Below are 72,089 nucleotides of genomic sequence, written 5' to 3' on the forward strand. Positions count from 1 at the left end.
CACACTATGATGTTCTAGGTGGCATGAACTGCGAAACAATTTCCACGTTGTCTTAACTTCGTACCAAAACTCGCAACTCAGATATTCATTTCTATGATCATATCGTAGACAGTTTATCCTCTTGTTACGATGAACTTCACTCCGAAACAGAATTGAACTTTTCAATATTTCAGACTTGTGATTCATTAAGTAAATACTCCAGTATCTACTCAAATCGTCATTGAAGTAAGAACATAATGATATCCACTGCGTGCCTCAGCACCCATTGGACTGCATACATCAAAATGTATCACTTCCAACAAGTTACTATCTTGTTTCATCTTAATGAAAACAAGGCCTTGCTCATGTGGTATGATTTGCACGTCACTAGTGAATCAAAAACAAGTGAATATAAAGATCCATCAGCATGGAGCCTCTTCATGCAATTTATACCAACATGACTCAAGCGGCAGTGCCACAAATAAGTGGTACTATCATCATTACCTCGTGTCTTTTGGCACCAATATCATGAACATGTGTAACACTACGATCGAGATTCAATAAACCATTGAAGGTGATTATTCAAGCAAATAGAGTAACCATTATTCTCTTTAAATGAATAATCGTATTGCAATAAACACGATCCAATCATGTTCATGCTTAACGCAAGCACCAAATAACAATTATTTAGGTTTAACACCAATCCCGATGGTAGAGGGAGCGTGCGACGTTTGATCATATCAACCTTGGAAACACTTCCAACACGTACCGTCACCTCGCCTTTAGCTAGTCTCCATTTATGCCATAGCTTTCATTTCGTGTTACTAATCACTTAGCAACCGAACCGGTATCCAATACCCTCGTGCTACTAGGAGTACTAGTAAAGTACACATTAACATCATGTATATCAAATATACTTCTTTCGACTTTTCCCAGCCTTCTTTATCTACCAAGTATCTAGAGTTGCTCCGCCTCAGTGACTGTTCCCCTCATTACAGAAGCACTCAGTCTCGGGTTTGGGTTTAATCTTGGGTCTCTTCATTAGTGCAGCAATGGTTTTTCCGTTTCACGAAGTATCCCTTCCAGCCCTTGCCTTTTCTTGAAACTTAGTGGTTTTACTAACCATCAACTATTGATTCTCCTTCTTGATTTCTACTTTCGTAGTGTCAAACATCGCGAATCACTCAAAGATCATTGTATCTATCCTTGATATGTTATAGTTCATCACGAAGCTCTCACAGCTTGGTGGCAGTGACTTTGGAGAACCATCACTATCACATCTGGAAGATTAACTCCCACTTGATTCAAGTGATTGTTGTACTCAAACAATCTCAGCATACGCTCAATGATTGAGCTTTTCTCCTTTACACTGTGGTCAAAGAATCTTGTCGGAGATCTCGTACCTCTTAACAATGGCACAAGCATGAAATCACAATTTCATCTCTTTAGAACATCACTTATGTTCCGTGACGTTTCAAAACGTTTTCGGCGCCTTGCTTCTAAGCCATTAAGTATTTTTGCACTGAACTATCATGTAGTCATCAGAAACGTGTATCTCGGATGTTCACAGCATCCACAGACGACGCTCGAGGTTCAGCACACCGAGTGGTGCATTAAGGACATAAGCCTTCTGCGCAGCAATGAGGACAATCCTTGGTTTTACAGACTTAGTCTGCAAAGTTTGCTACTATCAACTTTCAACTAAATTTTCTCTAGGAACATATAAAAACAGTAGAGCTATAGCACAAGCTACATCGTAATTCGCAAAGAGCATTAGACTATGTTCATGACAATTAGTTCAATTAATCATATTACTTAAGAACTCCCACTCAAAAAGTACATCTCTCTAGTCATTTGAGTGGTACATGATCCAAATCCACTATCTCAAGTCCGATCATCACGTGAGTCGAGAATAGTTTCAGTGGTAAGCATCTCTATGCTAATCATATCAACTATATGATTCATGCTCGACCTTTCGGTGTCATGTGTTCCGAGGCCATGTCTGCACATGCTAGGCTCGTCAAGCTTAACCCGAGTGTTCCGCGTGTGCAACTCTTTTGCACCCGTTGTATGTGAACGTTGAGTCTATCACACCCGATCATCACGTGGTGTCTCGAAACGAAGAACTGTCGCAACGGTGCACAGTCGGGGAGAACACAATTTCGTCTTGAAGTTTTAGTGAGAGATCGCCTCATAATGCTACCGTCGTTCTAAGCAAGATAAGGTGCATAAAAGGATTAACATCACATCCAACTCATAAGTGACATGATATGGCCATCATTATGTGCTCCTTGATCTCCATCACCAAAGCACCGGCACGATCTTCTTCTCACCGGCGCCACACCATGATCTCCATCAACGTGTCGCCATCGGGGTTTTCGTGCTACTCATGCTATTACTACTAAAGCTACATCCTAGCAAAATAGTAAACGCATCTGCAAGCACAAATGTTAGTTATAAAGACAACCCTATGGCTCCTGCCGGTTGCCGTACCATCGATGTGCAAGTCGATATTATCTATTACAACATGATCATGTCATACATCCAATATATCACATCACATCGTTGGCCATATCACATCACAAGCATACACTGCAAAAACAAGTTAGACGTCCTCTAATTTTGTTGTTGCATGTTTTACGTGGTGGCCATGGGTATCTAGTAGGATCGCATCTTACTTACGCAAACACCACAACGGAGATATATGAGTTCCTATTTAACCTCATCCAAGGCCCCCTCGGTCAATCCCGATTCAACTAGAGTTGGAGAAACTGACACCCGCCAGTCATCTTTGAGCAACGGAGTCACTCGTAGCGATGAAACCAGTCTCTCGTAAGCGTACGAGTAATGTCGGTCCGAGCCGCTTCGATCCAACAATACCGTGGAATCAAGAAAAGACTAAGGAGGGCAGAAAAACACACATCACCACCCACAAAAACTTTTGTGTTCTACTCGAGAAGACATCTACGCATGAACCTAGCTCATGATGCCACTGTTGGGTAACGTCGCATGGGAAACAAAAAATTTCCTACGCGCACGAAGACCTATCATGGTGATGTCCATCTACGAGAGGGGATGTGTGATCTACGTACCCTTGTAGACCGTACAGCAGAAGCGTTAGTGAACGCGGTTGATGTAGTGGAACGTCCTCACGTCCCTCGATCCGCCCCGCGAACTATCCCGCGATCAGTCCCACGATCTAGTGCCGAACGGACGGCACCTCCGCGTTCAGCACACGTACAGCTCGACGATGATCTCGGCCTTCTTGATCCAGCAAGAGAGACGGAGAGGTGGAAGAGTTCTCCGGTAGCGTGACGGCACTCCCGAGGTTGGTGATGATCTCGTCTCAGCAGGGCTCCGCCCGAGCTCCGCAAAAACGCGATCTAGAGGTAAAACCGTGGAGATATGTGGTTGGGCTGCCATGGCAAAAGTTGTCTCAAATCAGCCCTAAAACCCCACTATATATAGGAGGAGGAGGGGGGAGCCTTGCCTTGGGGTCCAAGGACTCCCAAGGGGTCGGCCGAACCTAAGGGGGAAGGTCTCCCCCTCCCAAACTGAGTCCTACTTGGTTTGGAAGGTGGAGTCCTTCTTCCCTTTCCCACCTCCCCTTTTTTTTCTTTTCTCTTTGATTTTTCTTCCAATGTGCATAGGGCTCTTTTGGGCTTTCCCACCAGCCCACTAAGGGCTGGTGGGCCACCCCCAATGCCTCTGGGCTTCCCCGGGGTGGGTTGCCCCCCCGGTGAACTCCCGGAACCCATTCGTCATTCCCGGTACATTCCCGGTAACTCCGAAAACCTTCCGGTAATCAAATGAGGTCATCCTATATATCAATCTTCGTTTCCGGACAATTACGGAAACCCTCGTGACGTCCGTGATCTCATCCGAGACTCCGAACAACATTCAGTAACCAACCATATAACTCAAATACGCATAAAACAATGTCGAACCTTAAGTGTGCAGACCCTGCGGGTTCGAGAACTATGTAGACATGACTCGAGAGACTCCTCGGTCAATATCCAATAGCGGGACCTGGATGCCCATATTGGATCCTACATATTCTACGAAGATCTTACCGTTTGAACCTCAGTGCCAAGGATTCATATAATCCCGTATGTCATTCCCTTTGTCCTTCGGTATGTTACTTGCCCGAGATTCGATCGTCAGTATCCGTATACCTATTTCAATCTCATTTACCGGCAAGTCTCTTTACTCGTTCCGTAATACAAGATCCCGCAACTTACACTAAGTCACATTGCTTGCAAGGCTTGTGTGTGATGTTGTATTACCGAGTGGGCCCCGAGATACCTCTACGTCACACGAAGTGACAAATCCCAGTCTCGATCCATACTAACTCAACGAACACCTTCGGAGATACCTGTAGAGCATCTTTATAGTCACCCAGTTACGTTGCGACGTTTGATACACACAAAGTATTCCTCTGGTGTCCGTGAGTTATATGATCTCATGGTCATAGGAACAAATACTTGACACGCAGAAAACAGTAGCAACAAAATGACACGATCAACATGCTACATCTATTAGTTAGGGTCTAGTCCATCACATGATTCTCCTAATGATGTGATCCCGTTATCAAGTGACAACACTTGCCTATGGTCAGGAAACCTTGACCATCTTTCATCAACGAGCTAGTCAACTAGAGGCTTACTAGGGACAGTGTTTTGTCTATGTATCTACACATGCACTGTGTTTCCAATCAATAAAATTATAGCATGGATAATAAACAATTATCATAAACTAAGAAATATAATAATAGCTAATTTATTATTGCCTCTAGGGCATATTTCCAACAGACCTTTCCTTAGGACTATTGGTGCTATCATCGATATGAAGGAAGGGAATATTAGATTTCAATTTCCATTAAAGAAGGGCATGGAACACTTTCCTAGAAATAAAATAATATTTCCTTATGAATCCATGATGAGGGCTACTTATGGTTTGAGCACCAAAGACGACGATACTTGAGTCTATCGCCTTATGCCTAGCTAAGGGCGTTAAACAATAGCGCTTGTTGGGAGGCAACCCAATGAATTTATCTTTGCTTTTTTCTGTTTTGTTGCGTCCACACCATCATAATTCTGTTATGATTGTGTTTTTTATGTTTGTTTTTGTGTTTGAGCCAAGTAAAACCTTTATGACTAGTTTTGGTGATGGTTGTTTGATCGTGCTGAAAAAGATAGAAACTTTGTGCTCATGAAATTATTTTTAATTACTATCCAGAAAGAGATTTTGAGTTGATTCTTTTTTCTGATAGTTGATATGCCAATTGCCCTAATTTTCGTAATTTTCCAGAATTTTTGACATAAAACAAGTGTACGAAGTATACAGATTGCTACAGACTTGTCTGTTTTTGACAGATTCTGTTTTTGTTGTTTTCATTGCTTATTTTGATGAAACTATGGATAGTATCAGGGGTACTAGCCATGGAAAAGTGAGAATACAGTAATATAACACCAATGTAAATAGAAATCAAGTTTGCTACAGTACCAAAAGAGGTGGTGGTTTGTTTTCTTATGCTAATGATATCATGAGTTTCTGTTTAAGTTTTGTGTTGTGAAGTTTTCAAGTTTTGGGTGATGTTCTCATGGACAATGGGATAAAGAGTGGAAAGAGCTCAAGCTTCGGGATGCCTAATGCATCCCAATCCAATTCAAGGACACCAAAAAGCCTAAGCTTGGGGATGCCCCGGGAAGGCATCCCCTCTTTCGTCTTCAATTCATCGGTAACGTTACTTGGAGCTATATTTTTATTCGCCACATTATATGTGTTTTTCTTGGAGCGTCGTGTATTATAGGAGTCTTATATTTTTTTTGTGTCACATTCATCCTTGCTGCACACCTTTTGAGAGAGACATGCAATCATCATGAATTTGCTAGAATACTCATTCAGCTTCACTTATATCTTTTGAGTTGGGCAATTTAGCTCGCATGTGCTTCACTTATACCTTTTGTGCTAGATAAATTTGCTCTAGTGCTTCACTTAGATCTTTTTAGAGCCTGGCGGTGTCATATTTTGGAGAAATAAAAACTCTCGATTTTCACTTATATCGTTCTGAGAGTGCTCTCTCTGAGTAACTTGGTAGTTCACGTGTGCCATGAAAGAGTCCTAAATATGATAGGCATCCAAAGAGGATATGATAAAAACTTCCATATTCAAGTGCATTGATTAGTAAGATAAGTTTGATTCCTCTCAATTAGTTTTGACATATGGATTTGGTAATATTAGACTTATGTTAGTAGGGTGTTGTGAATCTAGAAATACTTGTGTTGAAGTTAGTGATTCCCGTAGCATGCACGTATGGTGAACCGCTATGTTAGGAAGTCGGAGCATAATTGATTTATTGATTGTCATCCTTTGTGTTGCGTTCGGGATCGCGTGATGGTTAACACCTACCAACCCTTCCCCTAGGAGTATGAGTTTAGCACTTTCTTTCGATTACTAATAAAACTTTCGCAATAAGTATATGAGTTCTTCATGACTAATGTGAGTCCATGGTATAGATGCACTTTCACCTTCCACCATTGATAGCCTCTCTAGTGTCGCGCAACTTTCGCTGGTGCACAAACCCACCATATACCTTCCTCAAAACAGCCACCATACCTACCTACTATGCCATTTTCATAGCCATCCCGAGATATATTGCCATGCAACTCCCACTGTTCCGTCTCATGACTTGTTCCGTCACTTTCATATTGCCATTGCATGATCGTAAGATAGCTAGCGAGATGTTTCAACGTCATACGCTAAGCTAGATCATTGCACATTTCGGTACACTCCCGGAAGCATTTCCTATGGAGTCATCATTGCTCTACGTATTGAGTTGTGAGTAAATAAAAGTGTGATGATCATCATTATTAGAGGATTGTCCCATGTGAGGAAATAAAAAAAAGAGGCCAAATATGCCCACCAAAAAAAATGAAAAGAGGCCAAAGAGCCCAATCAGAAAAGAGAGAAAAAAGAGAGAAGGGACAATGCTACTATCTTTTTCCACACTTGTGCTTCAAAATTGCACCATGTTCTTCATGATAGAAAGTCTCTCATTTTGTCCCCACCATATACCAGTGGGAATTTTTATTGTATAACTTGGCTTGTATATTCCAATGATGGGCTTCCTCAAAATTGCCCTAGGTCTTCGTGAGCAAGCAAGTTGGGTGCACACCCACTAGTTTTCATTTTGAGCTTTCACACACTTATAGCTATAGTGCATCCATTGCATGGTAATCCCTACTCATTCACATTGATATCTATTGATGGGCATATCCATAGCCCGTTGATATGCCGAGTCAATGTGACCGTCTCCTCCTTTTTGCCTCACAACCTCCACCACACTCTATTCCACCTATAGTGTTATATCCATGGCTCACGCTCATGTATTGTGTGAGAGTTAAAAAAGTTTGAGAAAGTAAGAGTGTGAAAAAAATTACTTGGCCAATACCGGGGTTGTGCATGATTTAAATTCGGTGTGTGGGGATGATGGAGCATAGCCGGACTATATGATTTTGCAGGGATAACTTTCTTTGGCCTTGTTATTTCAAAAGTTCATGATCACTTTGCTAGTATGCTTGAAGTATTATTGTTTTCATGTCAATAGTAAACTATTGTTTTGAATCTTACGGATCTGAACATTCATGTCACAAGAAAGAAGTTACAAAGGAAAAATATGTTAGGTAGCATTCCACATCAAAAATTCAGTCTTTATCACTTCCCTACTCGAGGACGAACGGAAGTTATTCTTGGGGATGCTTGATACGTCTCCAACGTATCTATAATTTTTGATGGTTCCATGCTATTATCTTGTCAACTTTGGATGTTCTGTATGCATGATTATGCTATTTTATATATTTTTTGGGACTAACCTATTAACTCAGTGCCAAGTGCCAGTTCCTGTTTTTTTCGTGTTTTTGACCCTTTTCAAAGGACAATATTAAACGGAGTCCAAACGGAACAAAACCTTCAGAAATATTTTTTTCCGTAACAGAAGATACGCATGGGACTTGAGAACCAAGGCAAAGGACCCCAGGGGAGGTCACAAGCCCCCTAGCCGTGGCCTGGGGGGGCGCCTAGCAGGCTTGTGGGCCCCCCGTGGCTCCTTTGCCCTACTTCTTCCGCCTATAAATTACCTAAAAATCAAAAACTGCCAGAGAGAGACATGAAAATACTTTTCCGCTAGATCCCATCTGGGGCACGTTATGGTGCCCTGCCAGAGGGGGGATTCGGACACAAAGGGCTTCTTTATCAACACCATTGGCTCTTCGATGATGTGTGAGTAGTTCACCATAGACCTTCGGGTCCATAGCTAGTAGCTAGATGGATTCTTCTCTCTCTTGGATCTTCAATACAAAGTTCTCCATGATCTTCATGGAGATCTATCCGATGTAATCTTCTTTTGCGGTGTGTTTGTCGAGATCCTATGAATTGTGGATTTATGATCAGATTATCTATGAATATTATTTGAGTCTCCTCTGATCTCTTATATGCATTATTTCGTATCCTTGTAATTCTCTTTGAGTTGTGGGTTTCGTTTGGCCAACTTGATCTATAATTCTTGCAATGGGAGAAGTGCTTGGTTTTGGGTTCATACCGTGCGGTGTCCTCACCCAGTGACAGAAGGGGTAGCGAGGCACGCATCGTTTCGTCGCCATCAAGAGTAAAAAGATGGGGTTTATATCTATTGCATGAGTTTATCCCTCTACATCATGTCATCTTGCTTAAGGCGTTTCTCTGTTTGTTATGAACTCAATACACTAGATGCATGCTGGATAGTGGTCGATGTGTGGAGTAATAGTTGTAGATGCAGACAGTGTCGGTCTACTTGTCTCGGACATGATGCCTATATGTATGATCATTGCCTTAGATATCATCATGACTTTGTGCGGTTCTATCAATTGCTCGACAGTAATTCGTTCACCCACCGTAATACTTGCTATCATGAGAGAAGCCTCTAGTGAACACTATGGCCCCCGGGTCTACTTCTCATCATATTTTCAGCTCTACACTTTTACTTTGTTGCACTTTCCACCTTCAGATATCACCTTGCAATTAATCGTGAAGGGATTGACAACCCCTTTATAGTGTTGGGTGCAAGTTTGTTTGTTTTTGCGCAGGTACATTGGTGACTTGTCTTGATACTCCTACTGGATTGATACATTGGTTCTCAAACTGAGGGAAATACTTACTGCTACTGTGCTACATCACCCTTTCCTCTTCAAGGGAAAAACCAATGCAAGCTCAAGAGGTAGTAACATCCCTCTAGTCATTCGAGTGTCAAATGATCCAAATTCACTAACTCAAGTCCGATCATCACGTGAGTTGAGTATAGTTTTAGTGGTGAACATCTCCATGTTGATCATATCAACTATATGATTCATGCTCGAACTTTTGGTCTCTTGTGTTTCGAGGCCATATCTGTACATGTTAGGCTCGTCAAGTTAAACCCGAGCATTCCACGTGTGCACCTGTTGTATGTGAACGTAGAGTCTATCACACTCAATCATCACTTGGTGTCTTAAAACGACGAACTATCGCAATGGTACACAGTCGGGGAGAACACAATTTTATCTTGAAATTTTAGTGAGGGATCACCTTATAATGCTACCGTCGTTCTAAGAAAAATAAGGTGCATAAAAGGATTAACATCACATGCAAATCATAAGTGACATGATATGGCCATGAACTTGTGCTTCTTGATCTCCATCACCAAAGCACCGGCATGATCTCCATCGTCACCGGCGCCACACTATGATCTCCATCATGATGATCTCCATCATTGTGCTACCATGGGGGTTGTCATGCTATCTATGTTGTTACTACTAAAGCTACTGCCTAACGATATAGCAAGAGTATCTCCAAGCGCACAATAATTAAAGACAACCCTATGGTTCCTGCCGGTTGCCGTAGCATCGACATGCAAGTCGATATTTAGCTATTACAACATGATCATCTCATACATCCAATATATTATATCATGTCTTTGGCCATATCACATCGCATGCATACCCTACGAAAACAAGTTAGACGTCCTCTAATTTGTCGTTGCATGTTTTACGTGTCTGCTAGGGGTATCTAGTATGATTGCATCTTACTTACCCAAACCCACAGCGGTGATATGCAAATTGCTATATAACCTTCTCGAATGACCGCCTTGGTCAAATCCGATTCAACTAAAGTTGAAGAAACAGACACCCGCCAGTCATCTTTATGCAACAAGTTGCATGTCAATCGACGAAATCGGTCTCTCGTAAGAGTACGAGTGAAGTTGGTCCGGGCCTCTTCAATCCAACAATACCATTGAATCAAGAAAAGACTATCGAGGGCAACAAATTGAACATCAACACCCACAAACTCTTTTGTGTTCTACTCGATATGTCATCTACGTATGAACCTGGCTCTAATACCACTATTGGGGAACGTTGCATGGGAAACAAAAAATTTCCCACGCACACGAAGACCTATCATGGTGATGATCATCTATGAGAGGGAGATCGGATCCATATACCCTTGTAGATTGTTAAGCGGCAAGCGTTAAGAAACGCGGTTGATGTAGTGGAACGTCTTCGTGATCCAAATCACTGCCATCCCATGATCCGTCCCAATCTAGCGCCGAACGGACGGCGTGCACCTCCGCGATCAACACACGTACAGCTCGATGACGATCTCCGCCTTCTTGATCCAGCAAGAGAGACGAAGGGGTAGCTGAATTCTCCGGCGGCACGACGGCGTGCCGATGATGATTGTGGAGCTACTCCGAGAGGGCTTCGTCATGTCGTACCGATATAGCTACGAGGTGTCACGAAGTACTAGTGGGAGAGAGGGCTGCATAAAGGCTTGAGGTGCAAAACCCCCAAAACCATCCACTCTATATAGGAATAACCAAGGGGTGAGTGGCTTGCCTCCTACTCCAGGAAGGAGCCATCGGCCGAGGCCGGGAGGGAGGAGTCCTCCTCCAATTCGGTTTGGTGGAGCACTCCTTCCTAACTTGTCCACCTCCTCTTTTTTCCTTTTCCTTCTCTATTATTGCCTTGGTAGTAATAACTTTATTGGGCTGGACTCACCACCCACTAAGGGCTTGTGCACCACCCATGGGCCTATTAGATTCTCTCCCGGGTGGGTGACCCCTCCCGGTAAAACCCCGGAACCCATTCGTCACTCCGGGTACTTTACTCGTAATGCCGGAAATCTTTTCGAAAGCCAAATGCAACAATCCTATATATCAATCTTTGTTTCCGGACCATTCTGGAGACACTCGTGACATCCGGGATCTCATCCGAGACTCCGAACAACATTTGATTACCAACATGAATAATTCAACTATACCGAAAACGTCACCGAACCTTATGTGTGCATATGATGCGGGTCCGAGAACTATGTAGACATGACCGAGACACTCTCCGGTCAATATCTAATAGCGGGACCTGGATGTCCATATTGGATCCTACATATTCTACAAAGATCTTATCGGCTGAACCTCTATGTCAAGGATTCGCACAATCCCGTACATCATTCCCTTTGTCCTTCGGTATGTAACTTGCCCGAGATTCGATCATCGGTATCACCATACCTATTTCAATCTCGTTACTGGCAAGTCTCTATACTCGTTCTGTAATACAAGATCCCGTGGCTAACTCTTTAGTCACATTGCTTGCAAGGCTTGTTTGTGATGTTGTATTATCGAGTGAGCCCCAGATACCTCTCCGTCACACAGAGTGACAAATCCCAGTCTTGATCCATGCTAACTCAATGGACACCTTCGGAGATGCCTGCAGAGTACGTTTTATAGTCACCCAGTAATGTTGCGACGTTTGATACACACAAGGCATTCCTCCGGTGTCAGTGAGTTACATGATCTCATGGTCATAGGAATGTATACTTGACATGCATAAAGCAATAGCAACAAAATGACACGATCATATGCTATATTTATGGTTTGGGTCTTGTCCATCACATAATTCCCCCAATGATGCGATCCCGTTATCGAATGACAACACTTGTCTATGGCTAGGAAACCTTAACCAGCCTTGATCAATGAGCTAGTCAACTAGAGGCTTACTAGGGACATTGTTTTGTCTATATATCCACACATGTATTTATGTTTCTATTCAATACAAATATAGCATGTATAATAAACTATTATATTGAAACAGAAAATATAATAATAACTATTTTATTATTGCCTCTAGGCCATATTTCCAACACCTCGACCCAGGCGTCGGCCGAGTGCTCGAGCGGCTCGACCAGTCTGGGCTTAAGGCACGACAGGATGAGGCCGTTTGCCCGCTCCGTCTGGCCGCTTGACTACGGGTGGGCCACGGAAGAATGGTCCAACCGGACTCCATGCTCGCTGCAGTAGCAGGCGAGAACACCCTTGGCGAAATTGGTTCACTTGTTGGTGATGAAGTTGTTGGGGAGGCCGTAGCGGATGGCGATGTCCTTGATGAACGTGACGGCCTTCGGGCCATAGAGCATCTTGATCGGCCGAGCCTCGATCCACTTTGTGAATTTTTTGACCTCCACCAATAGGTGTGTCATGCCGCCCAGCACAGTCTTGAATGGTCCTACCATGTCCAGGCCCCACATGGCAAACGGCCATGTGAGGGGGATGGTTTGCACAGCAGCGGACGACTGGTGGCGGCATGCCTTGCAGCCTTGGCCACCAGGGATCGTGAGGTAGCGTGGTGGCTGCACTCGCCCTGGTGGATGTCACGGAGGATCTCGGAGCCTATATCTGGCTCGATGCAGCGCTGGAAGACTCCAGACACGCTGCGCTTGACGAGCTCGTTGTTGATGATGGTGTAGACGGCGGAACGATTTTAGATCTATCGGGCCTCGACTTCGTTTGCAGGCAGGGTGCCGCTTTCGAGGTACTCGAGGAACGGTTGCTCCCAGGATGTGGACGTGACCATGACGAGCACGGCTGTTGTGGCGTTTTCTTGGGCGGGGGCGGCACGCGGCTGGCCGGCCGCTGCAACCCCTTGGTCGGGCGGGGGGGCCCAAGGGAAGGTCGGCAGCCCCTGAGCCGACAGGAATGGGCCATGGGTCTGCTGCGGCAGACGACTGTCCGTCTGGTGCAGGCGGCTGACCGGCTGGATATCTAGCTGGGTGGCCGGCCGGAGTCCCGGACGACGGGATGCTGGCAGCCCCCGAGTTGACATCGGCAGTACCCGGGACTGGTGGCGCAACCCCCGGGTCTGCTAGAAGGAAGATGGACTCGGACTCTAGAGAAGGTGTTATAGAGGGCTCGCGCAGGTGCTCCAGGGACACGCCGGCTGGGATGGGCTGCTTGGTGGAGCCGATCTTTGACAGCATGTCGGCAGCCTCATTACCGGCTCATAGGATGTGATGGAACTCACAACCTTCGAAGCCGTCGGTCAGCTGTTGGACCAGGAAGCATTAGTTGGCCATGTTTGCATCCCTTGCGTCCCACTTGCCGGTGACTTGCTGCACCACCAGGTCGGAGTCGCCAAAGCAGAGATGCGTCAGACGCCGATCTCCTTAGCCAGCCAAAGGCCATGCGTGATCGCCTCGTACTCCGCCATGTTGTTGGACGAGACGAAGTGTATCTGCAGGACGTACTGCAGCCGGTCTCCCTTGGGGGATGAGAGAATGATGCCGGCCCCGAGGCCGGTGCACATCTTCGAGGCGTCAAAGTGCATGCGCCAATGGGTGGAGTCGGGAGGTGGCGGTAGGTACTCCATCTCTGCCCAGTCGACGAGGAAATATGCTAAGGCTTGTGACTTGACAGCAGTGCGGGATTCGTACCTGATGTCGTGGTCGGCCTTCTGGAGGGCCCACTTGGCAATGCCGCCGGCCGCGTCCCTATTTCCCATGATTTCCCCGAGGGGAGCGGTGCTCACCACCGTGACCTGATGCTACTGGAAGTAGGGCTTGAGCTTCTCTGGGTTGGCCTCGATCCCTCGTTCGGAAACGAGGAAGCAGAGGAGGTGTCCGGCTGGCACGCCGAACACACACTTCTCCGGTTTCAGCCGAATCTTGAACTCGCGCAGGCTCGCGAATGTCTCTTTGATATAGTCCACGAGGGTGCGGCTTTCTCTGGTTTTGACCACAACATCGTCCACGTAAACGTGCACGTTGCTGTCGAGCTGCCTGTAAAGTCATCGCTGCATGCAGCGCTGGAACGTGGCGCAGGAATTTTTCAACCCAAACGTCATCATGATGTAGCAAAACGCCCCGAAGGGTGTAATGAAAGTTCTCTTCAGCAGACAAGCTGGGTTTATCTTGATCTGATGGTAGCTTGAGTAGGCGTCTAGGAAGGACAACAACTCGCAGCTGGCCATCGAGTCGATCACTTGGTCGATATGGGGCAGAGCCAATGGATCATTGGGGCATGCCTTGTTTAGGCTCGTGTAGTCGATACACATGCGCCAAGTCTTGTTCTTCTTCAGCACGAGGACAGGATTCGACAACCAGTCCGGGTGGAAGACTTCCATGATGAAGCCGGCTGCCAGCTTCCGGGCAACCACTTCACCGATGGTTTTTCGCTTAGCCTCTAAGAAGCGGCACAAGGGCTGTCTGATCGGCTTAGCGTCTGACCGGACATGGATAAAGTGCTCGGCGAACTTCCTTGGGACTCCAGGCATGACCTTTGGGGAGCATGCAAAGATGTCACGATTCTCACGGAGGAAGTCAACGAGCTCGCCTTCCTATTTGACGCTGAGGCTGGTCCCCACCAATATGTACTAGTCGGTGGGGTCGGCTGGGTCCAGAGGGACCCTCTTGCTATCCTTACCAGCATACGGCTGGAACTGGGACTCCGCAGCCGGTTGCTTCAGCTTAGGCTCGGGCATGGTGGTTGGCTCGCGGGCGAGGGCCACGAGCCGTTCGATCTACCATTGCTCCTCAGCGATGACGAGTGACTCGGACAACTTGGAGCCAGCCAGAGCGCACTCAGACGACTTCTTGTAATTACCTGCGATGGTGATGATTCCGCGCGGGACTGGCAGCTTCATCTTCAGATAGGCGTAGTGTGGAACCTCCATGAACTTGGCCAGGGCCGGCCGACCCAAGATGGCCTGATAGGAGCTGGCGAGGCTGACGACCTCGAACCAGATCGGCTCGCGGTGGAAATTCGTGAGGGTGCCGAACAACACGTCCAGTCAGACACGACCGATTGGCGAGCAAGAGTGATCCGGTGCAATGCCGTGGAACACCGTTGGGGTTGGCTGGAGCTCGGACTCGAGGATGCCAAACTTCTTCATAGTGTCACGGTAGAGAATGTTGATGCTCCTACTACCGTCGATGAGCACCCGCTTGAAGTGGCACGTGCACCGTTGGGAGACGAAGGTGGGATCCGGCACCAGCGCGTAGCCTCCTGGGGTAGGCATCACGATCGGGCGGTCCTCGCGGCCCCAAGTGACGGGCTTGCCCGACCAGTGCATGTATCGGGGGACCGGCGGGACGACGGCGTTGACCTCCATCGCGCGCTTGCGCGGGCTGTGCTTGTCGTCAGGCTTGCTGGTGAAGATGACGTAGATGGCATCCTGCTCGAGGAAGACATCCCCGACCCTGCCGGCTCCTGGAGTGGGAGGCAAAGGAGGTGGTGCAGGCGGCGCAGGAGGCAGGGCCTCGCCACGCACGATATTGGTGAACCAGCTGCACTGTCGAGCAGTGTGTGTCGCCGGCTTGGCCCCGGTGTGGAACTTGCAGGGGCCATCGAGCATGGCCTCGAAGGTGTACTTGGCCTGCCATGGTTGCTTGCCGTCTTTGGTTTGTTGGCATCGGCTGGAGCATTGGTCGTCTGCCATGCGGCTGTACTCGGCGGTTGCAACCTGGTGGCTACCCTGGCGGGCATCCGGCTGGTCAACTTTGCACTTGCCCTGATCCGGCTGGGATCGGCCATCTGCCAGGGCGGCAACCAGTTTGGGCACAATCGGCTTGCCAGCTGCACCGACGAGCATGGGGATGTTCATGGAAGACTCGCCACGACGTACTGGTCGACCACGGCCATGAGCTGCGCGAGGGTAGAGGGTTTCCGGCGCATGAGCTTGTGTTTGAGGAGGGTGCCGTCTCGATAGCCGTCGATGAAGTACTGGATCGCCTGCACTTCATGGACGCCTTCGCATGAGTTGTGCAGCTTGGTCCACTGCATGAGGTAGTCGTGGAGCGGCTCGGCTGGGCCCTTTACACACAGGGCAAGCTGCCGGGGGCGACCAGGGCGTTTGTACGTGCCGGTGAAGTTGCGCACAAACGCCTCCTCGAAGTCCAGCCACCTGTTCACGCTGCTGATCGGCAGGCTATTAAGCCAGGTCCGGGCCGAGCCGAGCAGCATGAGGGGCGCATAGCGGATGGCTACACGCTTGTTGCCACCGACGATGCTGACGGCGGTGGTGTAGTCGGTCAACCAATCCCGAGGCTTGGTCGAGCCATTGTACTTGGGGGTGTCGTGCGCCAAGTGAAGGCTTTGGAGAACGGATCCTTGAGGATGCACGGACCGAAGCACGGTGGGCCGGTTGTGCCTTCCTCCTCGACCATGCAGGATTAGGCGATACGATCCAGGTGGATGCTCACGTCCTGGTCGCCGAGCTGGCGCACGCCGATTCGTCCGCCTACCGGCCCTCAAGGATGCCGGCGGCGGTGGTGTAGTCGGTCAACCAATCCTAAGGCTTGGTCGAGCCATTGTACTTGGGGGTGTCGTGCGCCAAGGTGAAGTCGTTGGAGAACGGATCCTTGAGGATGCACGGCCCGAAGCATGGCGGGCCGGCTGTGCCTTCCTCCTCGACCACGCGGGATTGGGCAATACGATCCAGGTGGATGCTCGCGTCCTGGTCACCGAGCTGGCGCACGCTGATTCGTCTGCCTACCAGCCCACGCGGCCTTGCCGACTGGTCACGCTCCTCACGATGGCTGCTCCATCCCGACTGGTGGTCGCCCTCGCCAATCAGGTGCATGGTCTTGGCCGTGGACAGCAGACAGACTGCGGTCCCTTCGGCCGCGGCTGCCCACCAGCTGGCTGACGCAGCGCTGATGTGGTGTTGGCAAGCGAAGATGCGTGATTGGTATCCCGCCGGCCGGCTACGGGGTGGCCGGGGTTGGTGCGGTTCCTTGGGAGCCGGCCAGGTCGCGGGACGACACGGCCTGATGCGCATTGGCGGCCTCGATGAGGACTCGGATGCGCTCTTGCTGCGCATCGCGAGCCAGACCGTCGAGGCCCTCGAGCTCACCGATAGCAGCCTGTGCAGCTCGCTTGTTCTGTGCGGGGGAACCGTAGACGGGGTAGTTGCCAGCCTACACCTGACCGACTGCGCCTCCTCGGCGCCATATGCGGTCCCACCGGCTGGGCCCAGGGGCAGCCGGTGTGAAACCATGGGACGTGTCAAACTCGCGTCTGGTAGCTTCCAACTCGCATTGGGTAGCCTCCAGCACTTCCGCCTCGCAGAGCAGCTGCAAGTGGTGGTTGCCGAGCTCTTGGGTGGATACCGAGGGGTCGGCCACCGTGGGGATGGGCGTGCGGAGTGTGTCCATCGCCTCACATATCGGGGTTCGATACCTAGACGCGGCGCCATGCGAGGTAACGATGAACACCTCCACACGGTTGCACAGGTCGTCGATACTGCAGGAGAGGTTGGTGTCGCCCATCGGCGGTAGCTCGTGCAGCTGAGCACCTCGGCAGGGTAGCCGTCAGCGACTATAGCCACATAAATTTTGGGGAACGTCGCATGGGAAACAAAAAATTTCCTACACGCACGAAGACCTATCATGGTGATGTCCATCTACGAGAGGGGACGGTTGATCTACGTACCCTTGTAGACCGTACAGCAGAAGCGTTAGTGGAACATCCTCACGTCCCTCGATCCGCCCCGCGAACCGTCCCTCGATCAGTCCCACGATCTAGTGCCGAACGGACGGCACCTCCGCGTTCAGCACACGTACAGCTCGACGATGATCTCGGCCTTCTTGATCCAGCAAGAGAGACGGAGAGGTAGAAGATTTCTCCGGCAGCATGACGGCGCTCCGGAGGTTGGTGATGATCTTGTCTCGGCAGGGCTCCGCCCGAGCTCCGCAGAAACGCGATCTAGAGGTAAAACCGTGGAGATATGTGGTCGGGCTGCCGTGGAAAAGTTGTCTCAAATCAGCCCTAAAACCTCCGTATATATAGGAGGAGGAGGGGGAGCCTTGCCTTCGGGTCCAAGGACTCCCAAGGGGGTCGGCCGAGCCTAGGGGGGCAATCCTCCCCTTCCAAACCGAGTCAAACTAGACTTGGAAGGAGGAGTCCTTCCCCCTTTTCCCACCTCCTCTTTTTTTCTCTTTGATTTTTCTTCCTATGGCGCATAAGGCTTTCTTGGGCTGTCCCACCAGCCCACTAAGGGCTGGTACGCCACCCCAATGCCTATGGGCTTCCCCGGGGTGGGTTGCCCCCCCCCCCCCGATGAACTCCCGGAACCCATTCGTCATTCCCGGTACATTCCGGGTAACTCCGAAAACCTTCCGGTAATCAAATGAGGTCATCCTATATATAAATCTTCGTTTCCGAACCATTCCGGAAACCCTCGTGACGTCCGTGATCTCATCCGAGACTCCGAACAACATTCGGCAACCAACCATATAACTCAAATACGCATAAAACAACGTCGAACCTTAAGTGTGCAGACCCTGCGGGATCGAGAACTAAGTAGACATGACCCGAGAGACTCCTAATTCAATATCTAATAGCGGGGCCTGGATGCCCATATTGGATCCTACATATTCTACGAAGATCTTATCGTTTGAACCTCAGTGCCAAGGATTCATATAATCCCGTATGTCATTCCCTTCGTCCTTCGGTATGTTACTTGCCCGAGATTCGATCATTAGTATCCGCATACCTATTTCAATCTCGTTTACCGGCAAGTCTCTTTACTCGTTCCGTAATACAAGATCCCGCAACTTACACTAAGTCACATTGCTTGCAAGGCTTGTGTGTGATGTTGTATTACCGAGTGGACCCCGAGATACCTCTCCGTCACACGGAGTGAAAAATCCCAGTCTCGATCCATACTAACTCAACGAACACCTTCGAAGATACCTGTAGAGCATCGTTATAGTCACCCAGTTACGTTGCGACGTTTGATACACATAAAGTATTCCTCCGGTGTTAGTGAGTTATATGATCTCATGGTCATAGGAACAAATACTTGACACGCAGAAAATAGTAGCAACAAAATGACACGATCAACATGCTACGTCTATTAGTTTGGGTCTAGTCCATCACGTGATTCTCCTAATGACGTGATCCTGTTATCAAGCAACAACACCTTGTTCATAATCAGAAGACACTGACTATCTTTGATCAACTGGCTAGCCAACTAGAGGCTTGCTAGGGACAGTGTTTTGTCTATGTATCCACACATGTATATAAGTCTTCATTCAATACAATTATAGCATGGATAATAAACGATTATCTTGATACAGGAATTATAATAATAACAATATTTATTATTGCCTCTAGGGCATAATTCCAACAGTCTCCCACTTGCACTAGAATCAATAATCTAGCCCTCACATCATCATGCGAATTACATTGTAATAAATCTAACACCCATACAGTTCTGGTGTTGATCATGCTTTGCCCGTGGAAGAGGTTTAGACAGCGGGTCTGCTACATTCAGATCCGTGTGCACTTTGCATATATTCACGTCCTCCCCTTCGACGTAGTCGCGGATGAGGTTGAAGCGTCGTTTGATGTGTCTGGACTTCTTGTGAAACTGTGGTTCCTTTACTAGGGCAATGGCACCCGTGTTGTCACAGAACAAGGTTATTGGATTCAGTGCGCTTGGCACCACTCCAAGATCTGTCATGAACTGCTTCATCCAGACACCCTCCTTAGACGCCTCCGAGGCAGCCATGTACTCCGCTTCACATGTAGAATCTGCTACGACGCTCTGCTTGGAACTGCACCAGCTTACCGCACCCCCATTAAGAATAAATACGTATCCGGTCTGCGACTTAGAGTCGTCCGGATCTGTGTCAAAGCTTGCATCGACGTAACCTTTTACGGCAAGCTCTTCGTCACCTTCATACACAAGAAACATCTCCTTAGTCCTTTTCAGATACTTCAGGATATTCTTGACCGCCGTCCAGTGATCCACTCCTGGATTACTCTGGAACCTACCTGCCATACTTATGGCCAGGCTAACGTCCGCTCTAGTGCACAGCATTGCATACATGATAGAACCTATGTCTGAAGCATAGGGGACGGTGCTCATATGCTCTCTATCCTCATCAGTTGCTGGGCACTGAGTCTTACTCAATCTCGTACCTTGTAAAACTGGCAAGAACCCTTTCTTGGACTGTTCCATTTTGAACCTCTTCAAAACTTTATCAAGGTATGTGCTTTGTGAAAGTCCTATCAGGCGTTTTGATCTATCCCTGTAGATCTTAATGGCTAGAATGTAAGCAGCTTCTCCTAGGTCCTTCATAAAGAAACTTTTATTCAAGTAATCCTTTATGCTCTCCAAAAACTCTACGTTGTTTCCAATCAGCAATATGTCATCCACATATAATATTAGAAACACCACAGAGCTCCCACTCACTTTCTTGTAAATACAAGATTCTCCAACCACTTGTATAAACCCAAATGCTTTGATCACCTCATCAAAGCGTTTGTTCCAACTCCGAGATGCTTGCACCAGTCCATAAATGGATCGCTGGAGCTTGCACACCTTGTTAGCATTCTTAGGATCAACAAAACCTTCGGGTTGCATCATATACAACTCTTCCTTAAGGAAACCGTTAACGAACGCTGTTTTGACATCCATCTGCCAGATTTCATAATCGAAAAATGCAGCTATTGCTAACATGATTCTGACGGACTTAAGCATCGCTACGGGTGAGAATGTCTCATCGTAGTCAACTCCTTGAACTTGTGAAAAACCCTTTGCCACAAGTCGAGCTTTATAAACGGTCACATTGCCGTCAGCGTCCGTCTTCCTCTTAAAGATCCATTTGTTCGGAATAGCCTTGCGGCCCTCAGGTAGTACTTCCAAAGTCCACACTTTGTTCTCATACATGGATCCTATCTCGGACTGCATGGCTTCTAGCCATTTGTTGGAATCTGGGCCCACCATTGCTTCTTCATAATTTGCAGGTTCATTGTTGTCCAACAACATGATTGACAAGACGGGATTACCGTACCACTCTGGAGCAGCACGTGGTCTCGTCGACCTGCGTCGTTCGACAGAAACTTGAACCGGAGTTTCATGATCATCATCATTAACTTCCTCCTCAACCGGCGTCGCAACGACAGAGGTTTCCCCTTGCCCTGCGCCACCATCTAGAGGGATGAGAGGTTCGACAACCTCATCAAGTTCTATCTTCCTCCCACTCAATTCTCTCGAGAGAAACTCCTTCTCGAGAAAAGCTCCGTTCTTAGCAACAAACACTTTGCCCTCGGATTTGAGATAGAAGGTGTACCCAACTGTCTCTTTTGGGTAACCTATGAAGATGCACTTTTCCGCTTTGGGTTCCAGCTTTTCAGGCTGAAGATTTTTGACATAAGCATCACATCCCCAAACTTTAAGAAACGACAACTTTGGCCTTTTGCCATACCACAGTTCGTATGGTGTCGTCTCAACGGATTTTGATGGTGCCCTATTTAAAGTGAATGCAGCTGTTTCTAATGCATAACCCCAAAATGATAACGGCAAATCGGTAAGAGACATCATAGATCGCACCATCTCTAATAAAGTATGATTACGATGTTCGGACACACCATTACGCTGTGGTGTTCCAGGCGGTGTCAACTGTGAAACAATTCCACATTGTCTTAAGTGAGCACCAAACTCGAAACTCAGATATTCACCCCCACGATCAGACCGTAGGAACTTGATCTTCTTGTTACGATGATTTTCAACTTCACTCTAAAATTGCTTGAACTTTTCAAGTGTTTCAGACTTGTGCTCATCAAGTAGACATAACCATATCTACTCAAATCGTCAGTGAAGGTGAGAAAATAACGATATCCGCCGCGTGCCTCTACGCTCATCGGACCACACACATCGGAATGTATGATTTCCAACAAGTCACTTGTACGCTCCATTGTTCCGGAGAACGGAGTTTTAGTCATCTTGCCCATGAGGCATGGTTCGCACGTGTCAAGTGAATCAAAGTCAAGTGACTCCAAAAGTCCATCGGCATGGAGTTTCTTCATGCCCTTTACACAAATATGACCTAAGCGACAGTGCCACAAAAATATGGCGCTATCATTGTTAACTCTAACTCTTTTGGTATCAATGTTATGTATGTGTGTATCACTATCAAGATTCAATATGAACAATCCTTTCACATTGGGTGCATGACCATAAAAGATGTTACTCATAGAAATAGAACAACCATTATTCTCTGACTTAAAAGAGTAACCGTCTCGCAATAAACAAGATCCAGATATAATGTTCATGCTCAACGCAGGCACTAAATAACAATGATTTAAGTTCATAACTAATCCTGATGGTAACTGAAGTGAAACTGTGCCGATGGCGATTGCATCAACCTTGGAACCATTTCCTACGCGCATCGTCACTTCATCTTTCGCCAGCCTTCGTCTATTCCGCAGTTCCTGTTTCGAGTTGCAAATATGAGCAACAGAACCGATATCGAATACCCAGGCACTACTACGAGACCGGGTTAAGTACACATCAATAACATGTATATCAAATATACCTGATTTTTCTTTGCCTGCCTTCTTATCAGCCCGATACTTGGGGCAATTGCGCTTCCAGTGACCCATACCCTTGCAATAGTAACACTCTGTTTCAGGCTTAGGTCCAGCTTTGGGTTTCTTCGTCGGATTGGCAACAGGCTTGCCGCTCTTCTTTGAATTACCATTCTTGCCTTTGCCATTTCTCTTGAAACTAGTGGTCTTATTCACCATCAACACTTGATGCTCTTTACGGAGTTCAGACTCTGCGACTTTCAGCATCGCAAACAACTTGCCGGGTGACTTGTTCATCCCTTGCATGTTGTAGTTCAACACAAAGCCTTTATAGCTTGGTGGCAGTGATTGAAGGATTCTGTCAGTGACAGCCTCTTGCGGGAGTTCAATCCCCAGCTCAGCTAGACGGTTTGAGTACCCAGACATTTTGAGTACATGTTCACTGACAGACGAGTTCTCCTCCATCTTGCAAGCATAGAATTTATCGGAGGTCTCATACCTCTCGATCCGGGCGTTCTTCTGAAAGATGAACTTCAACTCCTGGAACATCTCAAATGCTCCATGACGCTCAAAGCGACGTTGAAGTCCCGGTTCTAAGCCATACAAGACTGCACATTGAACTACTGAGTAGTCCTCCTTACGTGCTAACCAAGCGTTCTTAACATGTTGGTCAGCCGTAGCGGGTGGTTCATCTTCTAGCGCAGCATTAAGGACATAATCCTTCTTCCCAGCTTGTAAGATTAGCTTAAGATTACGAGCCCAGTCTACAAAGTTACTTCCATCATCTTTCAACTTAGCTTTCTCAAGGAACGTATTAAAATTCAGGGTGACTGTCGCGTGAGCCATGATCTACAACACAAATATATTCAAAGTGGACTTAGACTATGTTCAAGATAATTAGAATTCAACTTAATCAAATTATTCGCTAAACTCCCACTCAAAAAGTACATCTCTCTAGTCATTTGAGTGGTTCATGATCCACTTACACTAGCTCAAGTCCGATCATCACGTGAGTTGAGCATAGTTTCAGTGGTAAGCATCCCTATGCTAATCATATCATCTATATGATTCATGATCGACCTTTAGGTCTCATGTGTTACGAGGCGATGTCTGCACATGCTAGGCTCATCAAGCTTAACCCGAGTGTTCCGCGTGCGCAACTGTTTTGCACCTGTTGTATGTGAACGTTGTGTCTATCACACCCGATTATCACGTGGTGTCTCGAAACGACGAACTGTAGCAACGGTGCACAGTCGGGGAGAACACAATTTTGTCTTGAAATTTTAGTGAGAGATCACCTCATAATGCTACCGTCGTTCTAAGCAAAATAAGTTGCATAAAAGGATTAACATCACATGCAATTCATAGGTGACATGATATGGCCATCATCACGTGCTCCTTGATCTCCATCACCAAAGCACTGGCATGATGTTCTTGTCACCGGCACCACACCATGATCTCCATCAATGTGTCGCCATCGGGGTTGTCGTGCTACTCATGCTATTACTACTAAAGGTACATCCTAGCAAAATAGTAAACGCATCTGCAAGCACAAACGTTAGTATAAAGACAACCCTATGGCTCCTGCCGGTTGCCGTACCATCGACGTGCAAGTCGATATAAATTATTACAACATGATCATCTCATACATCCAATATATCACATCACATCGTTGGCCATATCACATCACAAGCATACCCTGCAAAAACAAGTTAGACGTCCTCTAATTTTGTTGTTGCATGTTTTACGTGGTGACCATGGGTATCTAGTAGGATCGCATCTTACTTACGCAAACACCACAACGGAGATATATGAGTTGCTATTTAACATCATCCAAAGACCTCCTCAGTCAATTCCGATTCAACTAAAGTTGGAGAAACTGACACTTGCCAGTCATCTTTGAGCAACGGGGTTACTCGTAGCGATGAAACTAGTCTCTCGTAAGCGTACGAGTAATGTCGGTCCAAGCCGCTTCAATCCAACAATACCGCGGAATCAAGAAAAGACTAAGGAGGGAAGCAAAATGCACATCACCGCCCACAAAAACTTTTGTGTTCTACTCGAGAAGACATCTACGCATGAACCTAGCTCTGATACCACTGTTGGGGAACGTCGCATGGCAAACAAAAATTTTCCTACGCGCACGAAGACCTATCATGGTGATGTCCATCTACGAGAGGGGATGGTTGATCTACGTACCCTTGTATACCGTACAGCAGAAGCGTTAGTGAACATGGTTGATGTAGTGGAACGTCCTCACGTCCCTCGATCCACCCCGCAAACCGTCCCTCGATCAGTCCCACGATCTAGTGCCGAACGGACGGCACCTCCGCGTTCAGCACACGTACAGCTCGACGATGATCTCGGCCTTCTTGATCCAGCAAGAGAGATGGAGAGATAGAAGAGTTCTCCGACAGCGTGACGGCGCTCCGGAGGTTGGTGATGATCTTGTCTCGGCAGGGCTCCGCCCGAGCTCCGTAGAAACGCGATCTAGAGGTAAAACCGTGGAAATATGTGGTCGGGCTGCCGTGGCAAAGTTGTCTCAAATCAGCTCTGAAACCTCCGTATATATAGGGGGAGGAGGGGGAGCCTTGCCTTGGGTTCCAAGGACTCCCAAGGGGGTCGGCCGAGCCAAGGGGGCAATCCTCCCCTTCCAAACCGAGTCCAACTAGGTTTGGAAGGAGGAGTCCTTCCCCCTTTTCCCACCTCCTCTTTTTTTTCTTTTCTATTTGATTTTTCTTCCTATGGCGCATAAGCCTTTCTTGGGCTGTCCAACCAGCCCACTAAGGGCTGGTGCGCCACCCCAAAGCCTATGGGCTTCCCCGGGGTGGGTTGCCCCCCCCCCACCCGGTGAACTCCCGGAACCCACTCGTCATTCCCGGTACATTCCCGGTAACTCCGAAAACCTTCCGGTAATCAAATGAGGTCATCCTATATATCAATATTCGTTTCCGGACCATTCCGGAAACCCTCGTGACGTCCGTGATCTCATCCGGGACTCCGAACAACATTCGGTAACCAACCATATAACTCAAATACGCATAAAACAACGTCGAACCTTAAGTGTGCAGACCCTGCGGGTTCGACAACTATGTAGACATGACCCGAGAGACTCCTCGGTCGATATCCAATAGCGGGACCTAGATGCCCATATTGGATCCTACATATTCTACGAAGATCTTATCGTCTGAACCTCAGTGCCAAGGATTCGTATAATCCCGTATGTCATTCCCTTCGTCCTTCGGTATGTTACTTCCCCGAGATTCGATCGTTAGTATCCGCATACCTATTTCAATCTCATTTACCGGCAAGTCTCTTTACTCGTTCCGTAATACAAGATCCCGCAACTTACACTAAGTCACATTGCTTGCAAGGCTTGTGTGTGATGTTGTATTACCGAGTGGGCCCCGAGATACCTCTCCGTCACACGGAGTGACAAATCCCAGTCTCGATCCATACTAACTCAACGAACACCTTCGGAGATACATGTAGAGCATCTTTATAGTCACCCAGTTACGTTGTGACGTTTGATACACACAAAGTATTCCTCCGGTGTTAGTGAGTTATATGATCTCATGGTCATAGGAACAAATACTTGACACGCAGAAAACAGTAGCAACAAAATGACACGATCAACATGCTACGTCTATTAGTTTGGGTCTAGTCCATCACGTGATTCTCCTAATGACGTGATCCAGTTATCAAGCAACAACACCTTGTTCATAATCAGAAGACGTTGACTATCTTTGATCAACTGGCTAGCCAACTAGAGGCTTGCTAGGGACAGTGTTTTGTCTATGTATCCACACATGTATATAAGTCTTCATTCAATACAATTATAGCATGGATAATAAACGATTATCTTGTTACAAGAATTATAATAATAACAATATTTATTATTGCCTCCAGGGCATAATTCCAATAGTAAATGCGGTGAGAGCCGAAGAAATGATGGAGCCATCAACAGGGAAGTCTGCGTCCTCCAGACGGCGGGCGTTGTCGTTGACGCGGTCGAGCGCGCCGTAGCGCATGACCAAGGTGTGCACCACGTGCTCGCCAGAAGGGGTGAAGGGTCCTGCCCGGAATGTTACTCCAGCTGGCGTCGCTGCCGGCCCCATGGTGGGCGCCAACTCTCGTGGTATATCTGGGACAGATGCCATGGGGTGGCTTAACTCGTGGATTGGGGCCGATGGGCCCCAACGGTGTTTGGGAACAGGTGTAGGCGCAACACTCATGACGCGGGTTTACCCAGGTTCAGGGCCCTCCGATGAGATAAAACCCCTAGTCCTTCTTGTGCGACTATATGGTAATCACAATACAAAGGTTGCTCCTTGAGCTCTTCGTGAGGAGGGAGACGGAGAGCTGGCTGTCGGTCTCGCTGCGTCAAGTGGTGTTTTTCGTGTGATTGTGGGAATGTTATCTGCATTCCCCCCTTGTAACCGTGTGAACCTGCCTCTCTGAATGGGAAGGGGGTGGCTTTATAGTGCAGCCAGAAGTTATAGTGGTAACGGTAGGATAGTGAGGTGGGGGTCGGCTACCAGCCTCTCGGGCCGGCTGCGAGGCCTGCCTGTGATTGGGTCTTGTCGCGGGACCCGCCGGTCGTGTGCAGCGATGGTTGGTGTGCCGAGCTCTCATGGCGAGGGAGACAGAGGGGAACGTGGCTACAAGACCTCCTTGTCCGGTCAGTGTCGCGGTCCTTGTAGCCTCGTTGACCGTCCCATCATCACGATGTAGCCCAGCCGTTGGGTACGTATTGATGGGGTAGCCGACTACCGTCAGCCGACCATGTATGTGCAGGCCGGGAGTGGGGCCGGCTATCGCCAGCCGGCCGCACTCGTGAGCAGAAGAGGTCGGTCGTCTCCAGCCGGCCGAACATGGGTCGGGCGAATGGGCCGGCTATCGCTAGCCGGCCTGGGGGGCCAGGTGGCCCTAAATATCTTGGAGATGCCTAATCTCCGCTCTTGGTATACCCGGGGGTAGTATCCCCGTCATTGACCGTTTCAAGATCAACCACACATGCACGTGCTCGTGACATCGTTAAAATATTTGTTTTTAAAGTGTGTATAAAACATCCTCACATTGGGTTGAAACTTGGTGTGCAGTCTTGATAGTGCAACCTATAGCTGCACTATACCCGGTCCAACCTCAGACGTTTTCGTTATTTTCACTCCATCGCCGGGTTGCCTGTGTTCCCCCTCATCCCCGCCTAGCCCCTATGCACAGTGCACCGACATGTGCGCAACCTAGCCCGAAAATCTCCCGAAACCCGAACCCGGCGGTCGTGACCGTTGGATCCGGGTCAACCCTGTTTTACCACAAACTGTCATCGGTTTGTGAACTAGACTCCCTAACCTAGCTATTTCCGACCGTCCGATTTAATCAGTGGGTCCAAATGCCCCTAAAGGCTAATCCAGTTGCTATATGTAGTCTAACCTAGCCCATTTTAGACAAAACCTAGCCCTAGCCTACCCTAAGCACACAACACCGCCACCCACCTAGTTTTCCCCATAGGGCCAACCGCAGCCGTCTCCTTCCTCCAACCCGCGATCCAGCCCGAGCTCCCCTGCTCCTTGGCCGGCAGCCACCAGAGCACTGCCGCCGCAGCCTGCGGGGCGCCCGTCGCACCGGAGCTTCGGCGAGCCACCCCGCATCGACCCCGACGCCATCTCCGGTCGCCGCCGCACATCTCCCTGCGTGCCCCGCCTCCCTAGCTTGCCCGCTCTGCTACTTTGGCTGGCTAGCACCGTTGCTGCTCTGCCTTGCCAGACAGCCCCGGTGGCCTGCTGAACCTCGCACCCCATCCCGCGGCCCGGATCTCGCCAGGAGCCTCGCAGATCCCTGCTCCTCCCTGTAGTGCCGCCCGTTGCCCCGCCAACCACCAGGAGGTCGCCTTGAGCCCCTCCTCCTTGCCATGGGTGCGCCCCTGCTCTGCTGCAACTCCGCATGCCGAGCGCTTTCCATCGCCTCACCCTTACATCTACGAGTTGTTGCTAGCCCGCCTTGCCCAGCCTCCACCTGCTGTAGAGCTGGCCTCGTCGGCCATCTCTATCCCTGCTATTCGCTGGAACCCCATGGTTGTGTGAGCTCTTTGACAATATCGACCCTACCAGTCTACTGCTGGCCAACTCCATGGTTTTATGGAGCACCTTTGCTCTGCCTTGCTACTGCCGCAAGCACCCCATCCGCGAAACCCACGACCTTCAGATGCACCCGAATATTTTTTATCCTGTTGGATACCGACGCCCATTGGCTTTGTGTCATTTCATTTGGTTCATATCAAGCCCCTTATCACCAAGACCCGAGTATGCAAGTGCCAAAACTACTATCGAAGACCCCGGAATCTCCAAGTTCCTCTCCAACCATGTACGACTACCGTCGCCGAAGACCCGTGTACCACTAGTTCAACTACCGTCGTCGGAACGACTACTTCCACGACGTCCACGATGACCCATGTACATCTACACCGCAACGACTCGATCCTCTCCAAATTGCACGCTTCGAAGGTATAACCGCCGAGACTATACCCGTGGATAAATGCATTGTTGTAGGAGAGGCGATGTTGTCCGTTTCGTAGATGCCATGCAAGTTGCATGTTGTCCCTCTTTTGCCGTGCCCCGACACATGGGAACCCGGTAACCGGGATCACCCCATCATTCTTTGGCATGAGACGCTCACAATTTGTTGGCACCGGTGTCTCGTCGAGTTATCTGAACCGGAACGTGTCGTGACTATCATTTGCATACATTTCGCATTCATGGCATAGTATCTTGTGTTGCACGTATCTGGTAGACCGTAGCTCCGTTCAAATGTTCTAAGTTGTAAACCGACTAGAATGTCGTGTAGAATCACATGCTTCACCTCCTGCCATGTTTACAACAATTTGAAATTGTTGTGTGCCTAAACAGTAGTGAACTAAATAATTCGAATGTGGAGTTTCATCAATATGCAACTCGTTGTATATTGCGCTTCATTTAATGTGTAGTGTTTGATTGTTGTGAATTGCCATGCCATGCCTTGCATAATTGTATGGTCATGCATCATATGTGTTGTGCATCATGTCTTGCATATGTTGTGGTGTTATTGTGTGTTTATTCTTGTTTCCGGCTTGCTTCTTCTCGATAGAGTTCCGCGTGTCGAAATGTGAGCATCTGTTCGACTAAGTTGGCTCGTCTGCTTCACGAATTCGTTATTCTTCCAAGCGGGATCACATGCAAGATGATAATTTTCCAAGATACCATTACTATCAATTCCATGCTAGTTTTCTCGTTTCTTTCGCTATGTCTTGATCCCTACCACCTCTTAAATAAGCCTGCCAACATTGCCATGAAAATCTGTGACCATTTCCACGTCCCAGCAAACCACTGTTTGGCTATGTTACCTCTTGCTCAGCCTTCTTATAGCTTTGCTAGTTGTAGGTGAAGTTGCTTTCCATGTGCCACCAAGGGTTCCTTGTTATATCACCAAATTATAGGTAATTAATTTAATGCACCTATATACTTGGTAAAAGGTGGAAGGCTTGGCCTTCTAGCCTAGTGTTTTGTTCCATCTTTGCCGCCTTAGTTTCGGCTACCGGTGTTATGTTCCATGAATGAGCGCTCCTAACATGCTTGGGGTTGTGATGGGACCCCCTTGATTTTTGTTTTGGGAAAAAACTCGTCTGGCATGGCCCAATATTGGTACTGTATTTTCCCAACATAATAATACTGAACACCGTTAAAAATCATAGGGTGTCATGAACCCGAGGAGTAATTCAACATAATATAGGGGGCCAATGCTGCTGGTGCTGGTCCAAAATAGAGCACCGTGTGGGGCCAACTCGGGGCAACTCGGGAGATGTCTATCAGGCCACAATATGCTTCGCTTATCCACCGTGTCCTGAGAATGAGATACGTGGCTGCTATCGGGATCGCTGACAGGCCGGGCGGCCTTGCTCGACTTATTTTACCTTTCTCGGGTGTCTGTGCGAAGGATAAAGAGGATGCTTTGGGCTATCTCAAAGTTGAGGTTTTCCAATAGGAACTCGAGGAGATCATGGGTTTTCCCTGATTGAGGTCATTCCAGCGCAGCGTGTGGTAGTTTGTGATGGACTAGTTGGAGCACCCCTGCAGGGTTAAATCTTTCGCAAAACCGTGCCCACAATTATGTGGCAAAATTGGAAAAAAAATTACATCCGGTTCTAGATAACTTAAAGTAAACTTAATTAAAACTTGCCAACTTTGTGCACAACCATGACTATCTCTTTCCTGAGCTCCTTCTCCGATTGAGGACATGATGGGCGTATGTCTGACTTAAGTAGGGTTCAGGATCATTCATTTGGTCATTATTAGTTCACCTCTGATATGCGTAGATCACCCCCTTTTATTCTTGTACTCGTAAGTTAGCTAACTCAAATAAGTACTTAGTCGCTTGCTGCAGCTTCACCACTTAACCATACCCCATCCATTAAGCTTTGCTAGTCTTGATACATTTGGAAATGAGATTGAGTTCGAGGCCGGCAGCCTGGGATAGCAAGGATGGACATCGTTCTTTTATCGTTTGTGTTAGTCCGTAGTCCGACACTGCTCTTCTACATGATGATTGTATATTGTTGTATTGATGTGAACTTGTTGTAGCTTGTGGCGAGTGTAAGCCAATTCCATATACTCATATCTTCAGTACTTGTACTTGTAACGATATCCATTCTTGCAAAATGACGAGCTCTAGACTGGCCCCACATATCAATATTAGTCTTTTCTACGCACTTTGTCCTCACTCATGCGCACGATCGAATGGGCTCCCGGAAAATAAGAAACTCCTTATTGATATAAGTAGTCTATCATCCCTAATAAGCCAGGCTATCACATATATATTAGTGACTACCAGGATGTGTTACGTACCTTGGGAAGTACCCTCAACAGTTCAATATAGTGATGATTTATTGTAGATAAAATAAACATATAACGTATACAACTATCTCAATTATCTATTCTTATATATATACAAAATACATACATATATGATACAAGTAAATCATGTCTTGTCACCATATATAAAACAATATATCATTATACTTTTACCATAAAGGATTTTATCATAGGTTTCGCCACGTCGGAAACCTTTATAAGAACTAGGAATATTACCCTGTAGATAATGACCATTCCAAGTAATATTGCAAGATCAACCCACTTCGAGTAGCCTAACTCCACTTGAAGGTTGTTCTTTAGGATATATTGACCAGTGATGACTCCATCGACACCAGCTAAATTTGGAAACACCAAGCCAAAGAATTCGTTTTTGTACAATCCTTGAGTTGTATATTTGTGGTAGGATATGTAATAAGTTGGGTACTTCCATATTGGCTTTGGGAGATCATTTGGAAGCCTGAAGAAACCAGCGTTTAACATTAGCAACCCTTGTACTCCAGATCCCGTGATTATACCCAAGAGAAAATCAGGTACGATGGCTGCAACAATCATCATCAAACCTTCAACCAACATTGTGCAAGCCCATAGAGTTGCAACAAAGAATAAGAAGTGGCATATTCCTCTTTGAAGCCCGGTTAGGTAATAAGCAATTGCAGCAGGTAACACAGAGATGAGGCCCAAGTATATAGTTGAGGATAGTGTGTTGGCTATGACAAATTCGGTGACCCCATAGTGTCCACTACGCCTTTCTTTCTCAAATATCTACATTTTACAAGAAATCGTGTAAGACAAAAATCATAAAAAATAAAGTAGATTTGTGCAAGAAAGTATAATGTTCCCCACCTTCATATCCTCGACAAAGGATGGAAAAGCGCCGATTGCCATCATTGTCATGAAGGTGGATGTGTACATAATCATGGATGCTCGTGCCTAAACTAGTCAAGAAACACAGTGGTTTTTCATTACTAGTTGTTGTTTTTGTTGCTTTACTGTATAGATTAAAAATCAATCACTTACTTGGATTGATGCATAATTGTGGCCAACATTGAAGAAAATTGTCCCAATGGTTAGAAAAAGTCCCATGTTGATAGCAAAGCGCAACCAATAATAGCCTATGTCTCGATGCATGTTAATCATTGATCTTTTAGTTAGGACAACTGATTTGGTCAAGAACGTAGCTTGCCTTTGTTGAAGTACATACTCGCCCTACAAGAACATAAACCATAGAAACATAAAGCATATGAGCCAGACATATATAATTCAACCTCAACCAAATGCATCATCTTAGTCCAGATGAAGAAGAAACCTGGTTTGTTTGTCTTGCTTCCATTTCAGGTCCTAAGATAGCAACAGGGCTAGCAGAACCAACCAAAGTTTGGATTACTTTCGAAGCATGTGGTGCATTTACGGTAGATTCTCCCTCAAATTCCTGTGCGAAAATGATGTATATTCCTTTGAAGTTCATTGGATTTAAAATTCCAAAGAATAGAAAATATCGAGGGATCAATTTCGTACCTCAAAGTCCAAGTTTATCATCCTTAAGAAGTGATCAGAAGGATTCATCCTCAGTGGGCATGGGAAGCCATTAGCATCAAAAAACTACAAGTTACCTAAATGAGCATTGGCCTTTTTGTACATAACCCATACATTATTTTCAGGACAAAAGATAACACGTAGCAACAACCCACATCCAAGTGAAGGCATCTTGTTAATCCACATACATTTTTGTGTGTGCGCAATTGGGCTTGTGGTAGTATATGAGGTGTGAGAGTAACTACCCCGGTAGTAGGATTTGTGTATACAAGGACTGAAACCTAGAATCGTTCACAAGTGCATATGAATATCCCACAATTAATAACATATTTTTATAATAGGAAAATGTAATGGTAACTGAAAATTATTGTTTATATTAGTCAACAAACTTGTTGTAAAAATTTATTAAGATGCATAGTTTATAGATGTTTAGAACTTTGATGCCGCCGATGTGAGATGATTTTATACCACATTAACATAGTGAATGTTCTAGCAAACAAAAACAAAATAATTGCATGAATCGCTGAAATGTTGAAAGATGCATGATTTGTAAGACTCGTGTGAGCAAGAAATTTTACATGTTTTGGACTCCTATACATAGTAAGCATCGGGAGATGTCATACCCACTGATGATGTCGACCCTAATGGGTTTTCCATACATTCCATTCATTATATATATGTGAGAACATGATACCTCGGCATTGAGGCATCGAGAAGCCATGTAGATATATCTAAGTTCCTCGCAAGCATACTCCAAAATAATACAACCTTCCAGGGCACACTGTAGTTCTAGAAAATGTTTTTAAGAATAAACTTCACGGCGAATAAGAGGTGTATTCTGTTCCCTCCTTTTCTAAATATAAGTGTTCTAAACATTTTACTATGACTATATACGAAACAAAATGAATGAATCTATACTTTAAAATATATCTATATACATTCGTATATAGTCCATAGTGAAATCTTTAAAAAGACAAATATTTAGGAATGAAAGGAGTAGAACAGAAGTGATATTCATGATTTGTCTAAGCACCAATTTTTTGTTGAGAGTTCTAGGGATCAAAAGTTGGATTTAATGGCTCTAACGGAGACCGGTAGACCAGACTTTACTGCCTCAGTCATTTGGTAATATTGGTGACATTATTGATTTTGCATGGTATTTGTTCCAAACTTGATGCCTATGACAGGGCTCTGCATGGCGATTTAGGGGAGGGCGCAACACGAGCGCACACTCGCTTTCCAAGCTGAGCTGGCTTGAATTTGCAAAATGATCGCATACTACCAATGATTGTAGGCGGGGGTTTAAAATATTATTCGACATCAAGACAAGAATAGCAATTAATTCTAACTTTCATGCTAGATGACCTTCTATATTTAACGTTGTAATTAAAAGTGATTTCTAATTTGATGGTCCTCTTACAAAGTTGTGCCCAGTTTTGTCCCAACGAACTAACTTTGCTCATTTTTTTCCCTCCATCGAGCCACCCACCCTCACCAATGTCCAACCAGGTGGTTCCCGTTTGTTAAGAGAGTTTACTGTTAGCCTTTGCAGTTGCACACATGTGGGACACCCACATGCCATGCGGTGTTCTCACGATCGCCCGTGTGTGCGTCTGGATGCATGAGTAGTCACATTGGTGGCACGTCGGCCTTTGAAACACGGTGAGTACACACCGCCCGCATGGTTTTTCATATGGTAGTCATGTCGCCGGTGTGGCCGTTAATCTCCTATTATAGCCACACACCGTGGACCAGCGTACACCCACTCACCCAGTACATCCCAATCCCATACCCCCTCCCACAGCTTTCTCCCCGCCGTGCTCCTCCACCACACAAACCCTAGTCGCCTTCTCTTCCACAACCCCATCCATGGCCAACCACGACTGTCGGGCGAGAAGCAACAACCGGGGACGATGTCGCGTGGTGTGCATTCCTGGCATGTCGTGCACCCTGAAAGTCGATGAAGCTTCACTCCTTGCCCGCTGGGGAGGAGGGGGGCACAATACGAACTTTTCGGCAAAGGTTGTCGCCAGAGAGTCGGGCGAATCCGGACTACATGCCTAGTAGCCAAGGTTGCAACATGCGATCGTCGCTTCGGTGGTAAACGTCACCATCGACCTCATAAGCGAGGATGGTGATGACTCCCTCAGCGTCGACAAGCAGGAGGAGGAGAAACACGACGATGGCTCCATCAGCCTCGTCAGCGGCTCCGACTAGGACGACGACTGTTAGTAGATTAGGACCATGAAATAGGGTTATATTGTGAGTAGCTATGATTAGGCTTTTTGTGTGTAAAAATTACAAACTATAAATGAAATTTGTGTTGTTTGCGTGTTTGAATGTCCATTTTTTTCCCATTATGTTACTTATTTCACAATGTGACAAATGGTGACCAACACTTCCATTATTCTATTATAAAATAACTGGGAGTTTCCAATCAAGCAATACTAAAATTTTACCCAAATGATAATTTTTTTGCCTCTTTTGTAATTTATTTCACAATTTGCCAAATGGTGACCCACGATTCCATTATTTAATGATATATTTTTGGGTGTTTTCAATCAACAGTACCAAATTTTCACCAAAATTTCATGAAGTTTTTTTTCCGAAATTTGTGGTATCGTAAGTTTACAATTTTCCGCACAAATTTGTGCACATAAGATGGTTTAGTGGAGAAGCTTTTCAATTTTTTGTGGCTTTATTCATTTTATTTGATTTTTATTGTTCAAATGGGGCCAAACTAGCAAGGTTGACAATTCCTAACAAATGGTTTGGAATTTCTACTTCGGTAATCCCATGTGCATCCACCACCAATATTAAAGCCTAACATGATTTTTTTTCAATATTTAGAACCAAAGTACATCAAACTCGTGGTTCAAATTTGAGAAAGTTCTGATATTTCATTAGAAATCCACTAAACGGATGGAATGTAGCAATATTACTCTGAAATTATTGAAACTTGGCAAGTGGGCATCCAATGTGGCCTACTTTTGATGCAAAATGAAAATTCTCAATTTTCAGAATTAATTGAGGCAATTCTAGCACTTGAAAATGGAAACATTATTTTCTCTTACAAAAAAAATCAAAATTTCTAAGTCAAAATTGTTCATAATGGTAATACCCATGGCCTTGTTACCATGGACTATGCCATGAATTTGGCCATGGCCATGGGTAAATGCCTTCAAATCCATGCATGCTCATAATAGATAGACCATTCTGTGAAGATTTTTTTTCAAATTTATGGTATTGCAAGTTTATGAGGTTTCCCGAAAACTAGCGCACATAAGATGGCTCAATTAAAAACATTTCAATTTTTGATCCTTTTTTCATTTCTTTGATTTGTTTTTCAAAATGGTGTCAAACTAGCAAGGTTGACCATTCATACCAAATGGTGTGGAGTTTCTATTCTGATTCTTCCAAATGCATCCACCACCAATATTTAAGCCTATAATGATTTTTGTCCATATGCAGGACCAAACTTCATCACACTTGTAGTTCAAATTTGTGCAAGTTCTAATTGTTCACTAGAAATCCACTAAATGTATGTAATATAGCAATAATACTCTAAAATTATTTAAACTTGGTCAATGGGCATTCAATGTGGCCCACTTTTGATGAAAAATGATAAGTCCCAATTTTCAAACTTATTTGAGGCACTTCTTTCATAGAAAAATCATTTCTCGCACTTGAAAAATAGTAAGATTATTTGAATGTCGAGTGTTTCAGAATACACATACCCATGCTAGCTCAGTTCGCGCTTGCCTTGTTCTTTTATAGAGCGATCTCGAGTTCGGGTACCCTTCTGAATGTTATAAGCCGCCTTTTTTGGCCATTTAGCGAGGCAGTGACACATGGGCCCTGGGGCCACCTATGCACGTGCAGCCACTGACTGATGGCCCCGCAGATGGTGCCCCACATGTCAGTAATTGTGCCCACCTAGGACCATGCATCCATTTACATATGGACCCGCATGAGGTTTCTTCTAGAGCCATTTACCGAGACACTAACACATGGGCCTTGTGGCCACCTATGACCGTGCAACCGCTGACAGATGGGCCTGCAGGGGTGTCCCACGCATCAGTAACTACGCCACATTTTCTAGGGGATAACCGCGCCAAGTAACTGCCAAATACTTTGACCCGACGACAAACCCTCGTTTGGGCTTTTGTAAGGATGGGACGTGCGGTGGAGGAAAAAAGGATGAATGACAAAGAGCATGGACAAAACTAGGAAGAAATAAGCAATGCGGGGCATGTAAATAGAAATCCTTAATTGATAACCTTGACTAGAGAGAGATCTCTCATTTAGTACTATGTTAATTACTTAGGCAAATAGTGTAAATCCAATGAAGCGAGTCATATGTGGAACAAAAAGTATTTCTCTTTTGAGCTATCGTGGTTCAAGAGGGAAAATTTTCTTGCTATAGTGGACACGAAATGGGAAAAAGAGACACCTGATGGGACCAACATAGAGAGGTGGCAGTTTAAAATCTGCCATCCTACATAACTATATTCATACATGGATGGGCTAAGAGTGGTATCGACGATTATAAGAAAGAAAACAAAGGTTATTTGCACTTGTTGATATGTCATTATAGCGGGATTAGCTCCGCACGTTCTGGCGAAGTGTGTTGTGCCAAACGAGAAGACGAAGAGAATCTTGCTAAGCTGATTGCGTTCATGATACTATTCACGACCTACACACAAAAAAGCTTGACAAAGTTGTCTTTATATGATATTTTGAGAAATCCTATAATAAAGACAATTGGCCTTTCTTAGAACAATATTTGCGAATGAAGGATTTTGATACGAACTTGGGGCAACATGTGGAAACATTTCTATAGGGCGGTGTTGGAATGAAAGTTAATGATGAGAACAATGATTAAACTCAAACCAGTAAGGGTTTGGGGCAAGGGGATCCTAATTCTCCAACTCTCTTAAGTATCATAGTTGATCTGATAGCAGTCCTTATAGTGAGGGCTAAGGAGGTTTGTCATGTTGCAGGGCTCATCCCATATTTAGTTGGTTGTAGTGTCTATTCTCCCGTATGCAAATGACAATATCATTTTTGTGAACAGAATTTGTAAAATTCGGTAAAAATGAAAATGATACTATGAGTCTTTGAGAAATTAATTGTCATGGCTAAAAATCAACTCCCACAAAAGTGAAATCTTCTCCTTTGGTCGTCCAAAAGACGAAGAGCATCATCATAAATAATGTTTTGGATGTGAGGTGGGTATGCTTCCATTTTGGACACCAATTAACTCTCGAAAGCTTACTAATAAAGAGCTGAAGTGTATTGAAAACTGGTTTGAAAAGAAACTTGGTTGCTGGAAAGGAAAAAATATGTTCTATGGAGGCCTTCTCGTCCGTCAACTCTCTGCTAAGCGACCTACGTATCATTATGGTCTCATCCCTTGAAGTACCACACGGGGTGTGGAAAGTACTCGATTATTACAGTCCAGATTCTCCAGGCACAACGCTGAACATAAAAGTACCACCTGGAAAAGTCAGATATTCTATGTAGGCCAAAAGATCAAACGGAACTAGTAATTGAAGATCTACAAAATTAAGTACAAAAATTTTCTTAACAAATGGCTATATTAGATAAGAGAAGGATGTGTAGCTACAGTTGTATGTACTAAATACGTCCACTCAAAGACTCGTACCAGCACAGCCGAAAAACTCGCTCGTTTGGAAGGGCTTGATGAGAGTAAAGTCCACGTTCTTTGGTAGAGGCAGTTTTAAAGTTGGCGATAGCCGTGCTACATGTCTCTAGGAGGATACCTAGGTAGGAGATACAAAATTGGATTTATGATACCTAACCTTCTAAAATATTGTGCAACATAAAAAAGATTATGTTTTTTTTTTGCAGGAAGCTAAAGAAGTTTATGTTAATACAATATTAAGGACAAATTTATTGAAATTTATGCTCCGAGTGCTTTGATCAAGGATAAGTGGACATCATGCCTCAACGTTAGATCAACTTAACTAACAAATAAGATTGTCATTTTTCTTGAGAGTGAATTTTGTTTTTACCCCCTATTTTGACAGTTTTGACACTAATTACCCCATTTAATAAGATACTATTCGGTTTACCCCATTTAACAAAAGTTTTGCCACGATTTACCCTTCTTAAAATTTTACGAGCGTTCTATCACGTGAACTTTTTTTCTTGCCTATCTTTCTCTGTGCTGAACCGATCATCGCAACTTCTATCGATCAGGCCCGACCCGATGTAGGTCGCTCGCATCACATCCAACATACATTGTCTGGGTCGGCCGCACGCCACACTCGCCCCCAATCGATTGCATCCCCCGTCCAGGTTTTCGATTGCACGCATCCATCAGGCTCGCTTGAACATAGGGTTAGGAATTGTCAGGCAGCGGCGACGGCAATGGCGGCGCGATTTCTAACCTCCTCGAGTAGGGTTGTATGGCTACAACATCAAGGCAAGATACGACCCATGGAGTCTGACGACTCCGTCAAGCTTGTCAACGTCGGCATGGGCGTGTGCATGTATGTGACACCATCATGATATGCTTAGTTGTTTTTTTTTACTTTGACGACATAGCTGAACCCCATCAGGTTGTGCTCAACAGATGACGGATCTATGGCCCTCTCATTCGTACCCTATTCCACATGATTTTGACCATCACTATCATACAATTTGTATATATTCTCAAATTTCGTGACTCATGCATTGGCAGATGAGGTGTTCGATTCGGACGGAATTAAGATGCTTATTAGAAGATCGCGTGTATACGTGTCACCCTTTTAAAACTGAGTTATGCATTGGCTGATGATGTGAACGACCTGTACTGGCGCAATCATATCAGGTCATCCGGATCGGGACAAGCGGCGTGGACCGGTTCAACATGGAGCAAAATAGACAGAAAAATCCATCGATTTGGCATGCCAGCTAAACCTGACAACTGGGACTTTTCCATCAAGACGCTCAAAAATTTTTAAACAGGATGAATTATGATAGAACTTTTGCTAAATGGGGTAAAAAGATGAAATCCCGCTAAGTGGGTAACTACTGTCAAAAATGTCAAAACATGGGATAAAAACCGAATTCACTCTTTTCTTGATTGTGTCTATGTTGTAGTACTATCTATTGAGCAAAATATGGTTGTGTGTATCAGAATGGTGTAGATGCCGGCGTGTTTTAAACGATTTTTCTAATAAAACAAGTATAGCGGGTATGTGATGCAACTTCTTAGAGGTTCTGGAGCTCGACGTCTGGATGCACTTTCTAGAAGCCACTGATGGTAGCATAATCTATTTTTTTTCTCTTACAGTTGGAAACCTAATGACATAGGCGTTTTTATTATAACCCATGTGTTGTTCGGTTATTAGCATACGCGATTACAAAACCATTCAATCCAAGATAATACCGAGTATTTGTTGTGGCTGACATCTGTCTCTCAAACAGTTCAGCAAACGTCCTGTGATATGAGTTTTCTTGTGCTGTGGTAGGAGTTTTCAACGGTCTGGTGACAAAGTTGTGTAGTACTCAGTTGCATTACCAAAGACTGTACGTCCTTCTATCGCAAAAAAAAAAAAAAAAAAAAAAAAAAAAGAATGTACGTCCTTCCGAGTGAGAAGTAAATATGTACTCCTCCGTTCCTAAATAGTTGCAATTATTTAGGAACCGAGGAAGTATTGCAAATGTTTGATTTTTTTTTCAGAGAAACACTGAACTTGCAAGGCCATCGTTATTTAACTATCAATTGGTATATATTCCTACAAGTCAATAGTTTTGTGTGTGCACATGCCATTTATGCTAAAACAGCTTTCTTCATAATTGTATCAGTTGTTAGTTAGACCTGCAATTGTCAAATTTAATGTTGGCAAACCAACCAGTGCTCAAGACAGTAACGTTCTTCAAAATGAAGTAGTAATGTGCGATGTGAAACCCATAATAATGGGAGGACGTTCTGTTACCCTCATTACATTTTTGGCAGCTTTGAACTTTCTAAAAAAGATCACAAAGAAATACTATAAGGCTATTTTTTAATTTCATGTACTTAGCAGCGATGTAGACACATGCGCCCGTGCACACACATCATATGTACGTAAACTGTATGTTCTTCACGACTCCTAAAAGTATTTTTTGGTTGCCTCCTACATTAGTGCAATGCAAAGGTGATAAGTGCATACTATATGCCCCTGTCACCCTGTGTTTGTGGTTTGTTTTCTCTGTCCCGAGTGTACTGCATATATAAACAGTGACCCATGTGCCCATCTCTCAGTTGGCACATTTCAGAACATTGCTTGTGTTGCAGTTCAGGCCAAAATATTGCACTAGAAATGCACATTTCATAAGTAAACCGAATATTTTACAAGTAGTAATAACACAAACGTATGCGTACCTCCATTGCTTTGGAAGCTGGCCCGAAATAAACCGTCCTCCCGTTGGCCAGCAGGCAGAGGCCATGGAAGAGCTCGAACACCTCTGTGCTTGGCTGGTGGATGGCTGCGACGACCGTCGTCCCATTCCTTTTGGCGATCCCAGCGATGCGGCTCATGACGTGGTACGACGCAGCGCTGTCAAGTCCACTGGTCGGCTCGTCGAGGAAGATGAGCGCCGGGGATGCCAGCAGCTCTATGCAGATGCTCACTCGCTTCCGCTGGCCACCACTGATGCCCTTGGAAACGCGGCCGCCGATCCGGGTTCCGGCAACCGCGGCGAGCCCCATCTGCTTGATAACATCGTCGGCCCACGACCGCTTCTCAGCCGGCGTCAAGGAGTCCGGCAGCTGAAGCTGTGCCGAGTAGTGCACCGCCTCCGCCACCGTCAAAGTCACCATCAGCACGTCTTCTTGGGTCACGTAGGCCTTTTAGTGCATGCATGTGATTGGTCGGAAGTTATTATTAGGTAGATACACGCAAACGTCGAGGTTTAATTACATCTTTATCATTGTTGGGCGAGCATTGCTACACGTACGACAATTTATGGTATATGCTAGTACTACGACAACATTTAATGGCCATCCGTCGTCATGTCACTTGAGATGGCCAAATCATGTGGAAAACGTTTAAAGTGGTAAGAGCATCTACATTCAAAGCTTACAAATCCGGTCCCTCAAACGCTTATGGACACGACCGGTCAGTGATGATGCATGTCTATTTTGAACCTTACTTTTTTGTCCATGCAGCTGCACATTTTATATTTTTTATATGTCCGATCACTTACTTGTACGTGATTGATGGAGAAGAAAAGATAGAGAGAAAAGAATGAATAAAATAAAAAAAATATGGTCTAGGGCAGTGTTTTGAACTTCGACCGAAAAAACTCATTTTGGCCAAATTTTAGCCATCTCGACCTCGAGCGAGAAATATCTATTGATCAAAAATAATGTTTTTTATCAAATTTGACAAATTTTGGTTAAATTTCTGTTAAATTTTGGTCAAATTTCAGCCGAAATTTTTTAGAATGACCTCGGGCGAGAAAACTACCAACCAAAAATCAAAACACAGGTCTAGGGTGGGGTCGCCTCCTACGTAACGGACTGACCGGACATGTCTGGACGCATTCGTGATCCCTCATATCGTCTTCATATTTAAAATGTATATGAATGGAGTCGGTCAGTCTGGACGTTTAAGATTAGTATGAAGGGTCAGACTGAGTTGATTTTTCGTGACCAATTAGTAACCGGGCGGGCTGCCCAGATATTTAAGACGGGTTTGAGGGATATGGATGTAGTTGCTCTAACAGGGCTGAAATTTGGTTATGTCCTCAACAGCTAGATTGAGAGCATTGTATGAGCATGGGCAACTTACGGAGGTTCTGGATGCAATCTTCTGTCGGCAACCGTTGATCATGATGTCTCCACTCTCTTTCATGTTGGGTCCAAGTCGACCTGTTTAAGCATACACATGTCCATGACCATATCATAAATGTAAACAAGGAGAATACATCCAAACTTGTGTGCAAACTATAGATTTAGAACTGAAGGTCAAATAATCTTTTGATGTGTTTATTTTATCGTCTTGGTCTCTGGACATGTTTTCTAAGTAATATCACAAAATGCAAAAGTATATATACCCCAAGACCATGACTGCAACAAATTAGCGGATAATCCATATGTCTCTCATATCATATGTATTTTTTCTTGAGCACTTTAAATTATGGTTACCCAGTACTACCTCTGTGTTGTAATATAAGATAATTTTGACACTATGATAGTGCCAAAAAAATCGAAAATGCCTTTTGGAGCTCGGCCTTTAGGGAGGCCGGTTTTTAGAAAACCCAAAATTCATCAAAATTCATATTTTTACAATTTAAACAAAAATCTAAAAAAATACAGATATACGTGAAGGCATAACACACATGTATGTAAATTTTTAGGATGAAATAGGTTGAAATGAGGGCTGTGAAAAAAAAATATGAGACTTTTTAACACATGATACTATTCATCCTCAAAGTCTAGAAATTTATCTTTTTTGTGCAGGTCGCATTTAAAGGTTTTTGATCCTGAATTTTTACATACACATACATTTCATCCTTGTATAGTTGCATATAATCTTTTCAAAAATAAATTAAGTTGTAAAGTTTGAATTTTGATTTTTTTCAAAAATAAAGAGCTCCATCAAGCTCGGTCACCAAAACGCCATACTCCCAAAAAATGTCTTATATTATTACACGGAGGAAGTCTCATCTAGATGCAGAGGCTGGAAGATAATAATAATGTTGTTTTCAGAAGTAATTTTTTTCACTTCCCTAGCAAGTATAATTCAATTGTGAATTGAGTCCTTTTCTCTCAATAATGGACGGGCAGATACAGTATCGGTAATGATGTACTCCTTTTGAGATAATATAACTATGCATTTCTAGACAGCATTGAAGAAAGTAATGCAGGATTGAAGAAAGTAAAGTTTTCTGTTGGGAAAAATGTTGAGTTTAACTTTTCCGAAGATGAACATATCAAGCTACCAGCTTATTTTGTTGGGTAGAAAAGGCATACCAGCTAAGGCATCAAGTAGAGTAGTTTTGCCACAGCCCGAAGGACCCATGAGAGCCAGTACTTCGCCAGGGCGCGCGTACCCGCTAAGCTTATCAAGGATGACAGCACGATCCTTTCTCCCGTTTATGGCCGTCACCGCAAGGTCTTTCCACGTCAGAAATACGTCCGTAGTACCGGCCTGTACATTGTCCACCGCCCCACTAGCCGCCGGCGAAGGCTTCGATGGGTCGGGGTCGGAGAGACACCGTGGGAAGAAGATGGGGCTTGACGGGCACGCCGACCAGCCGCGCCATGAAACCATGGCGGTGCTCGACGACGTCGTTGACCGGAGTGGCTTGGTGGGGCTCGGCGTCGGAGCCCATCTCGGCAGTGGTGACGCTGCCATGTATATTCTCTCTGTGCTTCTTGAGGTTTCCGTGTGTATACCAGCGCTTTATATAGGTCTGAAGTTGCGGGGATATTTCATTTAATACTCTGGCCTGTTAGGTAGCATGAGACGTGTCTTGTTAACAATCCGATATTTTTCATTTCTAGCACAGCTATAATAATACACACATTTTAGTTTTATTTAATCAACAAATAATATATATTTTCTGCATCAACAAATAAAGTATATATGATGATGACCTCGATGTTATCAACAAACGATTGTTCCATTGAGAATTGTTATGTTATGTTTTAAATTCAAGTATAGAAAGAAAGACTAACTTCTCGCAAGCGAGCGAAGCCAGACCCGTCGCTTGTGTTAGAATAAATCTAAGGCACTCCGTCGATCATCCGAGGACTAAGCAATCATACGAGTACTATAGCGAGATTTGTTAAAAGGGTTCACCCATATGGCTACATCATCGGGGTATGACTACGGGTGCTCCTTCCCGTGACACCGTCACAATACCGCACTGTGGCCGCCCTAGGCGCCGGCACACGCTGCCGGCTCCCCCTACATGCTTGTGCTATTATGTTGGCATAGGTTACATCGTGTGTGTAGCCCCGCTATATATGAGAGGTCTAGGATACAAGTGTCCTGCTTGGACACGACTCCATATCCTATCTAAACACAATACAACAAGTCCAACTGTAACCTACCTTGTACAATAATATTCGACACAACTCTAACAAACTCCACCTTGACGGATATTCTCCACCATCTTGAATTCTTCCGTGCGTCAAACTTTCATGTACATTAGACTTCAGCTTATCCCATGAGCACCGCTGCTACTCCAAAGACTCCATGTGACTCCACCTGCAACTTGTAGTTCCTTCTTTTCCTGTTCATAGTCAACGCTCGAACGAAATTAAGCTCCACATTACTCTAGTTACGCTCCCAACTTCCACAGTATCCAACACCATCACACACCGATCACTGACCTGCGTGATAGTGAACAACTCATATTGGGTATTGCACATAAGAGTTACCTGAACTCAACATCATCGCTCTTCCTTGACCGCCCGTCTGAAATTTGAAGGAATTTCACCTTTGCTTTTAGTCATCCTGAATCAAATTCGCAGTTTGTCTCACCACATGTATGACCACTAGAGCCCTGGCCCGTCTTCATGCCCTGTGCGTACCGCACGCCTCGCCGCTATTATCGCGTCGAGCCTCCGTTGTCCCGGTCGAGTCTCAAGGGTTGCGAACCCACACCACTCAACCCCCACTGCAGAGTACCACCGATCATCATCGACCGATGACGAGTATCACATTTCCATCAGACCACCGAGCTCCAATCCGAACCACGTGTCACTCGCTTTTCCCCGAGTGAAGTCCTTCAGACTCCAGATCCACCTTCAACATGACTCCATGGTAGATAATCAGTCCACCCCTTGCGCCTCGTCGACTTCAAGCTCACATGTGCTGTCTTGAATCAACCCAGCGCCATAGTCTTGTCGAAGCCACTCAAGCCCTAGAGCTTGCGCCGCGTGTTTCCACGCCCAAAAGTCGGTCACCATCAGCCTCACGCTCCTATGTCGTCGTCACCGATCCTATCACCGTCTTCTATACCAACCGACAGACTGTCTAGTCCGACCTAGCCGAAATCGTCCGACTGCCCGACACACTCTAGGCTCGCAACTCATCTTTCGCGAATTCCCATCCATCACATGATAATTCCATCCTAGCCGGCATGACTTCCCGCAACGCCTTCAAGCATCTTTTTGTGCCTACAATCTTTCACCCATGTCTACCATAACTCAAGGATTTCAGTTTCATCGAACTTCTCCACCTCAAACCTGATACCCGTTGACGTCATGATTCTTTGTACAGCTGACCCTGCGAAAAAATAAGTGAGCTTTCCACGCCATGCCCCGAGTACACGACTAGCCTCCGCGTATTAATAGCAATTTTCAACCAGAACAACTTCCTGGTCTTCATGTGTTTAGGCTGGTCACAATGGGGAGGAACTTAGCAGTAACATCACACACTCCAATACAATTTTGCTTATGTGGCACGTATTTAGTGAAGAAAGAGGTGCTTGTGGTAACTAGCTAAGTTACCGGAACATCACACACTCCATGAAACAATGAGTCTATAGCCTAATAAATGCATTGTTGCATGACACTACATACATGTTACTCCCCATTGTGGAGGTAGGAACATAGTCTAGAAAAGCGTGTAGGTTCCTACCTTATGTTACTCCCCATTGTGACCAGCCTTAGCTCACTAGCACAACTCCCGAAGCTAGCTAATTACTCTATCAAATCCTTGCCTTCCCGATGAACACGTATCCTTTATGGATTTTCTCTCGCACAAATCTGATTCGCTGCCTTCGTCCGCGTGCACGAGGACTCGGTCCTTTTTGTCCAAAACAAATCTCTAATACGCTGCACATACGAGCACCTTGGCAATCCAGTACGGAACAAGTCTCACATACGTGTCAGGTGTACTACCAGCCCATCATGGCCCTCACGTGGCTTCACCTCCGGTCCCTCCTGTTTCCGCTTTCGGCCTCAGGCCGCGCAGCCTGCTGGTTTCGAACCAGCGTCGCAGCCCAGCATCTTGGCCGACAGCTACTACATCAATCTCTTCGGTGATTCACTACCTGATCGATCTGATAGTTACCGCTGGACCTTAGGCTGGTCACAGTCTGGAGTGTCATACAGTAGTATCATGCATATGATACTATTGTATCATATTATCTCTATAATGCATAGTATCATAAAGTAGTATCATAGATGACTTCATTTATTGACATGCAAGACACATACGTAGTCGCATTGCATTTAACATGTTACGGTATCTAACTATATTACTCTAACCCTTTTTTTTTAATTGTCTGCCACATCAACATGTTTGCTACTTCCAAGTATATGATACTATCTAATTTACTTCCACTATGGCCGGCCTTACGACAGCCGCACCAACGCGCGTCGAGGTACCAAATGGATTCTCTTTTAGCTTAAATTTTTACCATAGCTCACCCTAGTCATATTAATTCTACCTCTAGTAACTCTCTCTCTATCATAGATCAAAATATTGGTCAAAACATTCAATTACCCTTTTTGTTTCAGTCAAGCTTTTGAAATATTCAGAAAGGAAATATTCATCATAAATTTCAAGAAAATTCTAGCATGTCACAAATGCCATATTCGATGATCTTGCCAAGTCTCATGTGTTGGAAAACAAGATAACATCATCAAATTCCCTAAAACCAACTCTCTCCATATTCTAGTTTGAGCATCTTTACCTTGCCAAACATGTCCAAATGAGCTCAAACTTGGTACACCTGCTACAATGGTTGAAATATTCTTCTAGGCCAAGTGGTGCATCAACGAGAACAAATTAGCTTTGTCAAAGTATGCCAAAACCAATTCTGTCCATCTCTAGGGTTCAACAAAGTTACATTTGCAACTTTCTCCTATTGATTCCAAATTTGTACCACATTGCCATATGGTCATGAGCATCACCCTCATCAAGTGCCACAAGTTGTAGAACAACTTAACTTGGTGAAAGCTTGTCAAGACCATTTCTGCCCATTTTTAGGGTTTGAAAAATTACATTGCAAAGTTTCTTCACATGAGTTACAAATTTGCACACTAGCTCAAATTGATACCAAGCGAGTTCCTGTTAAATTCCAAAGCCATTGGATTCCTCTAAGTACCTCTATTCATCATCAAACACCTTCTGCCAACATCTTGCAGTCAATGATTGGGGTATCAAATGGATACTCCTTTAGTTCAAATTTTACGAGAACTCGCCCTAGTCATATTAATTCTACCTTCAGTAATTCTCTCTCTCTCTTACATAGTTCAAAATACTGGTCAAAACACTCAATTACCCTTTCTGGTTTTAATCAAGCTTTTGAAATTTTTAGAAAGAAAATATTCATCATAAATTCCAAGAAAGTTGTAGCATGTCAAAGATGTCATATTTGATGATCTTGCCAAGTGTCATGTGTTGGTGAACAAGATAACATCATCAAATTCTCTCAAAACCATCTCTGTCCATTTTGATTAAAATACTAAAAGGATGGGAATGATTAAAAATTCAAAACGACCTTTAGACCCTGCTCGGGGCACCAACCCGGATTAAAGGATATGGGACCTGCCACAAACCATTTAGTCCGAGTTGGTCTCTCAAACCGGGACTAAATGTCCGATTCGAATCAGGAGTGATGCCTGTCGAGCCCTGTCCGGTTTCAGCACCGTTCGAATCGGGACTAATGCTCTTGTTAGTACCGGCTCGTAACGCGGCCGGTACTATTGCTTCGATCTGGCTAGAACCAAAGCCGTGTTTTTTATTAGTGATTGTAGTAATTAACCTAGTTGTAGTAGAGTCCTAGATAGTTTAGTATTAAGTTTACAAAGCCTGTTTAGGAAACGTTCACGTGTGTAAACCGGCAACGTATCTGTACGTACAATCCCGAGTTGCGTCGTGTTGGTTGCCGACTCGGACGGCAACGCGTTGGACGTGGCAACGATGTATCTCTTTATATAGCAATCAAAGACAAATAAACGGTGCAAGTTGAAGCAGCATCGAAACCAGTTTTGTTCCTGTTGATTCGTTCGCTACAGCACGAGAGTTTCCGCCGAGTGTTTCCGCTGGATCGATCAAGCACAGCGTGCAACTAGCTAGCGAGAACATCCATCCACCTTGTGCGTGCTAGCTTCACAAGCTAGCTTTGCACGTAGGAGTGTTGGAGTGCTGCTGCCTGCTGATTTGATCTACGGTTCAAAAACCGACGGTGATTGGCAGTCACCAACCATCCAGCGGAGCTAGCTAGCTCATGCGGATGGTCGTATTGCATGCAGTTGTGCGCAAGCAAGGAGTTCGCCGCGGCGTCGTGTGCTCGCGCGTCATAGCAGCTCTAGCTCCCGGCAGTGTCTACGCGCGAGCGGCCCCGTCAAGTCTCCCAGCGTAGAGCTCCCCTGGTTCTGCTATCCCACTAGTTCTTGTTGGTAGCCGTCGAAGTACACCGCGCCCATGTCGCCCGGCCATCGTGCTGCTATCCCTGAAGGCGCTACCGCGAATGCTGCTCATCGGCGCCCAAGCGGCTGCCTTCTCTTCCACACAACACGTTGGTGTGGTGGGCGACGGAGAGAGAAAGATTTGGTTAAGTGGATGACAGGGGGCCACGCGGGACACGCAGTGGACAGACAAGTAGACGTCACAAAAAACGTTCACTCTGTGTTCGTTTTAGACCCAAATTTAAAGCAAATTTGTATTGAAATAGATTCGAGCTGACACAAAACGGACAGTAAACAGAAATGGATATTTTTCACGTGGACACAAAAGGACGTGATCAGACCATTTAGGTCGTTGAACGCCGGGTCGACCGACCGTTGATGGATCCATGCAATGTCATCTTGCACTACCAGAATAAGGCTCAAACCGTGAAACCGGTAGTGTTGGTAATCGGTATATTTGAACCGAGCAGATTAGGCTGGAGTGTATTTTCAAACATGGTACAATCAAAATCGTTTACGTACATAAGAGCATCTCCAACAGGCGACGAACGCGTCGGGGGCAAAAAACTGGTTTTGCCGTGCGTCCATCGCCTGGTTTGGCGCGGCGCGCAGCGCTGGCTCCAGCAGCCGCGCTAAAATGCAGCACGCGCGCCGCTCCAGCAGCGCGTAAAAATACATCGCGCGCGACTCGCGGGCATCATCCGCGGCGGCAAGAAGAGGCTGCGCGCGAGGCCGACGCTCGGCGGAGCTCCGGTGGTGGCGACGCCAACGCTCCCCGCACTAGGGTTTTCAGCGGCTGCTGCGGCGGAGGGGGGGGGTCGCGGTTGTACAACGGGGTGAGCGGGGTGTCGGTGTGCGCGTCCATGGGTGGCAGGGCACCGGCGCCGGCGCGCGCAGTGCGTAGGAGGAGGAGAGGAGAGACTGCGGCGCGAACGCTTGAGTGTGCCGCGCGCGGAAGCGGACGCCCCAAATACACCGCACGGGATAGTGTATCCGACCGCGCGCCCAACTTGTTATAGCGCGCGCGGTTTTTGCGCGCTCGCTGGAGCCTCCCCGCGTCGCGCGCGCTAAAACGGCCTAATTTACAGCGCGACACTAGTTTAGCGCGGCTGTTAGAGATGCTCTAAGCATATAAACACGCATACATATATCTTTTGTTTATGAATATTTTTTAAAAACTAAACCGACACATCATCTTAACATCCATAAAGACGTCATGTAATCGACCGAGCGTTTTTCTTACTGAACATATATACATGCTAATAAGTCTGGAATAATTCAGAAAAATACAAACATTAATACTTAAATAGGACTTAAATTTTACTCCTTTCGTTTCTAAATATATGTCTTTAAAGAGATTTCACTAATGGACTATATACGAATGTATATAGACATATTTTTAAGTGTAGATTCACTCATTTTATTTCGTATGTAGACTCCTAGTGAAATATTTTAAAAGACTTATATTTAGGAACGGAGAGAGTAATGAATGGGATTACCGCGGATTTTTTTAACCATCCAACTACAACCATGGTTTGCGGTCGGAGCGTTGCTGGTTGTAGCGTGGCGAATGGCTGCTACCACATTAATGCTGTCAAAGTCGCATCGACGGGTCCGCAACGTTAGTGTATTGGCTGAGCCAGCTACAACGAGGTCCATAAGGCCTTCCGTAATGCATTGTCTCTTAGCGCGGTATCCTAGGTAGTATACGATCGTTAGATACAACCATCCTAATGTATTGTATGTTAAGTGTCGTATCTTAGTAAGCATGTATTTAATGATTTTGGCCTCATACTAATATGTGATTGGTCTAACAAGTTATTTTGCCTATGATACCGTGCAAGAACCGTATCCTAAATAAGATACAACAACCTCCTCTTTCCTCAATAAATATAGTGCCACGTCAGCATTTTGCCTATGATATTGTGCCAAGATACTACCATTACGGAAGGCCTAACTGGTACTGTAACAACTCCAACCGAACCTACCAGCTTTCATGACATACGTAACGTTGCTATCGTCCCACTTTTCATGGAAGCACATGGGTATACAGCGATGCGGACGCACCAGCAAAAAGATGCATGTTCGTGAACTCCCTTGCGCAGGGTCGCTAGAAGGCATCAAAGCGGAATCACCGGGGAGGGGCCCGAGGACAAATATTTTTGTTTTAACTTTTTGTGCTAATAAATTCTGAAATCAACCTCACTTTTAATATTTTTTTTGAATCTGACTTTTTTGAAGATGTCAACATCCCTCGTATCTAGTTTGTATGGAAGATGTCAAGGTCCTTAGCGTCTGATACTGGTCTGGATGATCGACTGACCCGTTGAGTCTCTGACGTACGTGGCAAAGGGCCGGACGCCAGAGACTCTTGCATCTGGTCCTCAACCAAACACCAAGGACACTGCTATCTGGTATAAAAAATCAGGGACCTTGGCGTCTCGTTATAAGAGATGTTGATGAAGATTGGCCTCTCCAAGATGAGAGGGTTGTTGGTGATGACGATGGCCTTGATTTCCCCCTTCGGAACGGCAGTTCCCCCGGTGAAATCGCTACGCCGAAGAGAAAAACTGCTCCTGCCCAAGTTTTTCCTCGAGGCGGCGGCCCTCCGTCCCAAAAGTTCTCTTCTTTTTTCTTCTAATTCAAACGTGAATATATACTAGAAGATGGCCGCGAGAAGTGGGCTAGGTGGCACACTACCTACCAGGCCGCGCCAGGGGAGCTAGCGCACCCTGGTGCCTAGTGGCCACCCGGCAGCCCCCGCTGGTAATTCTTTTCTCCAATATTTTTTATTTATTTCAGAAAAATTCTTCGTGGAGTTTCAGCCCAATTGGATATGTGCGGAATAGTTATCTATAACGTAGCTTTTTCAGGTTCAGAATTTCATCTGTCGGCATTCTCCCTCTTGATGTAAACCTTACATATTATGACAGAAAAGTCATTATAATTACTCCATAAATTGTATAATGCGTAAAAACACAATATATAATAGTAGCAAAACATGACGCAAAATGAACGTATCACCGTCGTCGTTGCTGCTCGCCTCCTCTTCGCAGGCCAACTCCTCTTCCCTCCAACTCTGGTGAGGCGCCGCATCCCCTTGTCCCCATCCCCGTCGTGCCACGGCCGCCGCTTGCCCCATGCCATGGCCGCAGCCATAGTGCTCGCCTCCCACCACGACCACCGTTGTGGTTCTCACCGCTCGCCTCACACCACGGACGCCGCATGGTGCTCGTCGCTCGCCTCCCGCCATGGCCGCCGCCCATGGTGCAATGCATGCCTAGGGATAAATTAGCTTTAGTGTTGTATTTTAGGGATTTTTTGTATTTTGTAAGAAGGTATACTTGATACACATATATAGATACACAATAGACGCAAAACCAGCACACATACACACACACAAATACATGTATGTATTTTGTAAAATACAGCTAAATATGTTTGATGAGTTTAAAAACTCAGCAAAACCATACTCTTTGCCGAGTGAAAAAATGATCGTCGGAGGTATCCCGACGATCGCTGGAGGAGTCCCTGTCGATCGTCGGTGAGGAGTCCCCGATGAGCGCTAGTGAGGAGTCCCCAACGACGATTTGTGTTTGTTAGTGATTCTTGGAGAATTTTTGTTTATTAGTGATTATTTGTGAATTTTTGTTTATATAGTTGTAAATTTTTACTGAATACGATGTCTGTTCCGCATCCTCCTCGTCGACCAGTTTGAGAGGTGACATGTCCAGGACTGGGCTCCTTCGGGCTGGCACGAGGAGGTGCTACCTTCTGGGGTGCGCAGCTTGATGATGAATTGATGTCTCACCATCGACCCGGAGCTTGTTTGGTGGCGGTCGCATGGCCCACTATCAGTGCAGAGGGAGCCGGCCCCCGAGGAGGTGGTATATCGCTGTGTCAGGGGGAGGACGAGCACGTCTGTCGCTACATGTTGCGTTGGACGTCTGGTTCTCCAATACCTGACACTTTCTTCAGGGATCTCACCCGAGTTATGATCCTGTCATGGTTCCTTCTCTTTGTGTGTCCACCGCCCGTGACTCAGTACAACAACGGCTTTTTGGATGATCAGTTTGATTGGACGAGATGTATTATTGATATTATGTGATATTATTGTTGCATTAACTAGATTATTCAAGATGTATTAGTGATATTACATATTGTTGCATTAACTCGATTATTCGAGATGTTTTTGCTTATTGAATGCATTCTAATTTAAATACTAAATTATTTTATCTTTCTTCAAGATTAGTTAAGCCATGGATGATAAAGACAGATATCATGAAAATGACATGTTCCACATCGTACGCTCCTCCCCAAACAAGGAGAATGAACAACATGACGGCTCAAAATTTCTTAATGACTTCGTTGAGGGACTTTAGCAAGTACCAAGACGAAGAAAATGAGGGCAAAGAAAATGTTTGAAAATTAACAAAGTTCAGTGATATATATATATATATATATATATATATATATATATATATATATATATATATATATATACATATTAAGCCTGGTGATCATTAGTTATATTAACTGATTTATGTATATATATTAACGCATCTTTCTTTTTTTAGCCCTCTAGATTCAGCAAATCTTCTAGAAGGGTACAAGGCCGGGTCAAAAAGTTGGGCGATCACATAAAGTTAAATATTGATCAAGTCATAGAAGATGGCCAACCAATTGCTCCTCCTGAGAATGCATGTAAATTTATAAATCAATGCGAAGTTATTGTTAGGGACCAAATCCCGATCACCATTCGAGAATGGAATCGGCTAAAGGTAGATCGAGGAGTTAGTTACGTCGACGGAAGATCGAAAGAATTGCTTTGTGATACGGTCATGTCACATTTCAACCTACCACACGATCTCACAGATAGACAATGGTTGAAACTCAAGAAATGGGTTCTTAATAAGATGGCCACACAATTCCAGACCTGGAAGAAAAGATTATACAACGACGATGTCAAGGGAGAAATGAAGACTCCAGAATTCACTTGAGCACTAGAGAAGATAAAAGATCACTCGGGTGAAGTTGTGGAGTACAAGAAATCAGGTGAAGCTCTAGAAATTTCAATAAAAAATAAGAAAAATGCTGATAAAAACGAGTATCACCCTATGCTGGGGACAGGTGGCTACAAGAGAGCCTTGCCTAAGTGCGAAGAATCTGAGGCCAAGATGCTTGCACAAGGGGTCACTCCGGCTACAACAAATTGGCCTGACAGGTCCAGGACTTAGTTTTATGCGCATGGGGGGAAGTTGGACCGAGTGACAAGGCAGATTATTTCATAGGCAGATCTTAGAAAAGCCTCAGATGTCATAATTAAGGCAGTAGAAGATACTCAAAACGGGGTGCTCCGGCCCGAGAGAGAGAACGACGAGCTTACACGTGCCGTGGGGAATCCTGAACATGGAGGACGAACACAAGGCAAAGGCGTTGTTCCGTGGGTTCAGGGTTTTCGGAGTGGAACGACACTTATAGAAGTTGTCAGAGGAAAAAGAAGCAGGATGCCGACCGTATTCATACGGTAGAAATAAGTAAACATGAGTTATATCGCAAAGTAAAGCGGCAATAGGAGCAAGTGGACACAATTAGCCGGCAAAGGGCATCTCCGTGGCAAGAGTAAGCAGATCCAGCATTGGATGATACTGTCGTCCCATTGCTAACTCTCACTGATGCGTTGGTTTCCTTCCAAGCATAAAGAGTGAGGTAGCACAGCGACGACAAGTATTCCCCTCAGTTAAGAAACCAAGGTATCAATCCAGTAGGAAGATCCACAAGACAATGTAAGCAATACTTGCACACAAATAGAAAATCCTCACAACCCAACACATGGAGGTGTTGTCAATCCCGCGTGGGTAAAGTAAGAATAGATTGATAGATGCAAATAATAGTGATAGCAAATGGAATGAAACAAGGTAGTTTTGGGCTTTTTGATAATATAGATTTGAAAACAAAAGAGCAAATAAAGTATAAATGCAAATAGCAAAGTAGAGATTGCAAACTAGTGGCTTTTCTTGAGAAATAGAAAACGATGGGTAGACAAATTATTGTTGGCAATTGATAGAAGAGCAAATAATTATGACGATATTCAAGACAACGATCATGTATATAGGGATCACGTCCAAGATAAGTAGACCGACTTCTTCCCGCATCTACTTCTATTACTCCACACATCGACTGCTATCAAGCATGCATCTATTGTATTGAGTTCATGGAGAAACAGAGTAATACCTTAAGAACGTTGACATGATGTAGACAAGATCTATTCATGTAAGAATAGACCCCATCGTTTTATCCTTGATAGCAACGATACATGTGTGTCATGTCTCTTTATGTCACTGAGATTGAGCACCGCAAGATCGAACCCATCACAAAGCACATCTTCCCATTGCAACACAAAAGATCAAGTTGGCCATACAAAAACCACATATTAAAGAAGAAATATAGGAACACATCGTAGCACATCTTCTGGTAGTGCGGGTAGTTTTTCTAGGAGGCGGACAACACCTCGCTCAGTTAGTAGACCGGCCGTTGGACCAGCTGGGCTCGGCCTCGCTCCGACCGCTCGACGGTCCTGACGATGCTGATGACGTGGCTGGTTGCCATGATGTAGAGCAGCATCGGCTCTTTGGCTACCGGCGCGGCCAGCGCCTGCACGGTGGTCAGCGCGCGCTTGAGGTTGTGAAGGGCCTCATTGGCTTCGTCGCTCCAAACAAAGTCGTCTGCCTTCTTGAGCAGGCGGTAGAGTGCGAGGGCCTTTTCTCCAACCCGGCTCATGAAGCAGCTGAGTGAGGCAAGGCAACCGGTAACCTTCTGGATGCCAGCCAGGTCGGTCACCGGGTCATTCGCTTGATGGCCCGAATTTTCGCCGGGTTCGCCTCGATTCCTCGTTCGGAGACGTGGAGACCGAGGAGGTGGCCGACTGGTATGCCGAATACGCACTTTTTCGGTTTCAGCCAGATCTTGACCTCGCGTAGGCTCACGAATGCCTCTTTGAGATCATCGAGGAGTGTGTGGATTTTTTTGGTCTTGAACACAACATCGTCTGCGTAGACGTGTACGTTGAGGCCAAGCTGCATGTAGACGCATCGCTGCATGCAGTGCTGGAATGTGGCGCGTGTCGGCATTTTTCAACCCAAACGTCATCATAATATAGCAAAACACCCCGAAGGGTGTGATGAAAGTTGTTTTGAGCCGATCGTCTGGATTTAGCTTGATCTGGTGGTAGCTTGAATAGGCGTCCAAGAAGGACAACACCTCGTAGCCGGCGGGCGAGTTTATCACTTCATCGATACGGGGTAGTGCAAATGGATCCTTGGGGGATGCCTTGTTTAGGCTCGTGTACTCGATACACATGCACCAAGTCTTATTCTTCTTCCACATCAGGATGGGGTTTGAGAACCAGTCAGGGTGGAAGAGCTCCATGATGAAGCCGGCTGCTAGCAGTCGGGCAACTTCTTCACTGATGGTTTTCCGCTTCTCCACGGAGAAGCGGCACAGGGGCTACCTGACCGGCTTTGCGTCCGTCCGGATGTCGAGAAAGTGCTCGACAAATTTCCTCGGGACCACCGGCATGTATTTTGGGGACCATGCAAAGATATTCCGATTCTCATGGAGGAAGTCGACGAGCTCACTTTCCTATTTGTCGCTGAGGCTAGCCCCCATCGAGATGTACTTGTCAGTGGGGTCGGCCGGGTCTAGAGGTACCTTCTTGGTGTCCTTGCCGGTGGTTGGCTGTACTGGGCCTCCGCAGCCGGCTGCTTTAGCTTGGGCTCGGGCATGGCCGCCAGCTCATGGGCGAGAGCCATGAGCCAGTCGATCTGTCGCCGCTCCTCGGCAATTACAAGTGACTCGGCCAGCTTGGAGAGGTCGAGAGCACACTCGGAAGACTTCTTGTAGTTTCCTACGACGGTTATGATCCAGTGCGGACCCGACAGCTTCATCTTCAGGTAGGCGTAGTGCGAGACCACCATGAATTTGGCCAGGGCCGGCCGGCCCAAGATGGCCTCGTAGGATCTGGTGAGGTTGACGACCTTGAACCATATAGACTCGCGGCGGAAGTTCTTCGGCGAGCCGAACAACACGTCCACCCGGACCTTACTGTAGGATCGAAAGTATGTCTAGAGCGAGGGGGGGCGATTAAACTACTTGACAAGATAATTTTTTTGCCTTTTCCCATCTTTAGTTGAGAAGGAGCTATGGCAGTTATAGTGAGTCAAGTACACCCTACACATGCATTTCTAAGAGTGTAGCAGCGGAAGTAAAACATGCAAGTGTAAAGTAAAAGAGTAAGGTAGGGAGATCAAATGCATGAGGTTGACACGACGATTTTTGGCATGGTTCCGATAGGTGGTGCTATCGTACGTCCATGTTAGTGGAGACTTCATCCCGCAGAGGGTAATGGCTGCGAGAGTCCACGAAGGGCTCCACCCATGGATGGTCCACAAAGAAGCGACCTTGTCTATCCCACCACGGCTTTTGTCCATGGAGGACTAGCATTACTCATGGTAGATCTTCACGAAGTAGGCGATCTCCTTGCCCTTACAAACATCCTAGTTCAACTCCACAACATGAAGTAGGAGGCTCCCAAACGACACCTAACCAATCTAGGAGGCACCACCCTCGAAAAGGTAATAGATGTGGTAGATCAATGAACTCCTTGATCTTGTGCTTCTAAAGATAGTCTCCTCAACACAAAATTACTCTCTCATAGAATATGCATGGGTAGGAGAGATTGATTTGGTGGAACGCAGTTTGGGGAGGCTAGAGATCAAGATTCAAATCAATTGAGTGGAATATCTTGGTCTCAAGACATGAGTAGGTGGTTCTCTCTCAGAAAATGGAATGGCAATGAAGTGTGTGTTCTTAGTGCTTCTCCCATGAATGAGAGGTGGGTGAAGGCGTATATATAGGCAGCAGCCAAAATCCAACCGTTACACACAAAGTGGCAAACTCGGTGGTACGGATTAGCACAAAGGTGTGAACTTTTGAATCTTGGTGAGACCGATATATGAAACTCGGTGGCACCGAAAAGGTGGCTAATGGTCAGATGGCTAAACTCGGTGGCACCAATACTCAAACTCAGAAATTCTGATTTTGTGTATCGAGGCACCCGAAAGTTGGTCACCCAAACTCGGTAGCATCGATATGGATTCGATTGCACCAATTTGGTGGCAGTGGCTAGGGTTTCCGTCTGAGGTCAAACTCGGTGTTCCGAAATATGAAAGTTGGTGACACCAAATTTGTGTATGTGGATTTGGCAGAATGGTTTTGTGGGAAAAATGACAGAGTATTTTGGTGGCTAACTTAGAGCACTTTGAGCAATCAGTTCATTTTACTACCTCACCCCCTTTTAATAGTATTGGCTTTCCTATGGACTCAAATGTGAATTCTCACAAAATAGAAAATGAAGAGTCTTCTAGCTTGAAGCTTGAGCCAATATTATTCCTTTCTTGTATCAAGGGGAATCTCCACATAAACATTTAGCCATAGCATCTTTTGAACTTTTCTGAAATATACTTGGAAAACATATTAGTCCAATGATGCATATGTTGTGATCAATTATCAAAACCACACTAGGGAGCAATCGTGCTTTGAATCTCCACCTTTTTGGTAATTGATGACAACATATAGATCAAAGCTTCAACAAAAGATAAAATCAATGATTAGCATCGACACTTTGAGAAGTATGTGGAAAGCAAGAGCTCCCCCTAAATTTGTACATTATTTGAAATTTGTGTTTGAATGCAAATGCACAATCACTTAGGATCATGGGTCACTCTTCCATGTCACATACATCTTGCTGGTGCGTAAACAACATAAGAATGAATAGTAAGCACATCACACCAACAAGATAAGTGAGTGATCATCACAAGGACAGCTAAAAGATAGTAATGTAGCATCACACAAGATAAAGCGTATGATCACACGCAAGATAAAGTCATGCACGAAATCAAAGTTTTAAAACCAAATGAGAGCAAATAAATCAAAAGCTCTCTCTCACACGAAGTCTATGATCTATACATTTCCCCCCCTTTGGCAACAAGTTACCAAAAAGTTCAAAAAGTATCGTCCCTTCGGGCAGTTGATGATGGGGTTGATAGAAGAGCGTGTGCGAGGTCTTATGCCGATTGTCCTCGAGCTAGAGGGGTGGATATTGGAGGTGTCTGAGTTGATGCTATAGGTGGAGCTGAAGGTGCAGATGCTTGAGCTGATAAAGTGTGTCGTGTCTCCGGAGCAGGTACATTAGTAGACCTAGGTTTGGTGCTAAACTAAGTGGTAGTGCGAGGAGGTGACTCTTCATCATCATCATCCCTGTCATCGTCGTTGACATCATCATCTGAGCGAGGAACCTTCATAGAGTCAACTTCCTATTGAAGTTTTTTTACTGTAGTGTTCAATTCCGTGACCTTCACATCCATGTCATGAAATTTTGTCTCCACCACTCTCTCAAGGCTCTTCAGGTTTTGCAGAATCTCCTGAATGTTCTTCTCCATGCCTTGGATAGAGCTAACTAGAAATGTCATTTGCTCAGCTTGAGTCCTTGCAATTTTATGTTTGGTATTTTGCTTTGTTGAACTTGCGGTTGCATCATTGTGTTGAGTTGCTGGTCTTAGAGTCTAGTCTTTCAGAGTTTCAAATTCTACTCAAAAGTTATCACGCTGCCGCCACACTATCTTCGATGTCACTGCCGCCCATCACTATCGTCACCGCTCCCACATAGCAATCACCCCATATTGGCCTCTAAGCCGAATTCTTTAGTTATTCAGTTTGCTCTCGAGATCCTTTTGATTTCGGTTTCGTGTTTCCTTACCTGACTAGGTTTCCCAAAAAATGGTTTTGCAAAGTTCTATAAAGTTGCAGCAAAAAGTTCCGCAAAGTCTGAACGAAAAAAGTTCCGCACAATTCCGCAAAGTTTTGCGGCCCAAATTCCGGTGGGTCAAAAAATTTGTGCATATCCTTTTTTTATTCTTTCGAAACAGTTTTGAGACACTCGCCATTATAGTGATTTTCTGAAAAAAGAAAAAAAGAGCGCAAAAAACAGAGTGTCCTCTTCCTTTGATTATGTGTAGCATCATGATTTTGTTGGTGTTCTAGGCTCGCGTCTCTAGTACGGTCTAGCCTAGGACCAGCACAATACTGTCATTGTGCGTCCTTCCAACTTTGCATCTCTGAACTGATTATTGCTGACCCTTTTTGCTACAATATTATAAGCCTTCCCAGCTCCACATACATCTACATCGTGTGTTTGACAGCACCTCGCAATTGCTCTATCCAAGCTTTGAGAGTTTTGACTACACCGGTTGCCTCTCACCACGTGATGTTGGGTAAGAACCGGTAAGAATTTGAGATTTGCCTGACGGATTTGTGAAACATCACCACCACTTCCTAGTAGTCTGTAGGTTCATATTCTTTTGTGTTCTTATTTCTGCTAACCATGCGAGCATCACAAGCCGACGAGATCGACTGGGAGAGCCTGACCAACTAGGAGCTCCATGATAAATTTCTAGAAATGATGGATGACCAGGTACAAGACTTCGTGACCAGCCTTGGAGTGGCCATGGAACATCTAGACGGTTTGGAGAAGACATTCAACACCAAGATGGACGCCAAGCTCAATGAGGTTCTTGCCTGTCTACCACCTCCAGCTGCAGCTTTCGCCCCTCTTTAACAACAACAACAACGACGACAACAAGGCCCAGATTTTGTGGGACGAGCACGACATGTGCCTTCCGGCCAAGGCTAGAATTCTGGTGGTGTTGCTCGTGCTGCTGCTCGTGCTGCTACTACTAAGGTTTATGTGGCTTAGTAGAATGAGGATTATGATGGTGATTATGATGATGAGAGAGAAGTTGCTCCAAATCAGCACCAGGGACAACAACCACCACCACCAGCATCGGGTCGTCCACATGGATAAAATCACAATGGTAGGGCTGCACCACCCCCTCAGGTACGGAATCATGCCCATCTCCTTAAATTTAAATTGAATATTCCTACATTTGATGGTCGATATGTTCCTGATATATATCTTACTTGGGAGTTAGAAACATAGCAACGTTTTACATGCTTACAATTTCCTGAGGATAGACGTGTTGTTGCTGATGTTTGTTCATTCCCTACTTTTGCTTGTGTTTGGTGGTCTGAACATTGTAGAATACATCATGCTAATATTCCAACTACTTGGGCTGCTTTGAAAACTGTTACGTGTACTCGCTGGGTTCCACCATATTATCAAATTGAATTACTTCAAAAATTGCAGCGTTTAAGGCAATGAAAAAAATTCTGTAGAAGAATATTATCAAGAATTACAAAGTGGCATGATTAGATGTAGTATTGTTGAGGATAATGAAGCTAGGCTTGCACATTTTCTAGGTGGATTAAATAGAGTTATTCAAACTATTTTAGAGTATAAGGAGTATAATACTATCACTCGTTTATTCCATCTTGCTTGCAAAGCTGAACATGAAGTGCAGGATCGACAGGCATTGGCGAGAACTAATTTTTCTGCAGGTCGCACTTCATCATGGATGCCATGAACCTCATCTACTTCTACACGTCCTTCTGCGGCACCACCTGTTTCAGCCAGTAACGCCAACCAAGATAGCAGGAAACAGGCACCTGGCCCACCTTCCGCTAAGAGCACACCTTCACGGCCTGCACAGTGTGTGTCTTCATCCGTTGCGTCCATAGGGCGAACACATGAGGTTATATGTTGTCACTGCGAGGGTGGAGGTCACTATCCGAGAGACTACCAATCCAAGCGTGTGATGATTGTTACCGAGGATGGTGGATATGACTCCGTTAGTGATTATGATGAGGAGACTTTGGCTCTTCTTGCAAGTGACGAAGAGGGTGTCGGCGATACTGAACACGAAACAAAATACATGGCCGCTGACTACGCCGACAGGTATGAAAATTTAGTTTCTCAACATGTTTTAAGTGTGCAGGTAACATAGGTTAAGCAAAATCAGTGGCACAATTTGTTCCATACAAAGGGAGTTTTGAAGGAACATTATGTTCGTGTCATCATCGATGGAGGGAGTTGCAACAACTTGGCTATCATGGAGATAGTGGAGACGTTGTCTCTCACCACCAGACCACATCATTGTCCTTATTACATCCAATGGTTCAACAAGAGTGGCAAGGTTAAGGTAACACGTACTATTCATGTGCATTTTAGCATTGCTACATATTTTTATTATGTTGATTGTGATGTGATACCTATGCAAGCATGCTTTGTTTTACTTGGTAGACCATGGAAATTTGATAAAAATTCTGTACACCATGGTAGGACAAATCAATATACTCTTGTTCATAATGATCACAAGATAACCTTGCTTCGCATGTCTCCTGAACATATTATGAAATATTACGTTGCTAGAGTTAGTAAAGAAAAACAGGAGCTAAATAAGAATGAAAATAAGATCGTGGCAAAGGAATTTGAGCAATACAATAAGGCTAATCAACCATCATCTAGCATTGCATCTGAAGTAAAATTAATTAGTGGATATTTACTTGCTACTAAATCTGATATTACTAATCTGGATTTTACAACATCTGTTTGCTATGATTTTTTGTGCAAAGAGGTATTATTTTCTTTCGAGGATGTGCCTCCCTCTTTGCCTCCTGCTGTCACTAAAATTTTGCAGGAGTTCGTTGATGTCTTTCCACAAGACGTGCCACCAGGATTACCACCTATTAGAGGAATTGAGCATCAGATTGACTTAATTCCCCGTGCATCGCTACCCAACAGTGCTCCATACCGTAACAATCCAGAAGATACGAATGATGTTATGCGTCAACTACAGGAGCTACTCGACAAAGGTTATATACGCGAATCCCTTAGTCCTTGTGTTGTTCCTATTATTCTAGTGCCAAAAAAGGATGGTACATCGCCAATGTGTGTTGATTGTAGATGTTGGAAATATGCCCTAGAAGCAATAACAAATTAGTTATTACTATATTTCCTTGTTCATGATAATCGTTTATTATCCATGCTAGAATCGTATTGATTGCAACCCCAAATACATGTGTGGATACATAGTCAACGCGCTATCCCTAGTGAGCCTCTAGTTGACTAGCTCGTTGATGAAAGATGCTCATGGTTTCCTAGCCATAGACATGAGACGTCACTTGATAACGGGATCACATCATTAGGAGAATGATGCGATGGATAAGACCCAAACTATGAATGTAGCATATGATCGTATCAGTTTATTGCTACTGTTTTCTGCATGTCAATGTATTTGTTCCTATGACCATGAGATCATGCAACTCTCGTACACCGGAGGAATACGTTGTGTGTATCAAACGTCGCAACCTAACTGGGTGACTATAAAGGTGCCCTACACGTATCTCCAAAGGTGTCTGTTGGGTTGGCATCGATCAAGACGGGGATTTGTCACTCCGTGTGACGAAGAGGTATCTCGGGGACCACTCGGTAATACAACATCGCAATAAGCATTTCAAGCAATGTGAATAAGGAGTTAGTCACAGGATCTTGTATTACGGAACGAGTAAAGAGACTTGCCGATAATGATATTGAACTAGGTATGGAGATAACGACGATCGAATCTCGGGAAGTGACATACCGATGGACAAAGGGAACATCGTACGGGATTAACTGAATCCTTGACATAGAGGTTCAACCGATAAAGATCTTAGTAGAATATGTATGATCCAATATGGGCATCCAGGTTCCACTATTGGATATTGACCGGAGAGTGTCTCAGGTCATGTCTACATAGTTCTCGAACCCGCAGGGTCTACACACTTAAGGTTCGGTAGAATTGAGTTATGTATGTTGGTTACTGAAGGTTATTCAGAGTCCCGGATGAGATCCTGGACGTCGCGAGGAGCTCTGTAATGGTCCGGAGGTAAAGAGTGATATATAGGAAGTCCTGTTTTGGTCACCGAAAAAGTTTCACGTCTTCAATAGTGTATCTGGAGTGTCGGGAGGGTACCGGGGGCCATCGGGAGGGGTGTCTCGACCCAATGGATCTCATGGGCTGTGGGAGAAGTCAAACCAGCACCTAGTGGGCTGGCTGAACCACCCACTAAGTCCCATGCGGCTAGGGGTGGGAAAACACAAAGGTGGAAAAGGTGGAAAGGGTTTCCAAGTGGAGAGGAGGAATCCTACTCCTAGTAGGATTGGAGTAGGACTCCTCCACCTCCAATTTCGGCAAAACCTTGAGGGTTTGAGGCTGCCTCGTCCCCTCCCTCCCTCCTATATATACTAGAAGAATCCCTAACCCTAATTAGCCACGTGCTACCCTCTCTCTCTCTCTAGATCGTTTTATCCTCTAGATTAGTTCCACGGCGCTTCGCGAAGCCGTGCTGGATTGTCCACCAGCACCACCAGCACGCTGTCGTATTGGAGAACTCATCTACTTCTCCCCCTCTTGTTGGATCAAGAAGGCGGGGATCATCATCGAGTTGTACATGTGCTGAATGCGGAGGTGTCGTCCGTTCGGCACTATATCGGGATGGATCGTCATGGGATCGCGGGATGGATCGTGATGAGATCGCGAGACAGACTGCAATTTTGATCGCGAAGATGTTCCACTACATCAACCACATTATATACACTTCCTCTTACCGATCTACAAGGGTATGTGGATCCGATCTGCCCTCTCGTGATGATCATAACCATGGATAGGTCTTGCGTGTGCGTAGGAAATTTTTTGTTTCCCATGCAACGTTCCTCAACAGTGGTATCAGATCTAGGTTCATGCATAGATGATATCTCTAGTAGAACACAAAAGAGTTCGTGAGCATTGATGTTCAATTTGCTGTCGTAATCAGTCATTTCTTGATTCAGCGGTATTGATGGATTGAAGCGGCCCGGATCAACATTACTCGTACGCTTATGAGAGACCGGTTTCATCGACTAACATGCAACTTGTTGCATAAAGATGACTGGCGGGTGTCTGTTTCTTCAACTTTAGTTGAATCACATTTGATTCATGCGGTCCTTGGAGAAGGTTAAATAGCAACTTGCATATCACCATTGTGGCTTTGGTAAGTAAGATGCGATCATACTAGATACCCATAGCAGCCACGTAAAATGTGCAACAACAAATTAGAGGACGTCTAACTTGTTTTTGTGGGGTATGCATATGATGTGATATGGCCAAATACATGATATGATATATTGGATGTATGAGATGATCATGTTGTAATAGTTAAATATCGATTTGCACGTTGATGCTACGGCAACCAGCAGGAGCCATAGGGTTGTGTTTAATTATTTTGCGCTTGGTGCTTTGCTTTATCACTAGTAGTAGCTTTAGTAGTAATAGCATAGTTAGCGTGACAACCTCGATGGCAGCACAATGATGGAGATCATGATGTGGCACCAGTGACGATGGAGATCATGTCGGTGCTTTGGTGATGGAGACCAAGAAGCACGAGTTCATGGCCATATCATGTCACTTATGATTGGCATGTGAAGTTAATCCTTTTATGCACCTTATTTTGCTTAGGACGACGATAGCATTATAAGGTGATCCCTCACTACAATTTCAAGATAAAAAGTGTGTTCTCCCCGACTCTGCACCGTTGTGACAGTTTGTCGTTTCGATACACCACGTGATGATCGGTTGGGATAGACTCTACGTTGACATACAACGGGTGCAAAACAATTGCACACGCGGAACACTCGGGTTAAACTTGACGAGATTAGCATGTACACACATGGCCTCGGAACACAAGAGACCGAAAGATCGAGCATGAGTCATATAGTGGATATGTTCACTATTGAAGCTAAACTCAACTCACGTGATGATCGGACTTGAGTTAGGGAATTTGGATCATGCAACACTCGAATGACTAGAGGGATGTCAATTTGAGTGGGACTCCTTAAGTAATATGATTAATTGAACTCATTATCAAGAACATAGTGAAAAGGTCTTTGCAAATTATGTTGTAGCTTGTGTTGTAGCTCTACTGTTTTGATATGTTCCTAGAGAAAATTTAGTTGAAAGATGATAGTAGCAATTATGCGGACCCAGTCCGTAAACTGAGGATTATCCTCATTGTTGCGCAGAAGGCTTATGTCCCTAATGCAGCACTCAGTGTGCTGAACCCCGAGCGTCGTCTGTGGATGTTGCGAACATCTGACATGCACGTTTTTTATGACTACGTGATGAACTATAACATGTCAGGGATAGAGATGATGATCCCTCAGTTATTCACGATGTTTGACACCGTGAAAGTAGAAATCAAGTAGGAGCATCAATAGTTTATGGTTAGTAAAATCACTAATTTCAAGAAGGGCAAGGGCAAGAAGGGATACTTCATGAAACGGAAAACCAGTTGCTGCTCTAATGAACAAACCCAAGGTTGAACCCAAACCCAAGACTAAGTGCTTCCGTTATGAGGGGAATGGTCACTAGAGCGGAACTACCCTAGATACTTGATAGATGAGAAGGCTCGCAAAGTCGACAAAAGTATATTGGATATACATGATATTGATCTGTACCTTACTAGTACTCCTAGTAGCACCCGTGTATTAGATACCGGTTCGGTTGCTAAGTGTTAGTAACTCGAAATAAAAGCTACAGAATAAAAGGATACTATCAAGGGTGAGGTGATGATGTGTGTTGGCAGAAATTTCAAGCTTGATGTGATCAAAACATCACATGCTCCCTCTACCATCGGGATTAGTATTGAACCTAAATAAATGTTATTTGGTGTTTGCGTTGAGCATGAACATGATTTGATCGTGTTTATTGCAATACAATTATTCATTTACAGATAATAATGGTTATTCTATTTGTTTGAATAAATACCTTCAATGGTTCATTGAATCTCGATCGTAGTGATACATATGTTCATGATATTGATGCCAAAAGATACAAAGTAGTAATGATAGTACCACTTACTTGTGGCACTGCCGCTTGAGTCATATTGGTGTAAAACGCATGAGGAAGCTCCATACTGATATGGATCTTTGGACTCACTCATTTTTGAATCGTTTGAGACATGACAACCATGCCTATTGGTGTAAACGCATGAAGAAACTCCATGCGGATAGATCATTTGAACTCACTTGATTTTGAATCACTTGAGACATGCAAATCATAGGCAAGATGACTGAAGGCCTTGTTTTCCAGTGAGATGGAACAAGAAAGTAACTTATTTGAAGTAATACATTTTGTATGTATGCAGTTCAATGAGTGTTGAGGCACGCAGTGGATATCGTTATGTTCTTACTTCATAGATGATTTGAGTAGATACTAGTATATTTGCTTGATAAAACACACGTCTGAATTATTGTAAGGATCAAGTAATTTCAGAGAAAAGTTGAAGATCGTCGTTACGAGAGGATAAAATGTCTACGATATGATCGTAGAGATGAATATATGAGTTGTGAGTTTCGTACACAATTAAGACAGTGTGGAGATTTTTTAACAACTCATGTCACCTAGAATACCATTGTGTGATGGTGTGTCCGAACATCATAGCCGCGCCCTATTGGATATGGTGCATACTATGATGTCTCTTATCGAATTACCACTATCGTTTTTGGGTTAGGAATTAGAGACAACCGCATTCACTTTAAATAGGGCACCACGTAATTCCGTTGAGATGACACCGTATGAACTATGGTTTAGAGAAACCTAAGCTATCATTTCTTAAAAAGTTTGGGGCTGCGACGCTTATGTGAAAAAGTTTCAGCCTGATACGCTCGAACCCAAAGCGGGTAAATGCATCTTCATAAGAAACCCAAAACAGTAGGGTATACCTCCTATCTCAAATCCGGAAACAAAGTGTTTGTTTCTAGAAATGGGTCCTTTCTCGAGAAAAGTTTCTCTCAAAAGAATTGAGTAGGAGGATGGTGTAACTTGATGAGGTTATTGAACCATCACTTCAACCAGTGTGTAGCAGGGCGCAGGAAGTTGTTCATGTGGCGCCTACATCAATTGAAGTGAAAGCTGATGATAGTGATCATAAAGCTTCGGATGAAGTTACTACAAACCTCATAGGTCGAGAAGGTCACGTACTGCTCGAGAGTGGTACGGTAACCCTGTTTTGGAGGTCATGTTGTTGGACAACAATGAACCTAAGAGCTATGGAGAAACGATGGTGGGCCTGGATTTCGACGAATGGCCGAAGATCATGAAATCCGAGAGAGGATCCATGTGTGAAAACAAATTGTATAGTTTGGAAGAACTACTTGATGGTCATAAGGTTGTTGGGTACAGATGGATTTTAAAAGGAAGACGGACGATGATAGTCAATGTCACCATTAAGAAAGCTCGACTAGTCGCAAAGATGTTTCCGACAAGTTCAAGGAGTTGACTATGCTGAGACTTTCTCACTCGGAGCAATGATATGGGTCTGTTCGAATTATGTTAGCAGTTGCTGCATTATTTATGAAATCTTGCAGATAGGATGTCAAAACATTGTTTCCTTGATGGTTTCCTTGAGCAAAGGTTGTATGTGATACAACTAGAAGGTTTTATCGATCCTAAATGATGCTAACAAGTATGCAAGCTCGAGCGATCCTTCTATGGACTGGAGCAAGCATCTCGGAGTTGGAATATATGCTTTGATGAGATGATCAAAGTTTTTGGTTTTATACAAAGTTTATGAGAAACTTGTATTTCCAAAGAGTGGGAGCACTAATTTCTGATGAGTATATGTGGATGACATATTGTTCATCGGAAATGATCTATAATTAATGGAAAGCATATAGGGTTGTTTGAAAAGGGTTTTTCAAAGGAAAACCTGGATTAAACTACTTGAACATTGAGCATCAAGATCAATCGAGATAGATCAAGACGCTTGATAAAACTTTCAATGAAATGCATGGCGTGACAAGTTCTTGAAGGAGTTCAACATACATCGGCAAAGGAGTTCTTGGTTGTGTTGTAAGGTGTGAGTATTGAGTAAGACTCAAAACCCGACCACGACAGAAGAAAGAGAAAGGACAAAGGTCATCCCATATGCATTAGCCATAGGCTCTATAGTATGCTATGTTGTGTACCGCACCTGATATGTGCCTTGCCATGAATATGTCAAGGGGTACAAAAGTGATCCAAGAATGGATTACTGCGCAACAGTCAAATTTTATCCTTAGTAACTAGTGGACTAAGGAATTTTTCTCGATTATGGAGATGATAAAAGAGTTCGTCGTAAAGGGTTACGTTAATGCAAGCTTTGACACTAATTCAGATGACTCTGAGTAGTAAACCGGATTTGTATAGTGGAACAGCCATTTGGAATAGTTCCAAATTGTGTGTGGTAGCAGCATCTACACGATGACATAGATATTTGTAAAGCACACTTGGATCTGAAAGGTTCAGACCCGTTGACTAAAAACCTCTCTCACAAGCAAGACATAATGAAACCCCAGAACTGTATGGGTGTTAGATTCAATACAATCACATAGTGATGTGAACTAGATTATTCACTCTAGTGAAAGTGGGAGGCTGTTGGAAATATGCCCTAGAGGCAATAATAAATTACTAATTATTATATTACCTTGTTCATGATAATCGTTATTATCCATGCTAGAATTGTATTGATGGCAAACTCAAATACATGTGTGGATACAAAGACAACGCGCCGACCCTAGTGGGCCTCTAGTTGACTAGATTGTTGATCAAAGATGTTCAAGGTTTCCTAGCCATAGACATGAGATGTCACTTGATAACTGGTTCACATCATCAGGGGAATGATGTGATGGACAATACCCAAACTATGAACGTAGCATATGATCGTGTCAATTTATTGCTATTGTTTTCTCCATGTCAATGTATCTGTTCCTATGACCATGAGATCATGCAACTACCGGACACCGGAGGAATGCCTTGTGTGTATCAAACGTTGCAATGTAACTGAGTGACTATAAAGGTGCTCTACATGTATGTTCGAAGGTGTGTGTTGGGTTGGCATGGATCAAGACTCGGAATTGTTATTCCATGTGACGAAGAGGTATCTCGGGGCCCACTCAGTAATACAACATCATGATAAGCCTTGCAAGCAATGTGACTATGGAGTTAGTCACGTGATCTTGTATTATGGAATGAGTAAAGAGACTTGTCGGTAACGAGATTGAACTAGGTACGGAGATACCGACGATCGAATCTCGGGCAAGTAACATATCGATGGACAAAGGGAACAGCAGACGGGATTAACTGAATCCTTGACATAGAGGTTCAACCGATAAAGATATTCGTATAATATGTAGGATTCAATATGGGCATCCAGGTCCCGCTATTGTATACTGACCGGAGAGTGTCTCAAATCATGTCTACATAGTTCTCGAACCCGCAGGGTCTGCACACTTAAGGTTCGATGACGTTTCGGTAGTATTGAGTTATGTATGTTTGTGACCAAAGATTGTTCGGAGTCCCGGATGAGATCCTGGATGTCACGAGGAGCTCCGGAATGGTCCGGAGGTAAATATGATATATAGGAAGTCCTGTTTTGGTCATGAGAAAAGTTTCAGGTACTTCGTGTTGGAAATATGCTCTAAGGTCTCCATGAAATCTTCGAATCGAAGCTTCTTGGTGTTGGCGACCTGCAACGCCTTTAGCTTTTCTTCGTGAGCTTCTTTGCAGTGCACTCGTACCAGAGATAGCGCCACGTCCGCACCACAACGAGCAGCAGACTTCTTCCATGCCTGCACTCGGTTCGGGACGTCCTCCAGCCGAGTCATCAACCCTTCTATTTCTTGTCGGGAATCGTCTTCGGGCCACAGCTCCTTGTCGATCCGGCCGATGACTTCTCTCAAGCGGCCAATGAAAGGTCCCACTCTGCCAAGGCGAATATGCGCTCGGAGCATGTCCCAGTTGGCTTCATGGCCGAGTGGAACGTTCGAAACAACCGACCGTTCAATGTCGGCTGCTTTAGCCTCAGCGTCTAGACAAAAATCTGCCAAGAAAAGACAAGAAGAAAGTAAGCGTAGAATAAACTCCAAAGACAAGAAGCACTCGGCAAAAAACTTACCACCAAGCAGTGCAATCATCTTCCTTGCCCAGTCGCTGACGTACTTCTCCTGCGCCATGCACCGATTGTTCATCACCTTCATCTGACCCATCAGTTCAGTTCTTTGCTTGCCCATTTTCTCAATTTCGGCCACCAATGCCTTGTTGGTTTCCTGGGACTCCTCCAAAGACTTCTCTCGGTCAGCAAGAGCCCCCTTCACACTAGCCCAGTGATTCACAGCCGCCTCCAATTCTGCAGCAAGCTGAACCTTTTCAGCCTTCAGAGCATTGTACGCGGATCCCATTTCGCAAGTCTTCTGCCAAATCAGCGCAAAGGGAAGATCAGACACATTCAACAAGGAAAACAAACAGAGCTCAAAGTTCTTCAGACCCCTGCTGATGCAAGCAATCGACAGCGGTCTCGGGGACTACACCGAGTGGGTTCACTAAGAGTGATCCCACTGGCATAAAGCTCGAACAGGCCGGCCCTATTGAGCTACATGACAAACAGACAAATCTATGACACTACTATCACCCGACCTGAGTAACACTACTCTCGGGGACTACACCTAGTGGGTGCACTCGGAGTGCCCCCACTGGAACCATTCGGGCAGATCAGCTATGATCCGCTCAGGTAACGGAAAATACATATAAAGACAACTGCCGGTGCAAGCACTCGACAGAAGTCTCGGGGACTACACCCA

General features: G+C 45.1%; 1 protein-coding gene across 1 annotated transcript; it reads right to left on the reverse strand.

Annotated features, from left to right (window-relative positions):
* Positions 1–31,586: 31,586 nt before the first annotated feature.
* LOC123424741 (ABC transporter G family member 1-like) lies at positions 31,587–44,448 on the reverse strand. Its single transcript, XM_045108416.1, has 8 exons — positions 44,045–44,448; positions 42,861–42,940; positions 41,450–41,914; positions 33,055–33,138; positions 32,846–32,968; positions 32,557–32,745; positions 32,383–32,469; positions 31,587–32,301 (listed from the first exon to the last, which is right to left on the reverse strand). Exons 1-8 carry the CDS (start codon positions 44,427–44,429, stop codon positions 31,681–31,683), a joined length of 2,034 nt encoding a protein of 677 aa, XP_044964351.1. The 5' UTR covers positions 44,430–44,448; the 3' UTR covers positions 31,587–31,680.
* Between the last annotated feature and the right edge of the window lie 27,641 nt (positions 44,449–72,089).

This window comes from Hordeum vulgare, chromosome 2H, assembly GCF_904849725.1.
Source record: "Hordeum vulgare subsp. vulgare chromosome 2H, MorexV3_pseudomolecules_assembly, whole genome shotgun sequence".
Classification (NCBI taxonomy): Eukaryota; Viridiplantae; Streptophyta; class Magnoliopsida; order Poales; family Poaceae; genus Hordeum; species Hordeum vulgare.

Coding starts and splice junctions, on each gene's coding strand:
- LOC123424741 (XM_045108416.1), bottom strand. CDS start 44,429: ATGGCAGCGTCACCACTGCCGAGATGGGCTCCGACGCCGAGCCCCACC. Junction 33,139..41,449: donor CAGCTTCCAAAGCAATGGAG/GTACGCATACGT, acceptor GGTAACTTGTAG/TTTTTTGATGCTAATGGCTT. Junction 32,969..33,054: donor TGATAAACTTGGACTTTGAG/GTACGAAATTGA, acceptor ATTTTCGCACAG/GAATTTGAGGGAGAATCTAC.